The 68,396-nt window shown below is 47.9% G+C and overlaps 1 protein-coding gene and 1 long non-coding RNA gene across 2 annotated transcripts in view; both read left to right on the top strand.

Moving 5' to 3' along the window:
• The window catches only part of PLXNA4 (plexin A4), a 369,863-nt gene extending 369,058 nt beyond the window's left edge, over positions 1 to 805 (top strand). Inside the window, exon 31 of the mRNA XM_025929240.2 lies at positions 1 to 805. This exon is cut by the window's left edge and continues 6,333 nt beyond it. The gene's annotated coding sequence lies outside the window, so the exon portion shown is untranslated.
• A 37,207-nt stretch (positions 806 to 38,012) lies between these two features.
• Positions 38,013 to 49,612, top strand: LOC147583048 (uncharacterized). Its single transcript, XR_015242759.1, has 2 exons — positions 38,013 to 38,556; positions 49,329 to 49,612. It is a non-coding gene; the product is annotated as an uncharacterized LOC147583048 (long non-coding RNA).
• Positions 49,613 to 68,396: the final 18,784 nt, after the last annotated feature.

Below are 68,396 nucleotides of genomic sequence, written 5' to 3' on the forward strand. Positions count from 1 at the left end.
CTTGCTTAGTCGTGTGATGGCCACGTTGACCAAGAACAAGAGCCCCAGGCCCTGAGATAGACAGGAAGGGTTGGGTGCAGCTGGCCTCCTCCCCACCTTAGCTGGTAAGGACCAGCCTATCTCTGCCAGCAGGGTCCTGCCAAGTCACCATTGTAACCAGCAACTCCAGGGTACCACCAACAGAGAACGGCTCCATGAGCCGAGGTGCAGGGGAAGCGGAGTCTGGCCTGGTCACACAACCCAGAGTCAAGTCAAATACTAGAGGGAAGAGGAGAACAGGAAAGAATGAATGGGTGGTTTGAGGAACAGGCAGAGGCCTTTGAGTCTCAGAGAGAGGCTGCTGAAGGAGGTAGGGCGGGTCATTCCTGCTCCAGTCACCCCCTTCCAGCCCCGCCCCACCTCTGTTTCCATAAAGCTCCCACCTTGAACACTGACCCTTTGTTAGAACAAAGCAAAACATATCTCTAGACAACAGTGTTACAATGAGCCTCAAAGATAGGTGGACGAAATCTTTTAGAGGAAGAGGGTCTTCTGGTTTTGATTTAAAAAAAAAAAAAAAGAGTATCCTAGCAAGATTTAAAAAAAAAAAAGATTTAAAAAGTAAAGTTTTTAAAAAGGAAACCTATGCTATTTAAATTGGAGCCCAGTTGTAACTTGGTAAAGGCAAGCTTCTGTACCTTTGTTATAATTAATTGTATACCTGTGTATGTAAATATAAGGCATTCCTATTTTGCAGTTCAGAACAAAAAAAAAAAAACCTATTTGTAATATAGAATAAAGTTTATTAAAAAATAATAAAAATGCAGTTTGGGATTTGGGTCTTTCTTCATGTGTCTGGCTGGAAGGGGGGAGAGGGGAAAGCTGGCCATGAATAGGCCTCCATGGTGCACAGATATGGAAGCGTCCCTCTCCAGCTCCATGATGTCTAAACTCAACCACCAGAGGTCAATTCTTCCACTTAAGCCTCTGGCTTCGGTTACAAAGCAGCTGTCTCTGGAGGTGACAGTCCTCCCAGCAAGGGAGAGCAAGCATACTTCCGGCCAGTGCTGTCCGCACACATCACTTCCACACGAAGCCGGATCGGCCTCTGAATCCTTCCCAACACAGCCCTCCAGGCACGCACGACTGACCCGCTAGATAGAGTTGGCGCCCGAGAGAACACGAGTTGCCATCCCTGCTTTAAGTCTTCTTAAGCCAACTACACGCACAGCGTACGTGATTGTATCAGTCTCTCTGTCCCCGAGCGTTCTGCTAGAGGGTAGAAATCCTGACCCCAGTTGTGCCCCCTAGTGTAGAAGTAGGACAGGGGGAGAAAGAGAATGGGAGGCGTGGCGGCGGGGGCAGGGAGCAGGGAAGAGGCGGCCGTCTGCCCCCCACGCACGTCCCTCTGCGGTCCAGGCTGGCGTCCAGGCGGTGTGGGCCCCAGTCTGGGCCCGGCGACTCTGTGCCCTCTGCTGCGTGTTCAACTGGCCGCCCTCGGGCAGATGCTTTTGCCTCTCTGAGCCTCCCCCAGGTCAGCAGCAGAGAAGGCTGAGCTCCACGTCTCCACCACTGTTACCATTCAAGGTGAAAACCAGAGAAGAGAGCAGGAAGAGGATGAGGAAGGAAAGGAAACGTGCAAGGGGGCAGAGTGAGTGAGGAGGAGAGGTGGGAGAAGCCAGACCCGAAGCACTCAACAGCAAATCCTGCCCTCCCCCGTCTCCCTGCTGCCCCTGCGCCCCCGCCCCCGCAGCCCCTCGGCTCCTCCAGCCTTCCAAGCAGAGCCCCCCGGAGTGTGAGGGCGGGAAGTTCACCAACATGGGACCTCTGACTTGGTGCCAAGTCCGCAAGTCCTGGCTTGCCTCACAGAACTCTCCCACCTTCCAGAAGAGACCCCCTCCTGAGGTAAGAGGGAGCTGCTAAGGGGCCAGCACAGCTCCACAGTGAGACCAAAACACTATCACCTCTGGGAGACACCTCCTGTGGCCGGCGACCAATGACGGGCACCTTCAACCTGGGGGCCATGAGGGAACAGATGACAGCTAGGAGGGAGAGCGGGAGTTAGTGACCCCAAGACCGGCCCAGACTGCACGGATGGAGATCGGAGTGGTGGTTTTTGTCTCTTTCGGTAGTTCCAACTGACGAGGAAAGTGCATTTCTCCCTTTTCCTACATCACGAGGCAGGCTGTGGCAGGGACGATGGTTTAGTGTGAAAGTTCCAATCAGATTCCACACACGATCAAGTTCCTGCCACGTCCGCAGACTCCTTTACCTGTATGACCTCATACTTTATCACAAGCAACCACCACGACCTTGAGCAGACCTTGAGCTTCTCCGTGATTTGGTCTCCTTATCCATGACCTGAAGACACTTCTAGCTGTTCTATGAAACCCAGGAGATGGGGCGGGGGGGAAGGCCGATTTAGATAACAAAAGTGAAAAAAGACCCTGAGCGCCACGAAGGGGTCACACGTGCGTGCATGCGGTATTGTTATTAGTCATAAAAATGATACTGTACAAACAAAAGAGTGGATCCAGCCTGGGGCCTCGATAACAAATTGAGAATAGATGCCGTATTCCTCGGCTCAGGCTGCTGTAACAGAATACCAGACTGGGGGGCTTAAACCACAGGCATTTATTTTCTCACAGTTCCGAAGGCTGGAAGTCCAAGATTAACGTGCCGGGATTGGTTTCTAGTGAGACCTCTCTCTCAGGCTTGCACAGAACTACCCTCTGTGTCCTCACATAGCCTTTCGTCATGTGTGCATGGAGACAGGTCTCGACTGTCTCTTTTCATCAGGTTAGGGCCCCACTCTGTGGTGTCCCTTAACCTTAATTACCTCCCTAGAGGCCCTACCCCAAAATTCAGTCACATTGAGGATTAGGGCTGAATTGGGGGGAGGGGGGGCACAATTCATTCTGTAACAGTGCCTTATTGATTCATTGCCAAAAAGTAAGTATCTAACATCTTATGAAAAAGGACATGTATGTACTTTGATTGTTAGACTGTAAGACTGTTGAAGGCAGAGACCGTATCAGCCGAATGTATGTTACCCAAGCTTAGCAAGCATCCAGCACAGAGCAAGTGTTCAGTAAATCACGAATGGGTGGCGGGAGGAACGCGGGCAGTGGGACTGGCAGAAAGCAGTCGGCCACAAAGCTGGTCACTTGGTCGTCTCCCCACCCAACTACTATGCCGCTATTACTTTCCACATCAGGCCACATCCTCTCCCATGAATATTTTCTCTCTAGGAGACGAATTCCTTGCCTTGCAGCCAGCGGCTTATCTTTTGCAGGTGTAGAGAGCCGGGCGCTGCGGTCAAGCACTCTCCCGGGACTGGTAGGGCTGCTGTTGGCCCGAGCAGAATAAGTGGAGGCAGGGGCAGGTCACTTGCACACCAATCACTTTCTCCAAACCTGTCCTGCTTTCCTTATAACAAAACTCATACCCTGAACACTGCCCCCAAGCCTGCAGGGCTACAGGGAGTATGTGCTAAAGGTGAGGCAGGTGTACGAGGTTGGGCCGTGCATAGGTGATAGGACTGTGTCACTGTTCAGCAATAGCCACCTTCCCTCCCTGAGTGAGCATGACGGCTTCCCACCCCCTTCACGGCAGGCTGGCCAAGTCACTTGCTCTGGGCCATGGCACATGAACACTCGTGATATGCTACCTGCGGTGCTCCATCAGCCTGGACCGTGAGGACGGTGACAACATAGAGCCGAGACACTCGATGACTGTGCTGGCCATGTAGCACGAGTGGAAAATACACCTTTGCTGTTTTAAGTCATTGAGGTGGGAAGGATATTTGTTACCACAGCATGACAGACGATCCTGACTGCCACAGGGTACCAGAAATTTAACCTGACCAGTAGGTAGCCCCTTAGTTAATAGCTGGTATATGAAATCTCACCATCCACCTATAGAGAATTATTCTTTTGACCTAAGTCTGTTTTTTTGTTTTTTTTTTTCAAGACATTGTTAGCTATTTACACTCAATGTGACTTACTGTGTGGAAATTCCTAATTTTCCTGAGCTGGATTTTTGGGCAGGCGGGAGAAGAAGGGGAAGACTCAGAAAATGAAAGAGCAAATCTATAGAGAACAGCAGAAAAGGCAGTGGAGGGGAGGGAGGCTAGCGGGAGAGAGAAATGAGGAGGATTAAGACGATCCGGAAGGACAGCCTTCGGCCAGCTCTGTGCCAGAAACTGCCTGGTGCTCACCCAGCCGCCTGCAGTGGTGAAGGGTTTTCAGCCTCAGGCAGAGGTCACAGCACTCACAGCCCACACTGCCCTACGAAGCTGTATTTGCCATCTAGGGATGAATCCAACCAAGGTCGTTTTAAAGCATAACGTATAGTTTTCTATATACGGTAAAACCTTGCACCGCAAGTAACTTGTTCTGCGAGTGTCCCACAACAGAGCAAGCCTTTCTGATCAATTTTAACTTGATGAACAAGTGAAGTCTTGCCATAGGAGTAATACATGACGTCAAACGCCACATGATCACAACTGAGCCAATGGTTCTGGAAATTCGCTTTGAAATACAAGTGCTTTGGATCACAAGCATGTTTCCGGAATGAATTATGCTCAGAAACCAAGGTTTTACTGTACTTGGATTTTCAACAATGGTCCACTTCCAGGAAAGCAGGGAACTTGTCCTCACTACGAGGCACAGATCATGTTCTCAACACAAGTCCCACTCAAGATGGCAAGCCACCCTTAGGAGGCCACAAAGAACAATGTCTCACGGTGCCTAGAAAGGCCCATCCACACACAGATGCTGGCTTTCCTCAGCAGCACCTACTGCTGCCTGGTACTAAGGCCTGGTGGCCCCTCTAAAATGCAGGCAGGGGAGCAACTCATGCCCCCAACCAAAGAGGGCCATTCTTGCCCTTGCTCCACATTGGAGCACACACCTGGACCACTGCTTCCCCATCTCCCAAGTCCCCAGCCATTTCCTGACTAAACCTGCCTAACTCTAATGGGCAAGGGCAGGACCTGGGGGGACAGGAAGCAGGGGGATCGTGGAGGGGAAGCTGGCCAGTCACCAGGGATGCCTCCACCCCATTCACCTGGAGCACATCCTGTTGCCTGCACTAAAAGGACCAGAAGCCCCCCTACCCCCGGCCCCGACCTTGAGTGCCAGCCTCCATTGCCCCTAACTCTACACTGATTCTCATTCTTTCTTCTTCTGTAGTTTGCCTCTGCGGGTGACACAGGCTAATATGCCACGAACTCAGAACTGGGTGAGCACACCCGTCCACACTGCTGTGACGTCAATCCCCTTCCCAATCCCCCCTTTTGCAGCCTGCACACCATCTCTACCTAGAGTAATGGTGAGACACTGCCCACCCGTGTCCAGCCGTGTTACCCTACGTGAATTCCTAACCAGCTCCACATCCTGGTCTCATCTGTAAGGATGAGAAAAAAATAACACCTTCCTCCCAGAAGATCAAGTGAGGCAAGGATTACAAAGCTCTCAGAGCAAGCCCTGACATCTCGCAAGTTTTTAGCGGATGGTAGTTTTTCTGGTACCGAGCGACAGCCTTCTTGAGGAAAAGCCCACATGTTCTCCCTCTGGCCCCAGCTTGTGGGACAGCATATGGTGGTCACTCTAAAAACGTTTGTGAAATAAATGAACAGAGAGGGTCGAGTCGGCGCCAGGATGTTGCAAATGCCCAAATCCTGAAATGCAAGCCGAGATAAAAGCTTCGCAATAAAGTATAGACATGAATAATTAAAAATGGTAAGTGCCTGTGGTTCCCACAAAAGCAGAGCTTGAGACGAGGGCTTGTGAGCAGGTGGCTTATTTGGGGAAAGTGGTCCTGAGAAACAGAAGTGGAGGTCGGGGGAGGATGACAAGCCAGTGCAACGCTGTGTCACCAAGCCCGTCCCCGCCGTGGGCAGCAAGACTCTGTCTCGCTGGGCGCCCTCAGAACAGAACGTGTCCACTGGCTCCCATTCCCCGCTGCTCAGAGGCCGCCAGAGGGGCCGTTTATCCCCGCGGACTCCTAGGTCTGCATCTGGAAGAATGGCTACGCGGGTCCCCCTGGGTGACCCCAGGGACGGGAGCAGAGGGGTGCTCACGAAGAATGCTGGGTGGATGCAGCGTCCGTCCCTAATGTAGGTGCGGTCTGGCTACCTTGCAAGCCACCTCGTTGCTGTGGCAACAGCTGGGGTTGAAAGGTGGGTCAAGAGCGTACGAGGTGGAGCACGAGGAAGTCTCCAGCACCATACAGTGCCCTTTAAAGCCCTTAATAATTCTATAAAGGCAAGATTAAAGTCATTTCGAAAAGTATTTTCTCCGTAAGGGCCCTCGCTTTTCTTCTACCTCTTCGCTTTTCTATTACTTCCATCACCAGCTACAGGCTTTGCCTTTGTGCCTCCTTTCCATTATTCACCACAAAACCAAGTTTTATTCCACCTCGAAAGTTGTCATATGTGTGAGACAGGGAAAGAGCCTCCAAGCAACAGGAGACCCGATGGGATGTCGGATGTGAGGGTTGGACTCGCCCGCTGGCTCTGTGACTCATCAAACTCGCAGGTGACTTTTCAGAGGGACTTGTTGCTAATTTAACCTTCCCGGCACCTTCCGCCTTGCTCCTGTGTGTTACACAATTAGCACCTTATCCCCGATGGCTGCAGCTCTAATTGCCTGTAATGTGACACTCAGCACCTTATTTTCACAGATCAATGCTGATACGTACCTGATAATTTTATTCCCTAAAAATTTTACCTTCTTTTCTACTTCCTCATCTCAATGCATAGACCAGGTGTTACATTTCTTTTATTCTGAGTTGAAGACTGGATACATAGTAATAAGATAAGTGCCCACTGTTTTCTCTAAAATAAAAAAATAAAAAAAAGCCACAAGATTGAGTACCTCAAGAAGCACATGTAATGAAACCAAACTGATCCTGAAGATGAGGGTTCAAAATGACCAAAGTCTTCTGTATTCTATAAAAAAAAATTGACTTGGGGTGCCTGTGTGGCTCAGTTGGTTAAGCGTCCAACTTGGGCTCAGGTCATGATCTCATGGTTCGTGAGTTCGAGCCCCGTGTTGGGCTCTGTGCTGACAGCTCAGAGCCTGTAACCTGCTTCCAATTCTGTGTCTTCCTCTCTCTCTGCCCCTCCCTCCCTCCCTCCCTCATGCTCTGTCTCTCGCTCTCAAAAATAAATAAACATTAAAAATAATAAAATAAAATAAAATAAAATATAACGACTTTAAGAAAGGTAGTGCTAAGGGGTGCCTGGGTGGCTCAGTTGGATGACAACTTTGGCTCAGGTCATGGTCTCGTAGTTCGTGGGTTCAAGCCCCACCTCAGGCTCTCTGCTGTCAGCACTGAGCCTACCTCAGATCCTCTCTCCCCTCTTTCCGTCCCTCCCCCACTTGTGCGCACATGCTCTCTCTCTCTCAAAAATAAAATATTTTATGGGAATGCAAGCTGGTGCAGCCACTCTGGAAAACAGTATGGAGGTTCCTCAAAAAGCTAAAAATAGAACTACCCTATGACCCAGCAATTGCACTACTAGGTATTTATCCAAGAGATACAGGTATGCTGTTTTGAAAGGGCACATGCACCCCTATGTTTATAGCAGCACTATCAACAATAGCCAAAGTATTGAAAGAGCCCAAATGTCCATCGATTGATGAATGGATAAAGAAGATATGGTATACACACACACACACACACACACACACACACACACAATGGAGTATTACTCAGCAATCAAAAAGAATGAAATCTTGCCATTTGCAACTACGTGGATGGAACTGGAGGGTGTTAGGCTAAGTGAAATCAGTCAGAGAAAGACAAAAATCATATGACTTCCCTCATACGAGGACTTTGAGAGACAAAACAGATGAACATAAGGGAAGGGAAACAAAAATAATATAAAACCAAGGAGGCGGACAAAACACAAGAGACTCTTAAATATGGAGAACAAACTGGGGGTTATTGGAGGGGTTGGGGGAGGGGGGATGGGCTAAATGGGTAAGGGGCACTAAGGAATCTACTCCTGAAATCATTGTTCCACTATATGCTAACTAATTTGGATGTAAATTGAAAAAAAATAAAAAATAAAACAAGTTAGAAAAATAAAATATTTTAAAAACAGAAAGAAAGGTACTACTGATAAGATGCTTGGAGTAGAGAAGAGAATACAAGAGTTGGTTGGGGCTGTAACCCTGATTCAATGCCCGATGACAAAGGGTCACCCCTTTCCAGGCCACAAAGACCTACTCAGAGAGATGATTTCATAAAATGAAATGATTTTTTAAAAAGTGAAATTATTCACTCAAATCTCAGGATCCAGCCATATGTAGTAGCTGCCATTACTATGCCCATTTTATAGATGAGTACACTGAGGCTCACAGCAGTAGCCACTTCAGTCCCTAAAACAGTGAGTAACAGAGCTGACATGTGAGCCTAGGTTTCTCTGCCTCTAAAGCTTACGCTTTTAGCTATTGTGCTGTGTTATAGCAAACATTAAAGTCTCTCTCCCATCAATGGGTTGACTGATTTTCACCACAGCTCCGGAAATACAGAGGACGTTGTGAGAAAATGAGCAAAGATGGGTATTGGATTGCAATTGTGAAATAAAGCAGGGCGGGAAGAATAGAACTTGAATGGGAATTTAACTGACAGATTTAGGGACTGCCATTCACAGGGATGAGACACCGGCAGGCCTCCTGGCAGGATGCACAATAATTACAGAGGAATCGGGCCTAACTCTCCAACACCATACTCAACCGTGTGTGTGTGTGTGTGTGTGTGTGTGTGTGTGTGACTTTCGACAAGTTGATTTACATCTGTCCCTATGCCTTACTCCCTTCATCAGTGAAATGGAAGTCATATGTGAGAAAGTTGTGAGAATTAAGAGTGATTATGTGCACAATGTCTGACGCGTAGTAACCCCACCTCAGGAAAAGTAGCTGTTGTTTAACATGCATCACTGACTTGCCATCGAAGCCTGCTTCCGGAACTCTCTCAACCTTTTTGTTTTACCCTGATTGTGACAGAGGCTGCAGCTAAAGCCAGGGCAGGGTAGGCATATTGACAGCCACCCCCTCCTCCTCCCGCGGCACATCTTCTCAGCTGGAGGAGGGTCACTGCCGCCTCCCTCAGCAAATGATCTGCTCTCGTCTGTGAGCTCTTCAGCAGCCCTGCTGTGTGTTTGCTCCCTGACGAGAGGCTGGTGGTCGCCATCTTGTAAAAGGGCCAACTGCAGACGTAGCCCAGACAAAGGGAGAAGCGGGGCACCCTCATGCCGCTCCACCTCATCCAGTGAGAGATCCAGAGTCCTTGCTCTGTGGTCCCAAAGCCCCTTGCGGAATGTCACTGCCCACCCCCCAGAACCCCTTCCATCTGGTGTTGGGCCTTGTAGTGCTGCAGCTGGCCTCTTTGGTCTCTGTTCCTTGGAACTCACTTTGACAGCATCTCGAACACTGAGGCCCAGCTGCCAGCACCCAGTGCAGCCAGCCCCTCATATTCCTCAGGGGGCCTAAGGGGCCTGCGTGAGGCCTCCGCCAAGGGAATCTCCCATCGCTGACACCCTGATTGGGGCCCGGAGTAAGAGCTCGGGCCGGGCTGGACGAAAGCACAGGCCCCAGTGAGTTATGAGGCTGTAATTCCACCAAGGGCTTCTGGAGAAATCGTAAACTCACGTCCTACGTCTCCCGTCCCCCTGGCCCCTTTTTATCCCCCAGAGTGATTTATGACCCTATAATTATGAGGCAGGACTGCTTCTTATTTCATATAATCCAAATATTGTCCTAAGGCAATACAGGTCCTTCCTTTCTTGGCTTTGAACTTCCTACCTCAGTGCTCAAGAGTGGCAACAGCGCCGTCTAGTGGCCGGAGACCTTGCGGGGGGGGGGGGGGGGGGCTCCTGGGTGGAATTCCAAGCCGCACCCTTTCTGCCACTTTGTGTAAGTGCTGCTTTGAGCTGGCATGCTCTGAGATGGCATGTGGAAACCCGCATGACACCTGAAACCCCGAATGGGTGTGAAGGGCCTCACCAGGGGGTTCAGAGACGTGCAGATGTGGCCCGGAGGGACTTACCAAGCGTTAATTTCCATGGTTCCACAGACTCAGTTGACAAGCATCTAGTGAGCCCTAGTTTATGTGGCGCTTGCTAGCGATCCAGTGAGTCGCATCGCCAAGCCCAGCCTTCTCTCTGTGGCTGGGTCCTGGCCCTTCAGATGCCTTCAAGTACTAAAGACTGTGTGTCAATTTTCTACCCTGGCCCCAGGCCTTCCTGGCCCTGTGCACACGCTCGGGCCAATGGAAGGTACCATTACCTGACGTCATAGTTTATGCTTGTGCCTTTATCGTCTGCCTCTCCCATTAGAATACAAGCTTCATGAAGGCAAGCACTTTCTCGGATTGGCTTCTGCTCTATCTTCAGCATCTGGAACAGTGCCTGGCCCTGAGCAAGCACTCGAAACATGTTTGTCGAGTGAATGAATGAAGGCATGAGCAAGTGAACGAATCCGCGAGGTGGCTGTCTGGTCGGCAGCACTGACCCCGATCAGCGATGGTGAAACTGAGGCTTGCCTCAAGTCTTAACCCCAAGCCTGAGCAGTAGCTGGTACAGGAACCTTCCTGCCGTCTTTCCCTTATTGCCAGTTCTGCTTGGGGTGTGGAGCCCCACAGTGGGTGGCATCGTAGAGGGCAGAGGGTGACTCTCCTGGAGCTGGCACAGGTTCAGGGCCAGAGTGGGACACCTGAAGGGTAGCAATCCATCCTGCCAGCTGTGCTGAACGCCTCTTAGCTGCCTCAGTGTCCTTCACAGAAAGCTACAGTGGGTGATGTGCTGTCACCGGATCCCCAGGCATCTGCCCCTGGGATGGAGACAAGAGCTAACAGCTGCAGCTGTGCCGAACGGTGGCCACGCTCTCCGGCCCAGACCCCTCTCCCCACCTTCTGACTTCCTTCTGCCTGTGCCTGCTTTTCCCCTTTAAGATCTGCTCGTGTTCTCCACGGTGGTGGCTGGTAACTATGGAAACTTCAATTAGGCTGTTTTGCTCAGTGTCTCTAAAAATTGCCAAGCGCAGGCAGCAGCAGCCCCTGACTTACCAGGGACCCAACCTGAGCTCTTCCATATGTTTTGTTAGGACACGCCCTCTGAGCATTTAAGAAAATACTCCTCAAGCCACCTGTGATGAAAGGCCAGTTTCTCTTTGTAAACATTTCCAATTCATCACCGTCCTATGCTTCTCTAAAATACGACGAGAACAAATCAGAAAAATGAAATTTAAACCAAAAAAAGACATACAACAAACAAGCCCCAATAATATAACATAAATTCAATAGGCCCGAGAGTACTAGAATAGCTATAGAAGCTTCTCAGTGCCTGCTCTCAATTTCCATGCTATATTACCACGGGTGAGTATCAGTTTGTGGCGAGACTCAGTAACGGACCACAGTTCGAATAGCCCTGGCCTGGAACCCCAGGGAGACGCAGGATGCCACCCAGGGTCCCCCCTAATCCAAGGGCATCTCTGACCGAGCCTGCTGACCCAGTCCTGCTTTGGCCTGCCCTCAGGCATGCCTCAGGCTGGACGGTGGAGGGTGGGGCTTCGCAGGGGAACACCATGGAAACCTCTGCACCTGAACTTGAGCAAATGCAAGACGGAAGCAGCTGCCGTGCCAGGAAGTGCCCAGAATCCTGGGCTTGATCATCTAGTCACCCTGAATCCCTGGATTCCAGCAGGGGATCTGATGGCACCAGCCAGGGGTCACTCAGAGGGGCTCTGACCGAGTTTGCACCACCCTGGGATACACCAGATACCCCACCACTTTCCCCACGCCTTCTACAGGTACAGTGATTGCTGTTTGCATGACCTGGGTGAGCATCCAACATTTTTCTGCCTGGCCCCTGAGCCCCTTTCCTCTTTTAAAAAATTAAGGCACACTCTTTGTAAGTAATCACACAAATATTGAGTATAGCTCTATGAATTTTTGCACATGTATACCAACCAGATGAAGATATAGAACACATCCAGAACGTGCCCTCATGCTTGTTCCTAGTAGATACTAACTTTCTCCATCCCCTAATTAATTACTATTCTGATCTTTATCATCATAAACTAGTTTTACATTAACTTCATATAAACGAGGTCAAACAGTGTAAACTCTTTTTTTTTTTTTAACTTCTTTCACTCAGTATAACGTCTGTGAATTCATCCATGCTGTGGCCTGGTATCTGGTTCTTTCTTATTGCAGTATTGTATTCCATCGCTGCTGTGAATGTTCTTGTATGACTTTTGGGGGGCACACATATTTCATTGCTTTCAGATGAATATCGACATCGCTGGACCACAGAACAGGCCATGTTTAGGTTTTAAGCAGATACCGCCAAATTGTTTTCCAAAGTAATTGAGGAAATTCATACTTCCGTCAGAAGTGTCTGAGAATTCAGGTCCCTCTACCCATTCACAAGACTTGATTCTGCTGTTCTCTTCATGTTTGCCATCCTGGTGGGTAATAATGGTGTCTCATTGTGGTTCTAACTGCACTCTCCGGACGAATAATAATGTTGATGACCTTTTCATATGATCATTGGCCATCAGGATATCCTCTTTTGTAAAGTAGTTTGCCCTTAAAAAAAAATCAGATTCTTGGGGCACCTGGGTGGTTCAGTCGGTTGAGTGTCTGACTTTGGCTCAGGTCATAATCTCAGGGTTCGTGAGTTCAAACCCCACATCCAGCTCGCCGTTATCAGCACAGAGCCTGCTTTGGATCCTTTCCCCCCCTCTCTCTCTGCTGTTCCCCTGCTTCTGCTCTCTTTCAAAAATAAATCAACATTAAAAAAAAATCAGATTCATTTTTTGTAACGTTTATTTATTTTTGAAAGAGAGTGTTAGCAGAGGAGGGGCAGAGAGAGAGAGAGAGAGAGAGAGAGAACCCCAAGCAGGCTCCTCACTGTCAGCAAAAACCCCAACTCAGGGCTCAGTCCCATGAACCATGAGATCATGACCTGAGCCGAAACCAAGAATCGGATGCTTAACCAACTGAGCCACCCAGACCCCAAAACCAGCTTCTTTATTGGAGGTACTCTGAGTATCTTCTTTTAGTCCATGGCTTCATGGCTTACCTATTCACTTTCTAAGAGATTTTTTTTGATGGCAAAAAACAAGGTCTTATTTTAATGTAGTCCACTGTATCACTCTGCTCTTTTATGGTTAGTATTCCCGTGTGCTGTTTGAGAAAGTTTTGCACATCCCCCAAGGTCATGAACAGTTGTTTGTTGCCCTTTGTTTTCTCCTAGAAACTTTGCTGTTTTATTTTTCACATTTCGATCTATGATCTACCAACTATTAATTTTTGTGTATGGTGCTAAGGCAGAGGACAAAGCTCATTTTTTCTCTACAGATATCTAATTGTTCCAGTACCACTTATTGAGAAAAGGCGTCTTTTCCCCACTGATTTTCAGTGGAGCCTTTGTTGTAAATCTTGTGACTGAATATGTGTGGGTCTATTTCTGGATTCTCTATTCTGTCCCATTGATCTATTTGTCTCTCCTGCACCAAGAGCACACTGTCTTAATTGTTACAGCACTATGGTAACTCTCAAAAGCTCTTCTTCCACCTCTCCATCAGGGTTTTACAATCTCTAGTGTAGCAGTCTCACACGTCTTTTGTTGAGTTTATTACTTGCTATTTGATATTTTTGATGCTACTGTAAATAGCTTTTTTTGTGTGTGTGGTAAGAAACACGTAACAAAATCTACTACCTTAAACATTTTCAAGGGTACAGGACATACCCTTGTATGTTAACTCCGTGCAGGTCGTGCAACAGATCTCTAGGACTTTTTCATCTCACACAACTGAACCTGTAAACTCATTGAACAGCACCCCGTTTCCCCCTCTCCCCAGCGCCCCCCACTTTCTACTTTCTGTTTCTATATATTTGACTACCCTGGGTTCCTCACCAGTGGAATCATACAGTATTTGTCCTTTTGTGACTGGCTTATTTTGCTTAGTATAATGCCCCCAAGTTCATCCATACTGTGGTGTATAACATTACAGTAATATTAACAATATATATAATTGTATAACAATACAATAACATTCAAATGCATGTATATACCTCATTTTCTCTACCCATTCATCCATCAATAAACATTTAGGTACTTCCACATCTTGCCTATTGTGAACACTGCCGCAATGAACTTGGGTGTGAAAATATCTCTGATATCCTGTTTCCAGTTCTTTTGGATATATATACCAAGAAGTGGGATTGCTGGATCACATGGCAATTCTATTTTTAATTTTTTGAGGAACCTCCATACTGACTTCCATAACAGCTGTACCGTTTTACATTCCTTGTAAGTAGCATTGAAAAAATCTTATTGTCCAATTGTCTGTTGCTATAGCATCAAGAAATGCAACTGATATTTTTGTATACTGACCTTGTATACACTGATCCTTGCTAAATCCAGTTGCTAATTTCAAGAGTTTGTAGGTTCTTTCGGATTGTTTATGCATACAATTATTACATCTGTGAATGAAGAGTTTTGCTTGCTCATTTTCAACATTTACGTCTTTTGTTTCTTTGCCTTGCCTTATGGAGCTAATGAAAACCTCCTGCACAGTACTGAGCAGGTGATAGTGTACATCATTATCCCTCCCTAAGTTTAAGGAGTCTCCCACCTCATGAGCCTTGCTGGGAAGCAGAGTCCACCTCCCCTCTAGAAGCCACAATGCCAGATGCTTCCTCTCTCAGCTTCTTTTGCAACCAGGGCATAAGGAACAGAAGGCGCACTCAGATAGGGTTCAGGAGAGAGGCTACCAAAGGGACAGCCTGTAGTAATGTGGGCGGAGCTAAGGAGCCCATAAAGGGTCCAGGCAATCAGAGACCCACAACAGTAGGAAACTGGCCTGGAAGGGGCAAGGTGAGGAGGTGGTGGAATGCTGCCTGAGGCTGCCACACGGGCAGAGCTAAATCCAAGAGAGATGCGCCTACAGCCACAACTGCTGTGCTCAAGTCAGAGGGAGTAACTAGGGGTAGAAATGCCCAGACTTCTCTTTCTGCTCGTCCTTCAGTCTCCTACTGGCGGCTGCCACTGGTCTAACCAAATGGAAACCTGATAGCAAGGGAGTCTATCAGGAGCAGTGGAGCAGTCCCTGGATATTCAACCCTGGGACAAGAAACTGCCAGAAAAGAGTGGAGCATAAATGGGATGGGAAGAAGGGTGATGACAAGAGCTGACACAGGCAGGAACGCATGGCCTAAGCTGACCCAATCAGATGCATCCTTCCCAGGCCATGAATCAGAAGCTGGTGATGCTAAGAAACACAGGGTAGCAAGAGGGATAGCAGCAGAGTCCAGAAGCAGGGATGCAGTGTCACTGGGGCAAGCTGAGACATCTGCCGCGACAATTCTGTGAGCTGCCTAATATCTGTTCAACAACTTCCTCTTCTGTCTAAGCTAGCCAGAATTAACTTAGTGGCAGCTAAGAACCTCGCTGAAGCACGTCCCAGTGATGGCAACTTATCTCCACGCCTAAAAGATCTTAAAAGCGTCACATTCTAGCACCTGATTCAGTCAGCAAATATTTCCTGAGTACTCCTCATGATCCCAGCCTAGGCTGGACATGCGCTGAGATACCTCCAGTAGAACTCAGTGCAGTAAGCACACATGGGGTGAGAAGCAGAAGCTGCATTTTAGGGACAGGGAAGGCCACAGGCTAAAAATGGAAATCTCGAACAGAAATTTCACTTAACATTTTTTTTGAGATAGATTACATAATTTTACTAACGAATACATAAAATGTTTTTATATTGAAACAATCATGCATCTTACGGAGTTGAACACAAAATTCACTGGGTCTCTCAAAACAAAGCATATGCCTTCAAAGAAATTCCAAGCATACAGTGGTCTGCTCTTTGATATAAAATGTCAGGAAAACCCATACTGGGGTCTCTGATTCCCGTGCCCATGATGTGGAACATCAGATTGCTTTGGGGGCCTGGGGTCACTTTCAAAGTACTCTTGATATAAAGAAAAGTTGATTATAATCTAGGCATTAGGATTTAGATATGAGTGCTATGTCTGAAATGGAAGAGCATGACTGACTTTTATTAATATATTTTTTAATGTTTGTTTATTTTTGAGAGAGAGAGAGAGAGAGAGAGCGAGCGCGCTAGTGGGGGAGGGGCAGAGAGAGGGAGACAGAGGACTAGAGCGGGATCTGTGCTGACAGCAGAGAGCCTGACGCAGGGCTCAAACCCATGAGCTGTGAGATCATGACCTGAGCCAAAGTTGGACGTTTAACCAACTGAGCCTCCAAGGGGCCCCTATTAATGTATTTTAAAAGGTTTGGTGAGTGTCTCATGCCCTTAAATGCTGGGCATCTACCAGTTTGACAGTCCCCTTTGGTTGTTGCCTATGAGACAACCCTCACTTGGCCCCTGTATTAGTCGGGGTTCTCCAAACAGAATAGGATATATAAAGACTGATTACAAGGAATTGACTCACATGAGTATAGAGGCTAAGAAGTTCCAAGAACATAGTGGTCAAGCTGGAGACCCAGGAGAACTGATGGTGTAAGTTCAAGTCCAAAAGCCAGCAGGCTTGAGACCCAAGAAAGACAGTGTTCCGTGTAATTCTGAAGGCAGGAAAAGACCAGTGTCTTAGCTCAATCAGTCAGACAAGCAAGAGTTCCTTCTTACTCAGCCTTTATGTTCTATTCAGGTCTTCAGGTGATTGGATGGGGCCCCCTACAGGAGGGAGGGCAGTCTGCTTGACTCAGCCAATGGATTCCAAAGTCAGTCTCACTCAGAAATACCCTCATCCTCACAAACACTCCTGGCATAAGGCTTGACCAAATATCTGGGCACCCTGTGGCCCAGTCAAGGTGACACATAAACTTAGCCAAGACAGCACCATCCAGAAGTCCCAGTGGTCCCCTGGAGAGGCAGCAGGACCCACAGCTAGTGTAGGTTCCCTTCGATGCACTCACCAAGACCCCTCATGGGAGTGCTGTTTCTCCCCTGGTCGCATGAGGCCAAAGCTTCCATGAGGACTGTGGACTTCTATGACGGACTACCTTTCCACCATCAAGGTGCAGCCTAGGGGACCAACCTGTCCTGGTCTGCCTGTGGCTTTCCGGGTGATAGCACTGAAAGTCTCATGTCCTGGATTTCTTAGGGGACCAGGAGGCCTGGCCACACTAATCCAGCCTCCCCTTGGAGTGGTGAGAAGCTTCAAACCTTCACACCCCATCTGGGCTAGGAATCTTCATTGTCTTCCTCCTTGGTCTAGGGAGGATGGGTGGGAACATTAAAGCTTGCTTTCATTTGACTCGCACCAGGTTAATCACATGGTCTAAAGCCCAGCCATATAGAGAACAGAGAAGATGCTTTTAGTCCCATGTTTAGATCTAAGAAATTAGTTCTTAATCAAATGAGCACTATCAATGAGGCAATGTGCTCCCCAGCCCCTGCCTGTCCTCCCCAAGGACAGAGCTGGTTCAGGGCTTGCTGGGCTGGAAGTCACCTGGTCACTGTTCCCCAGGATCCTCTTGAGGGCTACTGATTCTTGGGATCTCTTTTGTGCTTCTGAAAACACTCTCACACTGGCATCTGCTTTATGGATTCTTTCCAACCAAATGGAGCCCTGAACAGGAGTTGAGTTTTGATATCCTCATCAAAGAGTACTTAGTCTGTGCAAAGGAGCTTCAGGGCCATGCAGTGCGAATCAGAAAAAAACTTGCCCCCTGACCTCCCTGGGAGTTCCCCCAACCCCCAAGCCAATAATACTACCAGAAACACACAGACGGGGCTCTGAACAAAGAAGGGAAACGGGAGTGAGAGAGAGTGAGAGACAGAGCAAGGTGATGGGGTTTTGTTTCCCTTTCTCTCCTTGGACAATTCGGGGCCATTATGTTATTGCTGTTGGTTTTCATGTTTTCACAAATGGGACATTGCCTGCTTGCATTCAGAGGCTCTGTCAGCAATGGGAAAACAGAACCTCTGTTTCTGGCAGAAATGACCCAGCCTCACATAGGTCTGGTAAGCCCACAGGGATGAGCTTAGGGGAGCTGGGGGTATGACCTGAGAGGAGATCCCCATGTTCTGCTGAGATAGGACAGCACCTCCCTCCTGCCCCTGACCTTTGCCACACTTCGGGGGTGATATAACTGATTATTAATTATTGTTATTGCTGTCACAGGGAAGACATGTACATGACACTCAAGTCAAGAAGCACAAAAGGGCGTCCACCCTATTCACGTTCCCCGGCCATCAGCTCCCTTCCCCGGAGGCAGACACTGCCCCTGTCTATCTCATCCTTGTCCAGAAACAGCCCACACGTACTTTGTGCTGCACTTATGCAGTTTGATGTTTGCAGGAGACACTGGCTCGAACTCAGGAAACAGGGCTGTAAGGATCCAAAGCTGGCTTGGGTACGTGTCAGAGCTCCAGAAGCAGGGGTTTTGAGGGCAATGGGGGGTATTTTCTCAAAGGAAAGACAGTGCCACGTGAGAAGAGAGATGAGCAAGAGCAGGAAGGAAAGGAAGAGAGGCTGTCCTGTATCAGAGTGCACATCTCCCCACTCTTCCAAGTCCGAGGTCCAAGTTATAAGCACTCTGCTGCTCCTCGGGGCTCTGCCTCAACTTGGCTAGTGGTTCCTGGAAGCCATCCTTCCATGGGCTCAGACTGGGACCTCCTCTCCCGCATCCAGGGCTCTCCCACCATGGGGCCGGAGCGCTCACTAGTTTCCACCACGCTCCTGGAAACCTTGGGATTGCCTGCAAGTTACTTCTTTTTCTTTAAAAAAAAAAAAATTATTGTATAGACTAGACTCTCTTCCCACACAATTACATTGAAAGGCTCACTCTGCCTTCTGGAACCAAGAGGACAGCGTGCATGGGCGGGCTGGAGGTGGAAGGAAGATACAAAATGAAGCCAACTTTCCAATCATGGATTTGTGAGAGCAAGGGGACATTTGGGGGACAAGGTCAGTGGGAGCAGCAGCTGCCTGGCCCTTGTCACGGGAAGGATGGGCTTGCAAGACGGGGCATGAGAGGCGCACGTGGTGGGTGGGTTGCTTCAGACCAGCCCTGCCCTGCTGTCAGCCCCGGGTAGCCTCCTAGCAAACACCTAGAGGCAGCCACAAAAGGCAGTCTTGCTCCCAACTCTACTTCCCAAGGGCTCCCCAGGGAGGAACGAGAGTTTTAGGAGGAGGCCATGCCACAGAGTCCGGGTCTCCTGGGCCTTCACACTAAATGCAAGAGCTTCACCGTTCTGGGCACAGAGCAGGAGTCCAGACCATAGGAGGCTGGTCCCTGCCCTTCAGAGGTCCCAGTATAACTTGACCAGACCACAAACGGGGTGAGAGTCAAACAGATGACTTACCCACACTTTGATGGCAGCAGAAAGAAATGCTACAAGACAGTCCATGATTCATTGCTAAATGGGGCAGTAAAAGTGTAATTGCCACAGGGGCTCCATGGACGGAGCAAAGAGCAAAGGGTTTCCAGAGGAGTTGGGACTTGAGCTGCGCCTCGGAGGGTGGTAAGTTGCAAACAGGAGAGGGAAAGTGATTCAGCCCCGTCAGAGAGAGTCAGAAGTCACCCCTGAGCTCAGGGGACCTGTTCCCTGTCCACCCACAGACACTCAGGCCCTGATACCTGGGAGAAGTCAAGACCCTGCCCAAGGTCAACAGCCGAGGCAAGTCAGGTTGTACGACTTCCAGTTCTTGTGCTGGCCCCAATTACGCCTCCCAGAGCCTTTCTCCCTTTCACACGTTACGCCCCGTCACGTCCGCTCTGCAGGAGCCCGAGAAACAGTGGCAGGCAGGCCGCCATCCTGGAGGCGGTGGCGGGAGAGAGTGTCAGCAAAGCCCTACTATGAGTGTCTACTCCTCTCTGCCTTCTGCTGGCACCTCAGCCCCGCATCTTCTCACTTGCCTGCAGCTAAGTGGCATAAACTGCTTTTGCTGCTCCTTTTCTCCCCCTTCTTGTGTCCCCTCACTTTCAGGGAGAAAGAAAGAGCTAAAGACACAGAAGAAAATTGCCACTAATGTTCCCTCCTCTCCCTCCATTAGAGTTAGCGCTTATAAATATTGAAGAGCTAAGCTCCGCCAACCCCTGTGAGTACCATTGTCTGGTGGCTGTTCCCTCCCCCTCCTCGTCTCCCAGGGCAACCCTCCTGGGAGGTGGAGGAGGGACCGGAGGGACCCACTCTGGGAAAGCCAGGGAGGCCTGCTGGAGCTGCCCTGCCCCGTGAGCTGGGCCACACATGGGGGCCCGCAGGTCTCCTCCTATTGGGGCAGCTGCGAGCCTGGAGGAGGAGTGGTGGAGAAAGGCTGCAGAGAAGACGAGGACAGGGTCAGGGAGCTGGGGTTCTCCAGAGGACACTGGGAAACAGGTTACTAAAATCAAACGGCCCCGGTAGAAAGAAAAAAAACAAAACTCACACAAAGGCACCCACTCCTCCAATGGGCTCCTGGGCGAGATCCTGAGCTGAGAGGCAGGACTCAGGAGGTTCTGGTGAGCTCTGGAACACCCAGTAATGGGGGCTCCCACCTGCCTTACTCATAGACCCCAACAGGGAGGCCAGAGAAGGAGGGACCCTGCTAGTAGAGAAGGGATGGGGGTGAGCAGGCTCCTGGAAGCGAGACCCAGGCAGCCCCCACATGCCTGTCTCCAGTTGACAGAACTTCCCAGTCCTTCATTCTTGCAGTCAGGATTTCCTGCTCCAAACACACAATACCCTTCCCAGGCCCTCTCCTGGGGTGCTCCCAAGCCTGGCTGTGGGCCCTCCGGACGGTAGCACATCCTTTGAGGGCAGGTGTGGGGCTGTCAGGAGATGTTCCGTACACTAATAAATCAGGGGGCCCGGCCAAGGCTTGTGCCCACATTAGCTTAGCATGGATTACCATATAAATTGGATTTTACTGCCATTTCCAGTTTCCCCTTCCTAATTTACCTTTTCTACTTCCTTCTGCCCTAGTGAACCTCTCTCTGGAAAGTCTTCTGTTTCCACGGGGAGAGAAACCCTTTCTGTCTGGACTCCAGGCCCTCTGGGTCTGCCCCAGCCAGCCAGAAATCTTCTTTTCCCATCCGTCTGATCCAATACGGTGCCGTCTCTGGATTGTGCCTACAGACTGGCTCTGAGTTAGCCTGATCTGTCATTCTCGAGGCCTTTGTATTTTCTAAAGTACACCTGCAGCCTGTATTGGCATTGCCCAGCTTTCCAGCTCGGATAGTGTTCTGGAAGCAAACCACAGGGGTTCGGGTGCTCTGCCCTACACAGACTCAGGTTTCCTTGACTTAGGAATGATCAGTGGGCAGAAGGATTTTTGCCACCCTTATCACCTCAGCCTCTCCAGCACCAAGCTGTCTCACTGCAGCAACTAGCTACAGACCATCTCTGCTCCGAGTGGCAAATCGCGAGTGGAGACTGGCCCCAAAAGAAAAATGAACAAGAAATGCAATATAATGAACGCAGGGCTCTGATGATTCCCGTTCAATGCCTTGTCTTTTCCAGGCTGCCAGGGACTTTTGTCTTCTCACCAAAAGATTGAAAACTGTCACTCCGACTAAGGCCCACAGTTCGACTCATAGAACAAGCAAGGAGAGGCCTGGCCCATCGCCCACCATCTATCTACCCCTTTCCGATTCCATCAGCTATAAGATGCTGAACGGGAGTCGGGGGAATTCCCACGGAGGGAACGTCAGCCCCGATCAAAAGAACATTGGGCTCCCAAACCAGTAGCTTTTTATCTTGCTCACTATTTGACAGCCAAATCAATCCTCTTTTTTTTTTTTTTTTTTTTTTTTTTGCAACAGTTTTTGTTCTCACTCTGATCAGCTCACAGCTGGTGGAGAGAGATGCTTTTCTCCTAAGGCCACTTCCACACTCTTAATTTGTGTTTCTTAGGAAAAGGAGGAGAGGACCCTAACTGCTTGTGGTCATTCTGTCTTGGCTTCAGGATTTCTGCTGGTCTGATCTCAGGGAAGCCACTGACAAAAAGATCTCTAGAAACTGAACAGTTAATATGCTCCGTGAGAGATTCACCTTAAAACAATGCAGGCAAAGAAAGGAACTGGAGAGAAGAAACGTTAACTAAGTGTGTAGCGCGTGCAAAGTATTGGGGGAGGCAATTAACATATAATAGGAATATCATTTATTAACATGTCAGTTTACCACCTCTTGCCCCACCGCCCCCGGCCATCCAGACTTGCTTCTGCTTATGCCCCCAGCCCTAGCCCTCTGCATACTCATAAGCGGAGACATTTCCAGCAAGATTCGGGGGTCTTCTGATGTAACTGGGAGAGTGGGTAAGTAGAAAAAAAAGAGGCTAGAGGCAGGGAGTAACAACAACAACAACAACAACTAAAACAGACTAAGAAAGCCAGAGCGAAAAAAGTCAAAAGGTACATGGCTCAAGAGAAGGTTTGGCGGGGGTGCCTGGGCGGCTCAGCCAGTTAAGTGTCTGATGTCAGCTCGGGTCATGATCTTGTGGTTCACGAGTTCAAGCCCCGCATCAGGCTTCGGATTCTGTGTCTCCCTCTCTCTCTCCCCCTCCTCTGGCTCCCACTCTGTCTTTCTCTCACTCTCAAAAATAAATAAACACTAAAACAAATTTTAAAGAAAAGAAGATTTGGGAGATTAGCATGTAGCCTCTGGAGAAGTACAGATAGAAGAGAAGAGGCAAATGAGGAAGAGCTCTCAAGAGTTACTATGGGCTTGGGCTTGTATTCTCTTTAACGTTCCTCAAGGGGTGCCTGTGAAGTTTGGAATTCCTTTTAAACTGCCCTTTGGCTAACGTTTGTCTATACTTCTTTAAATGCAATTCTATACCAAGACTGGGCTCTGAGTGTTCACACGATTTATTCAGGTTACATATCAAGACCCCTTTTGAACCTATGGCACAAAATTTCACTGCACCTCAAATTACAAACTGTATCTTAGACTCAAAACAAGAGCAGCGAGGACAACTTCTCCCAGGCTACTCAGTTACTGGAGTCACCCTGAAAAGGGAGGGAGCGGGTCGAGTATTAGAGCGGCAGAGTATTGCCTTGAACGGGTCTAGACTGATCGGGCATTGACATTCTCTCACTGCTCAAAAATGATTTGAGTATCTTAGGAAAGTCGGTTTATTAGGGTTGGGATAAAGAGGAATGTCTCAGCTTTGTAAGACTTTTTTTCCTCTCTCTCTTTTTTCTTTCTTCCCCCCACTTTTTTTTTTCTTTTTGGCATTTTGATTCAGTGATCTCACATAATGCCACATGAAACATCCTTTTCCAAATCCTCCATTCTCCTGCAAATTGCAATGCTGGCTTGCTCATCACCTCCCTGATTTCTCTGACTTTGAGGTTGCAGTGAATGAGCCATATGGGGCCTTAGGATTTATTTTGGGTGCGGATACCGTTATCCCTTAAGGAGATGAAGACGCAGTATGTCTTTCGAGTCTACTCTTGGTACCTAATTCTTTAAAATAAAATTGTAGCATCTGACTCTTTTCAATCCAGGAAAGCCAAGATAATTGTGAATTTAAAACAATTCTAGCTATTTTATACAAAATGAAAGAAAAGAACTTCTCTTTTACCTCAGGTTGCCCCATCTTATTTTGTCCCACCATTTTTTTATGGAAAATAGTCACCCATAATGCAAAGATGATACATTTTTACAGTGAACACAATATACCCACTAACTAAATTCGTCCATTAACGTTTTACTAGACTTGCACTGTCGTGTTTCTGTCCATCTATCCATCCATCAACCCATCTTATTTTTTTATTTTACCATTTATCTTTATTTTTTATTGACGTGTAATTGACATATAAGAATGTGTAAGTTTAAGGTGTAGAACATATTGATGCATCTATATATTACAACCTGATTACCCCACTGGCATTAGCTAGCCACTGCTATCACTTCACATAATTATCATTTCTTTTTTGTGGTGAGAACAGTTAAGACCTATCTCTTAGCAACTTTGAAGTTTATAACACAGTATCGTTGACGGTCATCACATTAAATCTCCAGGACTGGTTTATCTACTGGTTCCCAGTGTACCCCTTCGAACAACAGATGCCCAACTCCTCCGTGCCCAGCCTCTGGTAGCCATCATTCTACTTGCTGTTTCTATGACTTCAGCTTTTTCATATTCCACGTATAAGTGACATCCTATAGTATTGGTCTTTGACTTATCTCAACATAATGTCCTCAAGAATTTCCTTCCTTCCCATGGTTGAATAATATTCTGTTGCATGTACACATCACATCCTCTTTATCCATCCAGTGATAGGCAGTTGGCTTGTTTCCATATCTTGACTGTTGTGAATAATGTTACATTGAACATGGGAATACAGATATCGGTTTGATATCCCGGTTTCATTTCCTTTGGATAAATACTCACTGGTAGAATTGTTGGATCGTATACTAATTCCGTTTTTTAATTTTTTGAGGAAATTCCATACTGTTTTCCATAGTGGCTAAACTAACGTACCTTCCCACCAATGGAGATCCAAGGAGCCAAGAATGCCCAAGGGAGAAAGGAGGGTCTGACGGGAAAACTGGAGAGCCACATGCAGAAAGATGAAGTTTGGACCCCTAGCTCAGACCACTCCCAAAAATTAACTTGAAATCGATTAAAAACTTAAACATAAGACCTGATGCTATAAACCTTATTTTGCACAAGGAACCATAGAATAAATTCTCTAAGTTACCTTATTTGTGGTGCATTGCACATGTCAGTACAATTCTCCCTAAATACTTCAACATGGGTGTCATTAACTAGATGTAAGGATTTGTTACAGATTTCTTTTATTTTTAGATAAAATTTATACACAATGAAATGCACAAATCTTAGGTGTACTTCTGCTAAGCTGGGATAAGTGAGTGCATTATTTGTTGTAACTTAAATCCTAATCAATACATAGTAGAATTTTGCCATCACCCCAGAAAATTTTCCAATGCCCTTGCTCATCAATTCCATCACTCCTGCTCTCCAGAGCAACAGCCATTATGAATTTTTGCTGCCATAGATCAACTTAGTTAGTCTATTCTAGAACTTCATAGAAATGGAACCATACAGTATACTCCATCCCATTTTACTTGCAAAATAAAGTAACCTCTAGCCCCCTGCAGTAGAGCAAATACTGGGGCATTTTCTCCTCGCATGGTTTTAGAAAACAGGGAGTCTGCTTGTTCCCCATAAAGACCAGAGTTCTGTGGGTCATCAGTCCTCATGTTGGATGCATGCTACCCATAGGCTCGAGTGGGTTAGCTGAACCATCCAGAACAGGCAAAGCCAGTGAAAACATAGGATATCTGTGGTTTTAATGGGCTCTGTGATGGGTTCCTGTAGCCTTCCACTCATTTGCAGGAAATATTTCAGGAAGCTTCATTAGCATCGAGATCTTCCTGAGCTTCAAGGGTCTACGTGGTCTTGCTCAAGGTTGGAAGTCAGGGTGCACAAAACACTTGGCATCATATAAACCCAGCCTGGGTCCTCATTTGCTTCATCCCTTTGACCCAGAGGGTTGCAGGCATCACATCTTGGGTTCTCGGTCCTGGAATCAGCACTGCGAGGGCCCTGCGGACCTTGCCATAGGGGAGAAACGTCTTGTTTTCCTCGTGCTCTCTACAGGAGGGAGCAGCCAAAGGAAGGAGCTGTCTGCATTGCCTGTGGTGTAAGACCACCCGCCAGCACAGAATAGGAAGCCGAGGGAAGTAAACAAACCAAATTCTGAAATGCGTTCATCAGTGCAATCTGTCCTCTGAACGCTTTTGCATCGAGGGATGGTTGAGACGCAACCAAGCGGAAGGACCTAATCAGCTGGCCTCAATGACAGCATTAAGGAGGGGAGGAGAAGCATCCAGACAGCAGTATCACCCCCTCCCCCAGACTCAGCAGGGCAGGATGCTGTGCCTCCAGTGCAGTGGGCTATCTGCTTTAGACAGTCAAATTGCTTCCCTGCACATGGGAGGTTTTCCCTCATCACTACTGCCCTGAGTGTAGGCACTGTGCTCCTATGTGCCTAGTGCTGAACCCAGGGGTGGCACAAATGGGAATCACGGTGGTGGTGGTGGTGGTGATGTAAAGGGAGGATTCTTTGGAAGCTCCTATGCCCATATCTCAGGGGTGGGTGAGACTGGGCACTAACAGAATTCTGCAGAGCCGACCGAGAACAGTCAATGTTAGTCCACATGGTCAATGGAATGGGGGGAGGAAGAGGGGTTGCCTCTCCTTCACAAGGCTAATTGAAACTAGCCTGATGTTCATAAACGTTAAGACCCAGATCCTGCCTTGATAGGGCCGCAGCTGCAGAGACTGCTAAAGACAGGAGTCCACAGGTTCAGAGTTTCTGGTTTGGACCTAATAAGAATGATAATGGTGGTAATTAGAGACCAATCTATTATCAAGGATGAATTGAGAAGTGTCATAGGTTCGTACGCATTAAAGCTTGAGGACCATGTGTTCTGGAAGCATGAGCCAGATTGTGCAATCCCCAGCTTCTCAGGATGGGGTGGTGAGGCTCGGAGTTCTGCACACCCAGCCAGCAAGGGAAACCAATCTGCAGCAGGTGGCCATTGAGGAAGGACCAACAACTTCACCGGGGAGCCGAGGGCCAGCCAGTGGGAAAGCATGAAAGAGTTTTTTCCTATGTCCTCCTGACTATAAATTCCCAATGTTGAGCCTTAGTTCTCCTTGGATGCTTCATTCAAAAACTATGTAATGACCCTGTACCTTGTACCAGAAAGGACCCTGTCCTTGGAGCTCATAATCTAACTCAGGGACAATTCTTTACCCCCTTTCTGCTTCCCTGTCAGCTTTACTTCTCCTCCCTTTTTTGACACCAGTGCAGGAAAGAGAAGGGGCCTGAGTACTTAAAAACCGAAGCAAAGGCGGGGCCCCCGGGTGGCTCAGTCGGGTGAGTGCCCGACTCTTGGTTTTGGCTCAGGTCATGATCTCACAGTTCGTGAGTTCAAGCCCTGCATCGGGCTCTGCACTGATGGCCCAAAGCCTGCTTGAGATTTCTCTCTCCCTCTCTCTGCCCTCTCCGGCTTGCTCTCTCTCTCTCTCTCTCTCTAAAACAATAAATAAATAAACATAAAAACTAAGGCAAAGGAAGGAGAGAAGTGAGTGAGCATTACCCTGCCTCCTACTGCCTAGATGTATAATAAAAGCACACACATGGTTACTATCCTCAGGACCTTCTTATCAAGTGGCAGGCTAAGAGACAAACTGGATGACTCAAAAGTTGCAGATGAGGCATCTGACGCGGGGACTAAGGGACAGTTCCAAGTTCCAGTGCCAAATACCACAGCCAAGACCTGATTCCAGCATTCCACAGTCTACACTGAAATTAAAAACCCTCTAGAAGAAACCGCCTTGAGGACTGCCCACTATTACCCCACCTGTTTACCTACACCTTTGTTCTCCTGAGACCCAGTCTGGGTCCACCTGCCCCTATCGCACACTCTTTCCCTTCCCCAGGTTTGGCCAGGCTCTCCTCCCTCCCAGGCGACCTCTTCACCAGGACCGGGGAGAGCGTGGAGAACTCCCCACACTTGTGCTTCCAGATGGTTCTATTTATATAGCTCCTGACTTCTGGCCTTCCCAGCCCTGGGCCAGCTGTCTGATTATCCTGGTGGCATCCTGACCATCCATGCTTGGGTCACCAGGGGGCACAGCCACACGACTCAAGGGCAGAGTCATGGGCCAGGGGCCAAGGCAGGGCTCGGCCCCACTGTGCCCACAGAGGGTCTGTTGCATCAGCTCGCGAGTGCCGGTCCCAGATGGCGCAGCCAGGCCTGCCTTCTCGGCAGCCTCACGGCCTGACCATTAAATGGCCTGTTGTGCTTATATTGTCACCCACCCCGTCTACCTGTTTGTCTCCCTGTCGCTATTTCATGCTCCCTGAGCATTCACAGAGGCAGGGGCGACTCTAAGCAAGGTCCCCCTGCCCTCCCGGCAGCTGCAGTTCAAAGCACCTTTTCTTCTTTGACAATTTAAAGAGCAAGAACTGTCATATCCCAAGTTTCTGTGCTCAGTGAAGCATTGCCAATTAAGTCTCCAGGGAGACTGCATCTTTGGGGAGCCACTCACGAGAGGGCTGAGTCTCCAGGGCTGGAAACAAGGGGCCCCCACGGGGGGTGCTGAGGGGCCAGCTCCAAAGAAGGGGTGCCGAAGAAGCTGTTGCTTCCTCTTGGAAGCCTGGGCTTCCTTTCTAGAAGCCTGGGCTAATGGAAAACTTCCCCTTCTTCCAGACATTTGAACGCCTAACCAACCACCTCCTTCCTAACCATACACACGTACACACACCCAAGCACATATGTGCACACACATGTGCACCACAGGGATGCACACAAATGCAAGGTGGCTTACACCTACACACACACACACACACACACACACACGAGTCTCCACTATCCATGCAGGCGCAATTACCCTCAGTCATGCTTTCCTACCTGAGACAGTTCAAAATGAAACAATTGCCTGATTAAAAAAAAAAAAAAAAACTACAAAAATAACAATTTTGCAGCGTGTGACCATGTCTGAGTTATACGGACTATGTCTATTAGCTCATGCACGTCACTGTCATCGGTCTGACAGAGGGTGCACCTGAAGGGCCCTGACAGTGCTTGTCTCTGGGGAGCTCAGTGCCTGTGCAAGCCACCTCGCAATTATTCTAATAAAACAAACATGAATCCAATTCTAAAAAGAGTATCCCCTAAATCACGCTAATTGGAGTTTAAGGGAGCGACTGGATTTTGTGGAGAGTGCTTTACTTCATATAAGAGCGGGTTTCAAACCCCTGAGTACACATTGGCTCTGGGATATGGTGGGAGGGAGCGAGTGTGCTGGGAGGTGTGGGGGGAAGCCGTCCTGGGACAGGAAGATGCTCTAGGAGGTCGCTAAGGGCTTTTCTTCCTGCAGGTGAAGACAGGATTTCCGCGGGGCCACAGTTTGGGGAACCACAGCAGCAGACCCAGAGGGACCCTCAGAAATAAGTTCTTCCAACCAACCCACATACAGAGGAGGACGCCCAAGCCTGAGAGGCGAGAATCTGAGGAAGGATATGAGTCACCTAGTATAAGGGATGGGACCAGGACCGGCCTCAGACTCCCTACTGGTCCTGCGTCCCCCGAAGCACACAGGTACGGCATGGTACAGCTCTGCCCCAGCGAAACACATGTGACAGAAGCCTCCCTCAGCTTGACAAGTGGAAAAGGCAGATTAGTTGTATCTCCAACCCCAGGACAACGGACAGGCTCCTCTGCTCCCCTCTGGACACAGGGTCCTGGCGGTCTCTTCTGCGCATCCTGTGGGTCGCCGGGAAATCTATCTCCATAGCCAGGACAGCCAGTGGGAGTGACCCATAAGAAAGCAGGGAGACAGTCCCTGACTACCCGGAACCCAGTCCTCTGCACACGGGCCTCCCCCGCCCCCACACACCGCTGCTGCCACTATCCACTCCCTGCCCGACCGTGTGCTCCTCAAGGGCAGGGACCGTGCAAACTCAGTGCTAACTCCAGCGCCCAACTGGAGAATTCTACGCGCAGGTGTGGGGCATAAATTAAATCAAACTGGATTGGATTAGCCGGTCAACGGTAGCTGGCTTTGCGGTGACTTGGACACATCAAGGACAGCAGCGGGACCTGGAAGAGGAGGGGCAGGCCCCTCGCCAGGCTGCAAGGACCGAGAAACAGGTCAGAGAGCTGACTTAACGGTGGGGCCGTGGCCTCACTTGAGGAACAGTGTCAGTTCAGGGGAAATGCCCTTTAAATTGCGCACAGGAATTTACAGGACGCCTCTTTGCCCACATGTAGTTTAGAAGCGGGATTTCCAAAACGAGACGAAAGCCTTGGTGGGAGAGTGACGTGGCCTAAACCAACTAAATGCAAGGCCAACAATGCAGGTCTTGAGGAAGCACAAAAACTGAGAAATACTGGGGTCACAGGGACCCGGGGAGTCATGCGGTCGGGCCGGGCCCCTTCAGATGAGGAGGCCGTTGGCTGGAGACAGGAGGCAGGCATGAAGTGAGTCACCCATGGGCGGGAGCCCCGTCTCTTGCCTCCGGCCTCCGCGGCTGCTTCCCCACTCTGCTGCAGCGGGAGGACACCACTGACCTCCAGAACCCAGGGCTCGGGGACAGAGCTGCAGAGACTCCCCGGGGTCAGAGCCGAATGGCCCTTCACAACCCCACAGAACTTGAGTAGTTAAACAACAGAATCCAAGCCAGACCTCAGAAGACACCAGAGGGCACACGAAAGGCCCAGATGCTTCTTTTCTCCCCACTGCCTCCTCCTGGATTCCTCCAACTCATGGCCATGCTCCCCACTCATCGGGCCAGAGGAAGAGCAGAGAGGAAAACACACAAGCACAGGGACAGACTGAGCAAGCAGGTGGCACGGGACAAAGCAAGAGCTCCTTCCAAAGAGGCTATTCCAGCAGCAAGGGTTGCCAGCGCTGTGCCAAGGACTGAGGGTACAGTGGGAAGAACAAGACAGAGGCCTTACACTGGAAACTTGGCCATCAGGGCACCTCACTCCTGCTCCCTCCTCCCGTCCCACCTCAAGAGGGGGACAGGTGTTCTTCCACAGGGTATGGCCCCCAGGGGCAGGGTGGCGGGTCAGGGGACATGCAGCACCACCTTCCTTCAGATACGGCCACCGACCCCCACTCTGGTCCATGTGGCTCTGTCCACACCCGCTGGACTCCGGGATCACAGTGGGCAACAAAAGCCTCCACCGAGGGCCGAAGGGCCCGACCAACTACACATTCCCCAGAGTTTCCCAGACAAGGGAACAGATGGCACTCCATGTGAAGGGACCCGTGAGGCGGGTTAGACATTGTCAGGACACCTCACCTGTCCATGATCACAGGATCAGCAGGGGCCAGGTGTGGCGGCGGCTTTCTCGCCCTTCCACCTCCCCTCCTGCTCTCATGGGATGCAGCTAAGTGTGGTAGACACATCGCAGAACTTGAAAGTCTGTGGACGCGACTTCCAATTCCAGCTCTACCCCCTACCAGCTGGGTGGCCTTGGGCAAGGACCCTAAACTCCTTACACCTCCTGGTATCTATCTCTATCTGTACAAGGAAGATAACACCTCGTCTCTCGGGCTCCTTGTGGGGATGAAGGGAACCAGCAGAACACATGTGCAGGTGAGCTCTGGCCCCTGAAAAGTGCTCAGTGAGGGCTTCCTTGCCTTTCTGCTTCCTTCCATGACCCCTGGAGGGCTTGGTACTCCTCTCAGGAGCCCCTTTCCCAGCCTCAGATGTAGTGAGGAAGGGGGGAGGCAGCCAATAATAACATTTATGTAAAGTTTACAACAAGCGAGACACCATGCTCAGTGGTTTGTAAGGATCTCCCACAACTCTGTGGACACAGCTTGTAAATGGCGGAGCTGTCTCTGTGGTCAACCATTAGTAAGAGGAGGACCGTGGTGAAGAAACCATGCACAAGGAGAGAGCGGAGCATTTGGAAGAGGATTCGGGCTGCTTGGTGCATCTAGTCCTGCGTGTGAGGTGGGGGACAGTGAGGCTTGCTCTGGTCACCTCTGTCCCTCCAGGAGCCGGGCTGTGATTAAGCATGTTTGATGAGGGCTGTTTGTTCTGGAAATCACCTAATGAGCTACAAGACCGTTATCTAGCACCAAAACAGTATTATCATAAATATTACAAATTAGATTAGGTCACCTTTGCGAAATCAAACAAATAATAAGAGTAACTGAAAAAATGAGAATAAATCAGCCCACTCGGTTCCTCAAGATGCTCTTGTTGATTTGTGTATCCGCTTTGGACCATGTGGGCTGAAGACAAAAATTGATCCAGTCATCTGTCAGGGCTGTTGTCTGAATGAAATTCTCCCAGGAACGAAGTGAATCTACATGTATAATGTGCACAAGCATGCACACAGGAGAAGCTGTCCCACCGTGCCACACTGCCAAGTGACTTCAGGCCTTCGTTCTCTGGCAAGATTACACCATTCTCTACTTTCAATTTGCAGACGGAAACGGATTTCATTTTTGACATTTTTATCCATAGTTTGAGAGAACAACGTTTTCTGTTGGGATTGGCTGGAGTGAACAAGACGATTTTATTTATCCTCATGAAAATGTTGAAGCCCTACTTCAAGTAGTTTCTTACAGAAGAAATCGGTCTCTCTTTCCACTACTGGGAGATCACCCTCTCTCTCCTTAGTCTTTTCAATTCAACCACTACTTGAAATAATCGATATTTGATTTTTACACAAAAAAACGTGGACAGTTCCACTTTCACCAGCGCAGAATTGGATGGCATTGGAAAAATTATTTCTGAACCCACAAACTTTTGTTAAGATGACTGTTCAGAGACTATGCTCTGCGCTCACCTCTCTGCTTCCTCTTTGTAAACAGCAGGAAGGCTGTCTCTCCCAGGCTCCCCTGCAATCAGGCAGCGGCTACGTGAATGAGTCCCGGCCAAGTGGATGTGAATGGAGATGATGTAAGCCACTTCTAGGTCTGATCCTCTACTACGGCGACCTTGGAGGTCATGTGTCCTGGGTGTTGTATCTGCAAGATGAAGACCTAAGTGAAAATCTTTGCTGCAGTAAATGCTCATGACTGACTAACACAACGAGGATGCAGTATTTCAGTTCCAGCTCACACGTACAGACAGCTTCCTCCATGGTGTGGGTGATAACGTATCTGAGTATGAGAAGTCCTTTGTGTCTATCCTCATCACCAAATAATCTGATCTAATTCTGGTCACTTTTTGATCAAGAAAGCAAGAAGGTTTTTGTTTTTATAAAGAACGTATGCCTCTGGCAGATTACTTGGCAATAAAGAAAGCTCTTACCTCATATAGTAATGAGATAGCAACTGCTGGTTTATTCTAATACAACAACCTGGCAGATAAATATCATTATCCCCATTCTACAGATAAGGACATTGAGGCTCAAAAACCTAAACAACTTGTCCAAGTGACATCACCACGTCAAAAGAGGAGCGAAGGGGCACCCAGGTGGCTCAGTTAGTTGGTTAAGCGTCCAACTCTTGATCTCAGCTCAGGTCATGATCTCAGGGTCATGAGTTCAAGCCCTGAGGTGGGTTCCATACTGGGCATGAAGCCCACTTAAAAGAGAGAGAGAGAAAGAGAGAGACAGAGAGAGAGAGACAGAGAGAGAGAGAGGATCCAGGATATAAACTTAGATCTTCCTTGTTTCATGAACTTGTTTTTCTTAAGCCACATTGTCTCTTGACTCTATTATATTCAAATAAGGTAGAATTGCCAACATGGTATGATGAAGGGTCCGCTTTGTATATCTTTAAGCCAGAGAAACCTGAGGCTGAAGATAAAGGAATGAGCCTTGAAGGAATTCACACACTTGCAGATAGGTCAGATTTTTTTTTAATTAATAGGCTTTATTTTTTAGCAGGGAAAGTCAATGGAAAGCACACAAAGTTTCCATATACCCCCTCTTTCCCACCCTATTATTGCTATCTTCTATAATTGTGGTATATTTGTTACAATTGATGAGCCAATATTGATATATTATTATTATCTGAAGTCCATAGTTCACATCAGGGCTCACACTTTGTGTTGTACAGTCTATGGGTTTTGACAAATGTATAATGATTTGTACCCACCATAACAGTCTCACACAGAAGAGTTTTACTGGAGCGAAAATCAGGGAAGGATTTCATGGAAAATGTGAATACAGGTTGGACTTTCAAAAATGGATAAGGGCACCTGGGTGGCTCAGTCGGTTAAGCATCTGACTTTAGCTTAGGTCATGATCTCACAGTTCATGAGTTTGAGCCCCATGTTGGGCTCTGTGCTGACAGCTCACAGCCTGGAGCCTCTTTAGATTCTGTGTCTCCCTCACTCTCTGCCCCTCCCTAGCTCTCTCTCTCTCTCTCCCTCTCTCTCAAAAACAAATAAACATTAAAAAAATTTTTTAAATAAAAAATAAAAGAATGGATAGGATTTGGGGCACCCGGGTGGCTCAGCTGGTTAAGTGTCCAACTTCGGCTCGGGTCATGATCTCATGGTTCATGGGTCTGAGCCCCACATCGGACTCTGCTGACAGCTCAGAGCCTGGAGCCTGGCTCGGATTCTGTATCTCCCTCGCTCTCTGCCCCTTCCCCTCTCACCCTCTGTCTCTCAAAAAATGAATAAATGTTAAATAAATAAATAAATAAATAAATAAAGGATAGGTTTTTTAGATGGATCAAGAACCATGAACAAAGCCAAAGAGAAGGAAATGCACAAGGCGTTATTCAAGAGGTAGTGGGTTTCAGTTTGTCTTAAGCACGGGGCTCACACTTGGGAGATAAGAATGAATGCTTATTTGGCACAATTATTTGACACCAGGCAATTGCTAAACATTTTACATGGATTAAGTGATCCACAAAACGATTTATAATAGAGATGCACTGTTACCATATTTAATGAAAGGTGTGCAAATTAAAGCTTAGAAGCATTTTTTTTTTAACATTTATTCATTTTTGAGAGTGAGAGAGGCAGAATGTGAGCAGGGGAGGGGCAGAGAGAGAGGAAGGCACAGAATCCGAAGCAGGCTCCAGGCTCTGAGCTGTCAGCACAGAGTCCAATGCGGGGCTCAAACCCACGTGCCATGAGATCGTGACCTGAGCTGAAGTTGGACACTTAACCAACTGAGTCACCCGGGTGCCCCAAAGCTTAGAAGCATTTTTAAAAACTTCTCTGAAGTGACACAGTCAATATCTGGAGCATCTGAAGTACAAACTTAGGCTGAATGAGTCCAGAGCCCTTTGACTCAGTCACTGCACCATAATGCCTCCTGAACAAAACAGAACAGAGCAGATAAAATGGTAAAATTGGGGACCATTTGAGATGGACTTGGAAGTCAGGCTGAAAAGTTGTTTTCTTTCAGCAATATAATTTTCAAGAAAAGTATATACTAGTATTTCCTTTTGGTAGTTGAAACCATGGGGGAAAAGGATAAGTATGAATCTACAGAATCTTGTCTGCTTTACAACAGCTTATATAGGCTTAAAAAAAAACCTCTATTTAGGAGAATGACATGATAAAGTCACATTTGGGGATGTTATTTATCCTGAAGATGGTATGTCAAGTAGATTGGGGAGAAAGAAAGCTGAAGGAGAATCAGTTAAAAGTTTACTGAACATCATTCAGGTGGTGAGCCAGAAAGGTTTGGACATGAAACGGTGGTCGTATGAATCAAAATAAAAGGATGGTTATGGCAAAAAAGAATGTCACGAGACTTGACCAGTCTGGGGGGTGAGGGAAATGTCCGAAAGAGTTAATGCTGGAACTATTTTCAAAAACACTAAAGGTTAGAGAAGGGGACCTTGGATCACAGCCATGGTTATGATTCCATCATGATGGAACTGTCCAGCAGAGACCTGGAAATCAAGTCTGGAGTTGAGTGAAAGGGTCAGGTGCAGAGTCACAGATTTGAAAGTCGCCTTTGTAACAGTGAGTAGAGTGAAGGGTGGAGAGAGGGAGGGAAGAGGAAATGACTGGACCATGCACGGAGGAAGGAGGACAATTCAGCAGACGCAGGAGAGTGAGAAGATCATCGCTATGGCAGGGAAGCTGGAGTCCAGGACTCGGTGGGCTTCGACAAGAAGATCGAGACAAGACTGTCAGATGCTACCCCACCGAGAGACCAGAGGCAACACGACCAGGAAAGGGCCTCTGGAGTCCTTTAGTATGACCTGGAAAACATCCAGAAGGGAGAGAACGGAGATGTGGATGGCTTGGGAGCGGTGAGTGGTGTCTGGGGATGCTCGAAGCACAGGAAGAACATGACTTTTCTCCGGCATCGAAGACCCAGGAGGATAGATTTCCTCAAAGCTGTTGTTGAGATGCCAAGGGAATAAGCAGCAGCACCAAAGCTCAAGTGACTTCGAGGAGAGCCGTTTCTGAGCAGGTGAGTCAAGAAGAGACACCTGAGGCACGTTAGGCGGTAAGCACTGCAGGGGAGACAGGCCACCTCTGGAGAGAAGGGGTGGGAACGTAGTGGGAGGGAGACTCAGCTGCCACCGTACCGCATATGTTGAGTTTCATACCATGTACAATTATTGCTCATCTGAACTGGGCAAACAGGTGAGACCATCACCCTTCCCCGCGATGCTGCATCCAGCTGGAATCAGGGGCTCTGAAGTTATATATGGGAAAGCAGATCTTTCCCCTGAGCAGAAAATGTGCAGTGGGCTTAGGTTCTGAGAACTGACTCCACTTTGCATTCCCTCACTAGTTGTGGCAAGAAAAATCAATCAGAGGCAAAGACGAGGCTCCTCCTCCACCACCTTCTTCTTTTGTCTTTTAGCCCTTTTTCTCTCCTGTGCGTTTTCTCCCCAGGTATTTGCATCACACGCAGTGGATTCAGTGCTGTATTGAGAACTGGTTTTATTTTTCATTGGAAAGAAATGTTGGTTGTAACATTAGTCCAAGAAGAGCATGATTAGGAAGGCAAATCAGCTCCGACGAATGATCAAATGGTACATTTCAAAACCAGATGGTAATGATTTAAAGATTATCCACTGGCTTTGGATTACCCGTGCTATTGCTCACCTCCATCAGCACTGCTAACCATGAGGTGACTGGGATCCATAAAAGCCTTTAAAGCAAATGCAAAACTCCCATCTATTGCCTAGTTTCGCTTTTCCCCCACAGCACTGATTTAGACTGCAATCAATTGTATATGAACTCAAAGCAGAGAATGTTCAAATTAGCACTTGCCAACAAGTAATCAGAATCCCAGAATATTCTGTTTTGAAACTCATTTTCTTCCCTCTACACACACACACACACACACACGCACACGCACACGCACACACACATATACATACACGCACTACAAGTGTGGAGAAACCCACATTAATCTGCTTGCTGGGTACTGATGTTAATGATGGAATTACTCTCTCGAAATCCAAATCTATGTGTTAGAGCATCATGAAAGGGAAGCCACTTTGCTTGGTAATGATTGAATGCTGCTCTTTGCTCCTTTAGACATTTCTATTTTGGGTGTCCAGACCCATTTGAGCTCTAGACGCAAGTCCTTAAAACAGGAGAAAAGGTCAGTGACACAGAAGGCAATCTATGCATCGGTTCTGCCAGGAGCTCAGAGCTGGGAACCAAGAGCTAAACTGGAGCCAGCATGTAAGTCATCGGCTCCATTTTCTAATCCCATCATGGCGGCCTCACAAGGCAAGTGAGCTGGCCCTGGTCCTGGGCCAGCTGGGGCCAGAGAAGGAGAAGGCAGAAAGCTGATGCCCAGCTGCCCTTTGCTGTCTTTCCAGGCACCAGGACCAGACTCCAACAAGTCAAGTACATAGCTTGTGGTCAGGCAAAATTTCATGCATTCTGAGTGTGAAAGACAGCCTTTGAGATACAGTTTGTAAGCCAGAAATTCCAGCACTTGAGGGACATTCTGAAGTTTGTGGAAACAAGCAGCCCGTGTGACACAGCCAGCATGCCTGGACACTTCAGAATGTTTATTCATCCTATACACCAAATTCACTTCTCACTCACCAGATTTGTCTTTTACCTCATGGTTCCCAGAGGAGTTCCTGGTAGCAGGGACCAGCATCTGCCAATTACCTTCAGAAGTGAGCTCAGAAGCCCAGAAGGAGCCTTCCTCTTGCGAATTATGCCTTCTTTGGGCATAATTGGGTTCCTGTGTTTGGACTTGCAGGGCTGGATGTGGGACAATCTGCTTCTTTGGATGACTACACCAACTGGAGAGAAACCAAGTACCCTTCCTGACCCCAGGCAGCAGGGTTGGGATATAGGATGTTTTGCACATCCCCGGAGCCCTTTTGGCATAAGAACACTAGAGAGGGAGAATTACTAGAATTAAAGTTTAAGATTCTGACATCCAGACAGGATCTTGCACTCAGAAAGTTCTGGCCCACCATGAAAGTGGCCCACCATGAAAGACAGCAAGGAAGAAGTATGTCAGAGAGTGCTTTATCTCCCTCCCCAAGAAGCCTGCAAAGCATCACAATGCTTATCTCTTCTAGGTGGACCTGGGACACTAAGAGTTCCAGATTCCAAGATGGTCCCATGCCTCTGGCCCAGGAGAAAGGAGCTGTGCCAGAAGCCTGGGGTTTGAACATTAACTGTCCTGCTAAAGCCTGCCAGCCATGTGCTCTCCATGCTCCCCAAGGACTATTTTACTCTTTGCAAGGGGAAAGAATTAAAGACTCCCTTTTCCGCAAAAATACCATGGAGGTGTTTAGCACATACTCTTCCCCGGCTATCCGTGCCACTGAGGCAGTCCCACCCCCCTCTCAGAGGGTGCCTGGCAAGAGGTCAGCAACAAATGAGCCAGACCAGGATTATCAGGATCCAGATGTAGGTGTGAAGGCCAGGAAAGGCAATCCAGCAGGGCGGGAAGCATCTGGAAGATCCATGCCTCCCTCAAAGCTTCAGGGGATGGAGGTCATCCTGTCTGGTCTCAGACAACAAAGCTCCAGCCATGAGCTCCGAGGACCTGATGCAGAACTGTCAACCACAGCAGCACAAAGAAGAGCAAGACAGGACTTCAGCCGACTGAGAGCAGAGAAATACACCGGGGGTGGAGAAACGGGAAGGTCCATCCCAGGAGTAAGGTACAGGTTCAGGGCTTGAATGGATCAGTACTAGGAGGCCAGTAATGGGACCAGGGAATAAAGTCAGCGTGAGAGCAGAAAGAGCTACTTGGTGCTGAGTTGGGTTGGGGAACTCTCGGCATAAGATCAACATTATAACTTAATAGCCAAATACAGCACCAATGGTGAAAATAGGGGTTCATTCTTCTAACATCCAATAATCTGGTTATGCTTGTGGGGAGACAGATAAATGAGACCATTCTCTGCCCACCAAGGAGCTCACAGCAGGGTGGAGAAAGACACCTCTGTGAACTGGTAATCATAACAGAGTAGCTGGAGTGTGGGGCACATCCACAGAGTATGAACATCGGAACTTAAGAGGGAAGTGGAGGGTGGGTAGGCTCTCAAGGTGAGCCAGGACCAGGTTGGGGGGGGGTCCCTATAGTCCATCTCACCCTAGACCTGACCTACAGATGGCAAGGGGCCATTGGGTGGCCGTTGGCATCCATTCAGGTCATATGTAACAGAAACCAGCTCTCACTTAAGAAAACCCACGTTGGGGGTACCTGGGGGGGCTCAGTCGGTTAAGCATCCGACTTCGGCTCAGGTCACGATCTCACAGTTCATTAGTTCGAGCCCTGCGTTGGGCTCTATGCTGACAGCTCGGAGCCTGGAGCCTGCTTCAGATTACGAGTCTCCCTCTCTCTCTGCCCCACTTGAGCTCTGTCTCTCTATCTCTCTCTTTCTCTCTCTCTTTCTCTCATTCTCAAAGATATATAAACATTAAAAAAATTTTTTTTTCAAAGAAAGAAAACCCATGTGGAAGGATAAAGGTGGCTCACTTACCTGAAGCCCAACCAGGAGTCTAGGAGACAGATTCAATCCAGGGCATCTCTGGGACTCCAGAGATTTAGGGAGCTACCAACAGGACAAATCAGCCACACCCCCACTCCACTGGCAAGTCACAGTCCCAGGGAGAAAGTCCACTGCCAACCTGTGGCCACATGCCCGCCCCTTGGTTGGCGGTCCCACTAAACACCAGGTGCTGTGAGTGGTACTTTCCCCCAAAGACGATCAGGGTTCTAGAGTCAAAAGGAGGGGATTGACTCTTGGGTGGCCAAAAATTAATTGAGAGCATGCCTTAAGTGTTTAGGCTGCAGAGTGACATAAACACTTGTACGGTTTAGAGCAGAGGGTCAGCAAACATTCTCTGGAGAGGGCCAGAGAGTAAATATTTTCCGCCTTGTGGGCCATATGGTCTCTGTTGCATCTACTCAATGCTGCTGCTATAGCACAAGAGACGGACAGTATATATACGAATGGGCGTGGCTGGGTTCCAGTAAAGCTGTATTTATAAAAAGAAGCAGTGGGCCAGACTGGGTGCTCTCTGTGTATGATTCATGCCACACTGGGGTAGAAGCGAGGTACAGGAGGGGAGAGAAAGGAAGCAAAGAGAACAAATACAAAACCATTCTCTCCATGAAAATATGCCCTGTGGGTTTTCTAGCAGAGTGCAGCCTCTTGGGGAAAATTCCCTGTTTCTCTCTCTTTGGGATAAAACTACCCCTCGGTAAAGAGTCCCTTTATACATTTTATTTTCATGAACATTAAGTTCGGTTTCCTCTTGCATGTAACTTGTTTCTTAATTGTTTGTTCCTGTAGGGGGTTCTATTTGTTTGCTATCTTTCGTAGGCTTTTCAATTCCCGCAAAGGCAGCAGCAGCCCTTCCTCAGCAGGATGCCAGCAGCGTATTGACTGCCTCCCCCCCCCCACCCTTCTTATTGTACGGAACTGTGGGTTTCCCAGTGTGGGACACCTGTATTTATTTGAGGCCAATCTCAAAAACACAACACAACCACATCCACACTTTCCGGGTTGCCATCTTGCTCACGGCTGGCAAGCCCGAGAATCTTCCTCCGAATCGCATCTCAGCCATTCCGGCTCAGCCAAAGAGAAGGCACTGGGGACTTGGAGACAGCGTGCAGAGTCACGGCAAGGCAAAAACCTAGCCCCTCTTTTGTAATCACCTCTTCGGTATGAGGCAATATGCTGTGAATTAGTGTGTTCCAGGCCTGGAGTGGTAACATATGGTGTATCTCTGCTCATTCTACATTAAATCCTGACATTTTGCAGCTGTCAAGATAAAGCTGTTTATACGAGTAACATTGTAGTTTGTTTATAGGGAAATAATGTGTAGCAAGTTATGATTAATCAAGGTGTCTAAAATCTGCTGGAGGCTTCTAAATAGATTTGTTTTCACTGCCGTGCTTTCTGTCTCCTAAATCAGGGGGTTAGTGGCCCTCCGCCCCCTTGGTACCCCATGGACATTTTGGCCCTGTCCCCTGTGGGGCAGGTGGAGAGGGAGGCCGGGCCTTCCTGTAGAGGCAGGAAGAGCGGGGGTGTTGCATGGAGTGAGGAGGCGGGGGGTACTCACCTTAACTTCCAAACTTCAGGAAGCCCCTCAAAGAGACTCTGTATCTTCATTCTTGTGTTTAGACTCCACGTCTCCAATTGGATTGTCCCCTGAAGAGCAGCCAGTAGGTGACTGAGTCTCGAAGGAAATAGTGCACCTAGCTTTGGTTTTCTGGGGTCCCAGAGGTCATGGGCCTGGAGGCAGTGCAGATTTGAGGAGTCTCACCTTCTAGAGGTTATTTCAACTCCTCGTGTCTGTGGTTGGGGGTTCCAATTTCCCTTTGGAGGATAATTGGTTAGAACCCAAAGCTCCTGAAAGAATCTAATGTGTCGCCTTGCTGAGCTACTGTCCCAAGGCAAGAATCTTTCAACCTCGCTGACAGCCGGTGTCCGGCCACCAAGTGATCTGTCTCAGCAGAAGGAATGAAGCCACCTGTACCACCGTGGGGAGGGTCAAACGCTGGGAGGAAACTGCCTTCGGACCCTGAGCTGTATCTGCCCTGTCTTGCCCTGGGGAACAACTTGGGGCTGGCTAGCCACTTTTCCAAATGAAAAACTTTCTGATCTTGTCAACAGCCACCATCTCGTCCACAGGCCAAACTTCACGGTCCCCGAGCACTTCTTGTAGTGCCTAGCCCCCCTCCATCCTGGCCACGCTCCCCCAGCGCTTGACGGCTGGTCGTGATGCACCTGGGAATGTCTGCTCCAGGATGGACCCATCTCAGTGTCCAAGGTGGCTGGAAGCCTCAAGTGAGCTCTCTTGCCCTTTGTCCTCCTTTCCGAGGCCATGCAGTAGTCCCTGCCCCACTGCTGGCCAGGTGGAGAGGTGGGCAGTGAGCCCCCACCAAAAGGGCACAAAGAAATCCAGGACCCTGTGGAGGTGGCTTCATCCACGGATTGGAAGATGCACAAGCAGAGACGCGTTCCCCCAGCAACGCCTGTAGTGCAGCGGCAGGGACCAGCTGCCTTTTGGCCACAGAGACAGAGCCAGCAGTAGTGGCAAGAAGAGAAAGCAAGTTGCCGTAGCATCATGGGCCTGCACCCCATGCCTTCCTGGGCACGCGGAAGGCAGCTGGCAGGAAGGCAGGCAGGAGGAGAGGCAAAGGATTTGCTGCCTGAGAGAGCAGGGCGATTCCACAGCTGTGGATGGGACTTTGAGTCATCACCCAACCCGTTTTCAGCAGACAGCCTGCCCTCCCCCAAACCACTTGTACCTTGGATGTGCTTCTAGAAGTGTCCACGGTGAAGGCTCACAGAAAACAGCAGATGGCTCAAGCTGGAGTCTTAGAAGATGCCCCGGTTCAGGATGGAGGGGAGGAAATGAAGCCATTGGTGGAGCCTGGGCAGGACCGGGCCCAGGGGCAGAAGGAGAACTGTTTTGAGGTGTTGAGGAGTAGTCAGCCCAGAGATGTAAGTTAACTGACCTGGCCAGGGTGGAGCGGTTGAACTCGCCTTGGGAGATACTGAGTTTAGCATCACGGAACCCTCCCTCCTGGGGTTAGGAGAGTCCCCTCAACAGTTCAGAGGTTATTTCTTCTCCTTAACTGGACATCTCAGAGACCCTCTTCAGTGTCGCCATGCGGCAGAGAGAGAGAGTCACTGAGGACCCCATTTGATGGGTGAGAGAACACAGGGAAGACCAAGGAAAGGGCAGAGGGCACGGAGACAGGGACGAATGGTGCAGGAAGAAAGGATTACAGCAGAAGGTGGTGCCTTCTGAACACGACCAGAACAGACAAAGAACTGAATCCAACCAGGAACCTTGGACCCTCGGTCCACCCCCGCCACCCCCCACGCCCCCTTTTCCTGTAGGGACAGCAGAGTGAGTGAGCCTCTTGTCAGAAATGAATATCGCACGGGACAGTTAATCAAAGCTGAACTGCCCCCTGCCCCTGTGAGTGAGCAGTGCTCGGAGGGGAGTGGGCAGCCCGGCAGATGGAGGGGAGGAAGTGCCACATCCACCTGCAAGGGGGGGGGGGGTGGCACTGTAGGGGAAGCACAAAGCCTATTTCTTCCCATAAAAAATGATATGAGGTGAAAAACCGTTTACTGCACATTAGGATCCACGGTTGGGCCATTTGTATGTTTTACTGGGATGGTTATGTCACTAAACGAAGCCTGAAAAATCCATCATGGGCAGGGAGCCTGACAGTGGCCTGGTCATGGGAGGGGAGTTGGAGGATGGGGGGGGGCTGGGCAGAAGAGGAGAAATGGGAAGGGATAGATACTGGTGTCTGGGGGGACTCGGGTCCATGCACTGTCCCAAATCACTGGGGTTCACGTCGGAGGGCCCGGTGAAGCCCCCACCAACTCTGTAGTTACTATTCTTCCTAAACAGGAAGCCCAGAGGTTCCCTCTACCCCAGTCCCTCTTGGCTGTTTCTGGGGATGCACTCATGTGCCACTTCCAATTCAATGAGTGACTTTTAATTAAATTCCTATGTGCTAGGCGGGGGACCCTGTCACCCGCGTCACCCATCAGGACCCTTCCCTTCCATCCTTTGAGCCATGACCAAATCACCACACTTGTGGTTAGAGAAAGAAGTGACTGAGAAGGCCCTCGCAAGTTGGGGAGCAGATATCCCGGGAGCGGAACTCGGCAGGAGGGGAGTGCAGAAATGTCATTCGCGTGGCTGCATTTAATCAGGAGCTCTGTTAATGAATGCCAAGGCCGGCCGCCTGAAACGTCAATTCTGACTTTAATCATCCACCTGTACCTCTCTCCCCTTGCCTCTGAGCAGTGTCTAGCTTTAGCAAAAGGGTCAGGAATTGGGGGCCTTCCTGGCCTCCCCAGCATACCACTGACCCTCCGTTATGTGTGACCCTCGGATCCCAGAGCTAGACAGGCCAAGAGAATGTCTGAGTGGAGCCTCTTGTTATCCAGGTAAGAAACCCAGGCTAGTACTAGAACTCTGTTCTCCTAATTCCCAGCACCTCCCCACCCCCCATTCCCACACCCTGCTGTGGCCCCCCGGGCCAAGCTTGCAAACGCAAGGGAGCCCCAAATCACTAATAGCCATCTTCCCTGACCGCCCAAGGTACAACCCACGACACAAGCAGCCAGGGCATTTGCCACAATGCAAGACGTTCTCATCCCAGCCTCCTGATCTACCATTTCACTTTCCCTTGTCATAATACATCGTCCCCGGGCACCACCACACTGAGAAATAAGGACACAAGCTGTAGGCAATGGACAAGCAGTTCCCGGTGCCTGAAGGAGAAGGGCAGGAGTTCACTAGATGCCAGGTGAGGAGATACGCTGTTGGGACGGCTGCCCGGACCCAGAACCTCCAACAGCCACGAGGCAGACCGAGCACAAGATGGAGAAAACAGCCACCGATGGTCCTTGACCACACCTGGAAACAGCGTGCGGCCGCCAAGTGGACTGGCGGGATGCTGGTTTTCGCTACCAGTTCATCTGAGGACAAATCAGATGCCGCATTTTCACAGAATCGACTCGGCTGTTCAATTCATCCTTCCAGGTGAAGGAAATGGATGCCAGAAGAAAAAACAATCCCACGTGGCAGGTGGGTAGCAAAGAAGTTGTGTGTCCAGTCCTGACACATGCGATTTCCTGCAGCGCGAGAGTGAGCCAGGACTCTCCCAAGGCCCTGAGACCAAGAGTGGATGGTTCACAGAAGGGGTACGGGATCCCAGTGTCTGGGAGGCAACCCAGGCTAGCGGCAGGCACGCAAAGTCTGGCACCAGGAGGCCTGGGTTCTAATCCCAATTCTGCCACTTACCGGATGTGTGGCCTGGTGCAATTTCATTAACCTCTCTCTGCCTCAATTCTCCCATCTGTAAAATGGGCAGAATAATAGCACTTGCCTTTTAAGGCCATCTAAGGATTTAACAGATTCCTACTTGCAAGTGGCTGGCATGTGATCAGTGCTAGAGAAGTCTTAGGTGATATAAATGAGTCTGCTGTGAACCAAGAACACCGAGCCCTGAAACAAAAGGCAGAGATGGTTCTCAGTCAAGAACTTCTCTGCAGTTAAAGCTGGGAGTGACTGAAGGGGACACTGCAGCCACACACACAATGACTGACATGATGTCCTCATTTGCCTTGCTTCCTGTCATGTGTGGCCTGTGAAATGAGCTCCTAAGACATGCATCTTATTTTCTTATTCAACTTCAAGATAAAATTAGGGTTGTGTCCCTTAGGGAGAAGGTGTGCCCCCCCCCCCAAAACAAGAGGCTCCCTAGAGAAAGCCTGTTTAAATCACATATTTAAAGAGACATCAATATTTTTCTGACAGAGTATTAGTAACAATAAATAAATTGCCAAACAGGGCTGCAAACTAGCAGGACTGCTCAATATTTGAGTGACAGTTAACATCTCATGGGAAATAGCAGTGACAGCTGAACATGTCACCAATGGCACGGCCTCAATTGCACAGTATATGAGGGACTCCTTCCGGGAGACAGGGGAAAGCCAGGGCCAATGACAGCCAAGGTGAGGGAAAGCCAGGAGGTAAAGGAGGGCTGTCCACTGTGGGACAGCCTCTAGTCCAGAGCTCTGTGGCCAGGAGGGGACAGAGGGCAAGGTCCAGGGCCGAGAGTCATGGGGACAGATCTAGGCCTTCCTAGCCTTGTGTCAATGTGCTAGAAGCTGATCTGAGTGGGGAGGCAGGCAGGGCACAATTTAACACTCGTAGGGTTGACGTTGTTTGCATCAGGGAGACATTAAGGCCACTTGGTGGGGCTGATGTGGGAAAGACCCAGAAACTAGGGCTGGGCCCTGGGAAAACAACTAGCCAAGGTCAGGAGGCTGGGGCATGGGGGTAGAGCCCAATCTCTGCCATGGAGACAGGGAAGGGAGAAAAAGGAATAGAGGGGGAGGCTGGGCACAAGAGACCCAAATGGGAGACCAATGGGGCTTGGGTAAGGAGGCTGCCATTTTCAAGGGTCTACATCCAGCCCGAGGGACATGGTGGAGGTGGGAGGGGAGGGAAAGGCAGGGGCAGGGAAAAGCAGGAGGATTCCAAACCCCTTCAGGCAGTGGAGCAGGGGCAGAATGAACAGGGCTGGGGTGGTTGGGGACAGAGAAAGACTGTCCACTACAGTGATGGAACCCTTGACTCTTGGAGCTTCTACCAAATTTTCATAGTAAGCTGATATACAGTCATGGTCATAGCTTAAAGCCCATCTTCAGCTGTGAAAAAGGATGCCCCAGAAGCATCTGTGTGTTAGAAATGAGTCGGTAACCCGGAGATGCAGAAAGCCAGCCTAAGGCAAACATTCCTGACATGACAGGAAGGAAGCGGGTAGAGGTGCACAGATACTGGGACTTGCTGGGAGAACAAAACTAAGCAGGTATGCAGTGCCCAACCCGGACGGATGGCCCAGAGCACCTGGAAACGGCTTGTCTGTATCTCACTGACTTAGCAAGAGGGCACGACTAATCAGCAGAACCCTTGGTCAGTAAATCTTGTTTATACAAACTGTTTAAAAATGTTCTGTGGACACAAAACTTGTTAATGGACTTTTGGCTGGAGGAGAGACAAGGGACATTGATTACAGACTGCAGGGGACCATCACCTGGTATATATTTCTTTCATGTTCTAATTTTTCACAATAACCATGTTTCTTTCATAATAAAAGGCAATAAAATAAAAAAACAATGTGTTATGGGAAGACATATAGGACTTTTTGGAATAACTTCTGGAAAGCTTGTGTAAGAGTCCGTTCATAAGGGTTTCTGGTGGCTTCACATCAATGCAGTACCCGTGGGGTGCAGAAACAAGGGAATTTTTTTTAAGTTCTTTATTTTTGAGAGAGAGAGAGAGAGAGAGTGCACACAAGAGTTGGGGAGGGGCAGAGAGAAGGGGACAAAGGGTCCGAAGCAGGCTCTGTGCTGACAGCAGAGAGCCTGATGCAGAGCTCGGACTCACAAACCATGAAATCATGACCCGAGCCAAAGTCAGCTGCTCAACCGAGTAAGCCACACAGGCACCCCATTATTTTTATTTTTATTTTTTTAGAGAAAGAAAGAGAAAGAGAGAGGGAGAGCATGAGCTGGGGAGAGGAGCAGAGAGAAAGAGAGAGAGAATCTTAAGAAGGTTCCATGCTCAGCGCAGAGCTCGATGTAGGACTCAATCCCACCACCCTGGGATCATGACCTGAGTTGAAATTAAGAGTGGAATGTTCAACCGACTGAACCACCCAGCCACCCCCAGAAACGAGGAAATTCTTACTAGGAGGTCAGAGTGGGGACCACACTCTCCCTGTCCCTGGCTTCTCAACTTACCTCAGGAATTAGGAATTTGCACCCTTGCTGCGGAAAGGAAGGAAGGAACCTTTTGCCCATTCCATTCTGCCCCTAGAGTCAGCCTCTCCCACTCTGAAAGAAGAATCTATGATCAGATTAGCCGGCTTCAAACCCCAGGGAGCTGCTTTTCTGCACCCAGCAGAGCTCATGTGTCAAAAATGGCATGCACCTCGACCTTGACCTCTCTAACTCGTGCAGTATCTTTGCAGTATCTTTGCCCTTGCCTACTGGACTCCCCCCAGAGCAACTCCTGGCCCAGAGTTGGGGGAAATATTTGAAGATGGGTTTTTTGAGGTCCCTTTGTCTTTCCTTAACTCAGCTTTACCAGCGATGAGGCTGAAGTTTCTAAAATTTTTATCTGACCTCTGGTCTATTTCTGAAAGGATTCAGAACTCATGGAGGGATGTGATTAAACGTCATATTTCTAGTCCCTCAAAAACAAAAACAAAAAACCCACAATTATCATTAAAGCAGATTGGCAGAGAAAGCTTCTGATTGGAGGAAAAGTGTCAGAAGGATTTACCACAAATAACATCAATGTAACAACTAACTGTGATATTGTGATAAGTAATATATATTTTGGTCTTCATACACTGTCTTTGGCACAGAGCTCCTAAAACCCTTGGAATTTCCTAAGTGATGAGAGAGAGCATGATATCTTTTGTTATGTTAATGAGGTGACTTTTGGAAAGCCTCTAGATAACCAAAGGATGGGAGCTGGTTGCCAGGGGAACCAACCATGTGATGAGAGCCCTGGAACTTTCAGTCCTACCCACCCTCCAGGGAGGGCTGAGGGGCTGAAGATTGAGTTCAAGGATTTAATCGATCATGCCTAAGTAATTAAGTCTCCATAAAAAGCCAAAAGGAGGGGTCTGGAGAGCTTCTGGGCTGGTGACCACGTGGAGACCTGGGGAAAGGGGTGTGTCTGGGGAGGGCATGGAAGCCCTGAGCCCCTCCCCACACCCTACCCTATGTATCTCTTCCGCCTGGCTGTCCTTGAATTATATCCTTTCATAATAAACCAGTAATCTCGTAAATAAAATGTTATGAGTTCTGTGAGCTATTCTAGCAAATTAATCAAAGCCAAGGAAGGACTCTTGGGAACCTCTGATTTATAGCCAGGGGGTAAGAAGCACAGGTGACAACCTGGACCTTCAACGGACATCTCAGTCTTGGGGGATTGAGACCTTTCCCTGTGGGATCTGATGCTGTCTCCAGGTAGTATCAGAATTGAGTCGAACTGTCGGACGCTCAACTGGTGTCAGAGAATTGTTTGGTATGAGCAAAAACCCACACACATCAGAATCGGTGATCAGAACATTTGTTTATTGAGTGTTTACCAGAAGCCAGACACTGTGCTAAGTACTTTACACGGTGTGTGTGTGTGTGTGTGTGTGTGTGTGTGTGTTTTAAACTGTTATCACAACTTTCCAAAAGAGGAAACGGAGACTGATAGATACCAGGGTGGGGATTTTTATGGCAGAGCAGATATTCACACCTAAGCTGACTTCTCAGGCCACCTTCTTCTTCTTTTTAATTTTAGAGAGTGCACACATGCATGCACGAGCATGGGGGAGGGGCAGAGGGAGAGGGAAAGAGAATCTCATGCAGCCTCTACACGCAGCACAGAGTGCGACTTGGGGCTGGATCCTGAGACCCTGGGATCATGACCTGAGCCAAAATCAAGAGTCAGATGCTCAACCAACTGAGCCACCCAGATGCCCTACAGGCCACCTTCTTAAGCATCACCCATGATAGTGGGTGGTTTCACCTTTTCTTTATGAGAGGGAAGTCAGTCTGCTTCCCAGGCTGGTGGGACAGACAGCTAGTACAGGTGGAGATTTGCTGCTCAAATAAGCAGTAAAAGGTGCAAAGGGTCAAGGGCAGGATAAATAAGGGCCAGGACACGTGTGCACCAGCCAAATGACTGGGGGTGACGACTGAGGCAGTCTGGGGAGCAAGACAGGCCTGGGCCATGATCCCCGAGAGAGCTACACAGAAGCAGCCCCTGGAGAGGAAGGTCTGCAGAAATCCCTCAGGCTTGAAGTTTAGGCTCACCTGTTGGCCCAACACCACAGTTGTTAAAATACCCTCGTTCCTTTTTTTTGCAGGCTTGGCCACAAGATCATGGACACTGGAACTTCAGGGAACCTTAGAGAGTCCTTCAGCTCTCTGGTTCTAGGGATCAGTAAATGGGCCTAGGAAGGCTGAATGAATTGCCAGAGGTCACAACACGAACTAGGGAGGGAAACCCAGGAGTTCTGACTCCCCTTCCAGTGCTCTTTCCATGGTACCACCTCAAGGCTTGGGATTCTGCCACATGCCTGGTCCTACTATTATGAAACATCTACTTTAGGTGGGGCACTGTGATAAACCTGAACTTGGGAAAAGCCCAGCTCTAGACTTCCAGTGTGATTCATGAGATTGTAGCCATGTTGTGGGATACCCCAAGCGTACGTTCAGCTCTTTGGACTGGCTCTTAAACCTTTTCAGTTGTAAAGATGACAACAAATGTGACAGAGAAACACAAGATTGATTTTCTATGTTGAGAGCTACTCCTAATTTATCCACTCTATAACTGCCAATATCCCATACCTTGAGAGACATCTATTCTAGCAGCTCAAGGTACGATCTTAACTCCCTCTTCCCCCCACTCACCTCTCCCTAACACACAGCCCTTGGACTGCAAGAGTTCAATAGTCTTCCCAAGGTCACAGAGCGAGCCAAGGGCAGGACAGATAGAGAACATCACGTCTTGACTTTCCAGGTCTCCAGTGCTAAACCTCCTCTCAACACTACCTCACCTTGCACAGATGTCTGTCAGCAGAGGAGAAAAGGTCATGCAAGCAGAAACTTCATAAGCCACCGGAATAAAGCACACACGTGGGTCTCGTCCTTGGGGAGGCCCACTGCAGGCAGATGGAGGTGCAAGAAGAGAGGTTCACGAAGCTAAGAGTGTCTCCAGGCCAGATGGTACTGATTTAACAAAGGGTCTGTTTGCAGTGACAGAGGAAGACCCCAAACTCTGCCCCTCCCATCATGCAAGCCTCCCTGCTCTTCTTTTAATAGAAGCATTTTCCCTGCCTTTCTCCCTTCCCTCCAAAAAACCTCACAAATATGTTGTGTGAAATATCAGAACTAATTAGACCAAATGGTGTTCGTATCTGTCACTGGTTTTTCTGGGGGAGAGCAGGCTGTGTCGTGGAGGGAAATTTTGTTAACTAATTAAGGACAGTTTTTAGGGGAGAGTGTCATGTCCCTGTGGGAAAGAGGGATGAGACGACTGGAGAGGGTTCTTGGATGGGCCAAGAATGGAGATAAAGGGCACAGTGACAGCTGGGTGACCGGGAAGGTGGTGTGGGAGAGACAAACAGGACTGAGTTAGCCTTGGGGGCGGCCCGTTTCATAGTTCTTTGTACAGTCAAAAGAGGACACCGCTTGCACACAAGTGTAAGCACACTCACCGCACCAATGAAAAATATCCATAGGAAGGAGGAGGTAGTTTATCCGGGTTAGTACTTAGCAGTCGTCACTGCTGCTCTGACACAACCAAGACAAGGAAACTGATCTTAGTTTCTTTATATCATACAACTCTCAACACAATATATGACATCCGTAGTTACCCCAAATTTTTGACTGGAATACAATAGAGGAAGAAGAGGAAATGTTTGTATGGGCCTAGTTTGTGCTGGAGACAAACTAAGATCCTTTGATATCTTTTCTCATAGAGGAATATCTAAATAGAAGTAACAGAAAAGAGAACGTGAGGCTGTCGAGTCAGAAGAAGACAGGAGGAACTTCTAGCTGCCCTCATAAATTCAAAATAGTATCATGTGATAAAGGGAATGGATTAATTCCAGGAGATCAAACTAGGACTCACTGGTAGAAGATATCAGGAGGAAGACTTTGATCCTAAGTAATGATTAGGACTGTTCCAGAAATGGAGCAGTTCGCTGTGGGCCGGAGGCAGCTCCCGAGCTCCTCAGCATTTGAGCCGAGCTGCCCAGCATTGATCAGAGCTGTTCAGGGGGGGCGCCTGGGTGGCTCAGTCGGTTAAGCATCTGACTCCAGCTCAGGCCATGATCTCACGGTTCATGGGTTCAAGCTCCGCGTCAGGCTTTGCTGACAGCTCAGAGCCTGGAGTCTGCTCTGGATTCTGTGTCTCCCTCTCTTTCTCTGCCCCTCCCGTGCTCACACTCTGTCTGTGTCAAAAGTAAGTAAACATTAAAAAAAAAAAAAAAAAAGAGCCGTTCGCAAGAGATTCCTGCAGGCGGGCTTTGACGCTAAAGTTCCCTAAATGTGAGCTTCCATGAGTCTGTTGTGCGTCCACAACAGGCTGGGTGTCAGCTCCATGCCACCAAGATGATTTTCCCTGAGAAAGTCTTTGAAACCCTCTTCGCTGGGTTTAACAATTTGAGCCTTTAACAATTTGAGGGGGATAAACAGGAATCCTTCTGGAAATGTCAGGGTGTGGCCGTGGTCCAGGCAGAAGGTGGGGGAACAGGTGCGTAGGGACACGGCTAGAAGAAGCACCCCGCAGCACCCAGACTTACAAGGCCAGGCCAGGAGGAGGAGGGGGGAGCCGAGGACCAGGAAGACACATTTCGTTCAGCAGGTGTTCAGCCCCCCAGTCGTGCCAACAGTGTCCTTTCCACACTTCTGCCACACGGCCGCCTCGCCTAGCCTGCAGCCTCAGCCCCACAGTGACTTCCAATGAGGTCCGCACTGAGCGGCACAGAGAACTGACCTTGCTTCAGGGGGAAGCACCAGACAAAAGGTGGGCCCCACCCTAAACTGCCTTCAAATTCTGCCTCTGCCACTCATCAGTTACATGGGCAAGTTTCTTGACCTTTCTGGCCCCTTCTTGCTCTTAAAAAGGGGTGATCGCATTACTTAGTTCATGGGATCGTTGTGGGGATTGTGAATCTGCGTGGCGGATGAATGCCAAAAACGCACGTGACACCCAGGAAGCGCTACGTGAGCGGCCGGGTTTGCAGGGGCACTTGGCACTCTGCCCTCCAAACTGTCACCACTGTCCTTTGAGGGATCAAAGAGAGAGGCCACAGTGGTCTTGGGTTACAGGAAGGCCTCCCTCAAGCGGCCAAGAGGGCGTGTGTAAAGAGCTGTGCCAAGAGTGGAGATGGTTCCAACAGCAAATTTCAAAGGAAAACAAAACAAACCAGGGAATGATAGAAGAAAGCCCAGAGCGGAATGTTCCCCGGGGACTGGGGGACTGTCTGCATACCATATCTTTGACTGCTGTCCTTGCTCTGGAGGCCGCGTGGCCATTCTGCCAGGGGCTACCCGGGAGGCCTCCTCCAGCAGCCAGACTCCTCCCGGCCCCCCGTGCAGTCATCCCCGGGGCTTCTCGCCAGCAGTGGTTTTTCCCCTAAGAACTTTTAAGCGCCTCCACGATAGACTTTGGGGGAACTGAGACGGGTGGCTTCGGCTTGCCTGGAGTCACAGCATGAGCGTGTGTCGGGCCCGGGGCCAGCATCCCCGGCTCCCCCTCTGCCGTCGCCAGGTCTCGCGGCCATGGCTCCTCTCTCTGCCTGCCTGTCTGCTCTATATCCTTCACAAACGTTCCTTTTGCTGGACTAATACCGCTGCCCCTGCTCTTTGGCTCTGCTTACTTTAATACACACATAGATTACAGCTACATTAAAGAAGCCTGAAAATACCAAAGCAGAACTAAAGCAATTATTATAATGCAGCCCTAACAGCAGCCGTAATGAGACAGAATTAAAAATGTGCCAGTATAATCACAATTCACTGTTCCCAACGACCTTCCAGAACTGCTTTCATTTGGAAAGTAACATCCAGTCCTGAACTGTCAGATGGAAAGGAAAAATTCAATTGTGCCTCCCAGCGTGGCCTGGTCCCTGGCCACCAGGAGATCTGGCTCTTCCACATGAAGACATCTGTCCCCTGGCTAATGCTACACGCTATTATCCATTTGCTTAGTAGGGGGCAAGGGGAAGGGACGCAGGGGCTGGGTGTTCCTTCAATGGCACGCAGGCTGGCTTATGCCGCTCCCCTGCGTGTGTCACCAGGCCTGCCCATTCCACAATGGAGCAAATTCAAGTCTGAGCAGCACCGTGCCCTGCACATTGCGGGCACCACTGTTACAATGACAACTCACATTATTTCAGTTGATTCCCACAGTCACCCTGCGAGGCAGATTCTATCATTCCCCCATTTGATGACCAAGGAAGCAGAGGCTTGGAAAAGTTAAGTGATGGCTCAAAACCACGCCCAGGGGGTGCCAGAGCCATGACTCAAATCCTTGTCTTCGGACCCCAGAGCACAAAATCTCACCCTGACTTTATGAAGCTGGTATCCTAACAGAAGCAAAGGAGAAGTCTGTTTAGACGGCCTTACGTTCCTTTATTCCGATGGTGGGGGATGGTTGGGGTGAACCAAGGGGAAGAGGCAGAAGCCACACCCAGCAGGAAAGGCTTCCTCAAGGAGTCAGTTCTGACGGAAGTGTCGCAGGGCGTCCGTGGAACAGAACCATTTATTCATCCCTCCTCCCCAGGTTCTGCGCGGGAGGACAGAAATAAGAAGGCAGAACGCCAGGAGATAGAGCGGCCGGTGGGGGCGGATGCAGAGAAGGTATGGGCTCCTCTCCTCTAGGACGCCCAGGAGAAAACACTAAAGCTCCATGACTTTGCCGAGCTGGTCTCTGCAGCTGAACTGAGCTTTCTGGAGCCTCACGCAAAGGCAAACCTGACCACGTCCTGCAGGGCATGCTCAGTTTACTCAGGAGTCCCAGATGGGGATATTAAGACAGAAATGGGGAAGTTCCCTGGCTCTTCGTTTGTGTTTGGTTTTCACAGACCTGCCTTCCCATCTACGAGTGGGAGACGGCTTGCCTCATGTCACAGTGGACAGGAGCAGGCACAGCGGGCGGAAGGAGGGTCAGGAGCCAGCCCCTTATCTTCCTTCCTTCAGGGGGCAGTCAGCCTTTCCCCCAGTTCCGGGCAGTGGGAGCCCTGCCTGATGCTGGGGAAGATGGCCTGAGCACTCTGGGTCTGGAAACTCTACAGCCTGGAATGCCTTCTGACGCGCCTCGAAGGCGTTGAGAGTTCAGAATGACTCTGTCCAGCCTGCCAGGGCCTCTGGAGAGGGTCTGGAGCCCCAAGCTGCAAGCTCTCCATGGGCCCCCTCACCACTCCACTTGAATTGGCTTTGGGAACTGTGATCCCCCACCTTGGGTTAGCAACGGTAACAAAGCCCCTTACAGTTTGACAACAGTTGCATGTGGGTTCACAGTCACCTCCAGGAACCTAGGTCTAAAAGGTCATTATAAAAGTGAACTATTTGCCGTACGGAGGTTGCTGATCGGCTCACCCTGCATCCCAGGTGAAGAGGCCAAAGAATCCAGGCCCAAAATGCTGGCCTCTCCACTTGTCTCTCTGCTGGGAAAAAGAGCCATTGAGAGAAGCCACCCCCAGCTCTTTCCGGTGCGCTGGCAGTCCCTCTCTGTGAAAGTCCTCCTTCCCCATCCCTATTTTATAGAGAGAGCACTGCTTGAGAGTAATCTGACTCAAACTGAGTAGAACCATGTGCCTCTCACTGCTAGCCTAGAACAACCTGGGCGGGAGAATCTGGGGAATGTGAGAAGGTAGTAACCCCCAGTACTGGGGGCTAGAGGGGCTACCTCGTCACCGGCCCCTGCTCCTCCTGAGTGACAGATCCCCTCCCAACTGCCAGGCCCAGCTGCGCTTTCTCAGAAGCTGGGAACTTGGGAAGACAAGCACGAAGGAATGAGGAATAAGAGCTGGGGAGAAATGGGGAAACTGCTGAGGAGTTGGGCTAGTTTCCAGCATGGAAAACGGGGCGCCTTCTAGGGGTGAGAGGCTCCTGACTTCGGTGCTGCGTGGAGGTGACTGTGGAGAGCGCCCTGACTTCCAGCCGGCAGTGAGGTCAACTGAAGATACACCATGACTCTGTGGCGGCCCACCTTTCTTCATGGAAATCGTATTAGAACCTCCAAGGTCGGTACATGTGAAAGAGATTTTCAAGCACTGGCTGCTTTGGGGAACGTGAGACCAAAATGTGTCCGACACAATAGGATTTAGGTACCCGATACGTTCCGTGAAGATGCACAAGGGAACAGATGAACAAGCACAGCATCTGAAAGGCCTTTCGTAAGCAGGGAGGGAGGTGCCTCCCGTCCCACGTCCCACCCACCTCTGCTGGCCTGCACTGGCTTAGGGGAGTAGGTGGAAGCCGCCAGCCCCCCTCCCCCAACCCCTCCGGGGCGCTAATGAGATGCACGGAGGGGTCTGCAGGCCTGGTGGAGTGGCTCGCAATTTTTGTTGCCGTTGTTTTGAATATGTCTTTCCCTAGCGATCTGCCAACAGCTTGTTAGCACATGGCTCTGGTGAGTGAGAAGGCTTTAGATGATGTGACGCCCTGCCCCAGCCCGTGCGGGGGTATTCAGGACATTTGTCTGCACTGTCCCCAGACAGATGCTCCAAAGCCTCCCCAGCAGCCACGGCCACATGGACACCAGGAAACCCCAGGCTTCACGTCCAGGAGCCACATCTTAAAGCCCATCCCCCACCAAAGTTTCTTTTCCCATCTGTCTTGCAAAGGTGTGAGTGGATTTGACAAAGGATGAGGAAGGAGAGGAAAAAGGGAGAAATTAACTGTACCCCCCTATTAGCACATCACCATCACCACACATGTGGGTGCATGTGCGCACGTGTGCGCACACACACACACACACACTCATACAAAGGCAGCCAGACATCTGCGAGAGTAGGCGCTGGCCAAAGCACTAAGTCCCAAAGGGCAAGTGGACAAAGCTTTCCCACCATGCGGTGTAGTGTCCACAGAGGGTAAGGAGATTTGGATTCACGTCCCAGCTCTGTCGTGAGCTAGCTGACCTTAGGCCAGTCACTTCTTCTCTCTGGACCTCAGTGTCCTTCTCCCCAGTGTTAGTCATCTCTACTCTTCTAGAAAGCACCAGGATCGTACCATGCCACCTGTAAGTTAACAGCCAGGCACACCCAGAACCACCTCTATCCACAGAAGGCACAACAGCATCAGAATCTGTCACAGATCTGAGGAGCAGAGGAAAACACACAGGCCTTTATAGCGATAGGACGGCTGACCTTAGCCCACCAGCACCAAGACCTCCAGCTGCCCAAACCCTGGGGTCCATGCTGTGTGTATTTCCTCCCTTTGTGTATAAAGTCCCTAAATATGTATTTCTGTGTCTCAAACAAGCTGCGCTTCACTTTTTACATGCTTCATCAGCCACCCTCAGGTGGGACCGATCTAAAGCCATATGTTCCTTATCCAGAACCCATTTCTGGATCAGTTCACCCAGATCCATCTCTCCTTCGTCTGGATTCCAAATGTTTGCTGTTTGGACTTCTCACCCATCTTACTCTGCCTTATACGGGATTTGACTTCGAATGTTTCCTCTCAGCTAGATCGCTCTGTCTGTCGCAAGGTAATGATGTGTGTGGTTCTGAATTGGTTTGAAGGCGTTTTTTCCCCCTTAAATATAGTTTATCCGCTATTTATTTTAATGCTGTTAATTTTGTTTTGGTTAGTATTTTCGCAGTATGCCCTTCTTCGTTCCTGCTACTTTCAAACTTTCTGTATCTGTGTTGCAGAGGTGTGAGTGGATTTGACAAAGGATGAGGAAGGAGCGGAAAAGGAGGGAAATTACCTGCACTCCTCCCACTAACACATCACCGTCACCACCAACACACACGTGCATGCACAGGCACACACACAAATACTTGTATTACACAGGCAGCCAGATATCTGCCAAAATAGAATATGGCCAAACCACCAAGGCAAAAAAGAGCAAATTGCGTTTTAGGTGTTTCTTATAAATTGTATAGTTTTAGACCCAAAGGTAGAAATTCTGTCTTTAAAAAGGCAAAGTTCGGGGCGCCTGGGTGGCGCAGTCGGTTGAGCGTCCGACTTCAGCCAGGTCACGATCTCGCGGTCCGGGAGTTCAAGCCCCGCATCGGGCTCTGGGCTGATGGCTCAGAGCCTGGAGCCTGTTTCCGATTCTGTGTCTCCCTCTCTCTCTGCCCCTCCCCCGTTCATGCTCTGTCTCTCTCTGTCCCAAAAATAAATAAACGTTGAAAAAAAAAAATTAAAAAGGCAAAGTTAATTGATTTCTATTTATTGTAATTGCTAATGTGTTTTAATTCATTTCTATCACCTTGTTTTGGGTTTGATCATCGTTTGAAGAGAAGCTCAATGAGTCACTCATGCTTCTCCACGTCTACTGCGTATGCCACGAATGTAAGGCTCTGAGCTCGTTACCTGGTTCACTTCTCACAGTTGTGTTCACATAAAGAAATCTTACAGATAATGTCTCCCTTTTGAACATAGCACATGCTCACTGCCTGCTCAGAGATGGATTCTCCAAGCACAGTGCTCTTCAGCTGCACACACACTCACTGCACATGCAATGGTCCCTCTGCTTCATCTTCCAGGGGACGTGGGGACAGAGATGAGATGAAGCCCACAGGATACTCATGGTGGTTGCTGCGTGGGAGTCTTAAAGTCCTTTGTCTCTGACCCAGGAGCCTCATGTCTTCCAAGAGCATCCATAAAACAGTAACAGGCTAGCTTAGTTGCTTGAAGTTGAATAAATCAAATCCCAGACTCTTCACAGACCTGGTAATAATTAGCACAGTTATTTTCTCCTTACTTCCTCATATCATGCCTCCTATGGGAGTGATTCTTCTTTCTTTCTTTTTTAGCTTCTATTGCTTTGAAAGTTGTGCATTGTATTTGTCTTCTTTTAGTGGCTAATCCTAAGTAACTCCTTTTTTTAAAAAATTATGTGTAACAATGTTTAAAGTCAATCACTGTCTCCATCTCCCTTCAGGACAATAAGACGCTTTCCCACCATGCTGCCACTCCTGTCTTCCATGCTCTTTATTGTTATCCAAGATTTCTCTGTCACCTTGTTTATAACCACTTTTTCTTATTGTTGCTCTTGTAGTCAGCACTTACTTACATTTACCAAAAAGTTTATTTTTTCGTTGTTGTTGTTGTTGTTGTTTTTCTCACCTTTGCTTCTGCCTTCCTACTTCTCCCACCTGGTTTGGTTTCCATTTCACTGAGTTACATTCTTCAGTTGTTCTTTCCACTGAAATCTGTGAGTAAAAAATTCTCTTGGGCTTTGTTTGTGTTAAAAACTCCTTTTCTTCATCTTTAAATGATGGTTTGGTTAGGACCCGAATTTTAGGGTGCTAGTTGCTGTCCAACAGCAGTGCAAAGGTCCTTCTCCTATTTTTACCTATTTTTGCTGGTGGTAAGTCTACTTTTACTTAAATTGTCATTCTTTTGTGTTGTCTGACTTTTGGCTGGAAGTTTTTTTTTTAATTTTTCTATTTCTTATTTCTGTAGCATATCTACAATGTGTCTAGATATGCATTTGTTTTTACTTATTATTCATGGGACCTAATATTCTTCCATTTTAAAATTTAAATGTTTCTTTCATTCTGGAAAATTCTCTTATGATACCTTTTCAAATATTACCTCCCTCAAATATTCTCTGTTTTCTCCTTCTGGCACTTGACTAGATGCATTTCGACTACGTATCTATTAACTCCCTTTCATATTTTCCATTTCAAATTCTAGGTGATAGTCTCAATGTATCTTCCAGATCACTAATTCTCTCTTTGGCCAAATATATACTACTATACCCACCCCCCCCCCACACACACACACACACTACTAATGTCTAATACACTAATTTACACATCTAATGATTTTTTATTGTAATGTTATAGTTTTTATTGCTAGAAACCATCTGTCTCCTTTTTAAAACTGTTTCTGTATTGCTCTGTCCTGTTCTTATAATTTTTATTCCTCCTTTTTGAATAATTTAAATATATTCAAGTCACAGTCTATTTAAGATTATTTCCCCCTAGATCTTGGAATGCTAATTATTCAGGCTGCTGCTGCTCCTAAGTGTCCCTCTTCATAGCTTGTAGCTTTTCACAGATCCTACTTTTTATTGTGAGTTCTTCACAAATGGCATTTGCTTACTTAGGTAATCTCATGTCCGTGGTACATAAATGGTAGCATCATCTGTCTATATAATACTATATATTTACCTTTGCTAGCACCCCACTGGTTTTAGCAGTTCTGAACCTGAATTTGTGTTAGTTCCTAGGCATTACTTATGTGGCGTAAATTTGTACACATAGTGAAGGCTTAGGTTTCCAACTGACTCTCTTCCACCCAAGACATTGATAGATGACAAACTTTCTTGAAACTTTCCCAAAAAGGTCTGCTTAGTTTTCCAACTACCTTCAGAAGTTCTAAATTTATGCCTGAAGTCCTCCATCACTTTCTCCCAACTCACTGAGATTTGAGACTTTAACTCCTATCCTTGGATGGATATTAAAACCCAATCTGAACCCCTAAGGTTTATGTCCAGGTCTTAAACTCCCTTTGGACTATCATGGTCCCAGCTCACACCCAACACTTGGGCTTTGAGTTCCTGCCTCATAAATGACACCAGGAAGTTCTGTAATTGAATTTATTTTTGTTATATGCAAATTTATATATGGGTGGGTGGATGGAACACCTTTCCATGTCCACTAAGTCTGCCACATTGATTGGAAGGCCTCAGTTAAATTGTAACTAACAGCAGGAACCATGTCTCTTCTTTCTGCGTATGCCTCAACCACAGAGCAGGCCCAGAATCACACACAAAGTCAGAACTCAAAGAAGGTTTGTAACAATCTTGGGGTCCGACCCAGGGGCTTTGTTAACTGGACTATCGTACAACCGTGCGATGGGTGTGGTGCTGCCATTTTAAAAGATAAGAAAAATTTGTAAGTGATATGGGAAAATATTTTCCACATCATTTTTAAGTGTAAAAGGTAGGTTAGATAATAATATGCACTGTTCTATTGTATAAAAAATAGACTGGAAGAAAATACACCAAAATGCTAGCACCAGTTTGGTCCCTAGGCAGTGAGAGTATGGACGATCTGGGTTTTATTCTTTTGATTTATATTTCCCATAGTTAACATTTATTTCTTAAATAATAAGTGCAATGAATATGAATTTAGGGTAAAACCTGGTAAAACCACAAATGCCAAAGAAATAGAAAATAGATGCTCTCTTGGGTTCCTCCCTCTCCAAAACATTTGTGGGCTTACAATGTCTCAAAGGAGTGTCCATTTGACATCCACACCCAGGTGTTGTTTCTTTCTGAGCTGTTCACAACTGCCTTACTTTTCCCTGACTCTGGAGGGTTTTTTTGAGCATTGAGCACTGGGCCTCCCCAGACTGGCAGTTGCCCATTGGTCCTTTTCATGATGCCTCTTTGGCCCATGTTCCCATGGTAGCCCTTAAGGGAGAATGGGCCAAGGACACTCCATGCCCAGCACCCCTCTTCAGTTCCTACTCTTACCCTGATTGTACCCCTGACGAGTGCTGTGCTAGGCTGGTGGGTCTGGTGGGGCTTCTGACAGCGTCCCATGCTGTACACAAACCTGCCCTCCTTCACCACCCTGGGCTCTTCCTCATTAACCCACGTTCTTTCCTTCTTCAAGTTTTGTTCTGGACCTCCCTGCCCTCCCCTTCCACTAGACTTTGATGGGAAGCTCTCTATTCTATTCTTAACAGATCTCCATGGTTTTGAACTGTAGGAAGCAGGGACTGGAGTATCTGTCCTCCTTATCCACAAGGCCCTCTGGGCTCCTTTGGAAAACTAAGTCAACTTCTCCAGTGACTAGCTTTTTCAATTCCAGTAGAGGTATCCTTGCTTGGGTCACAAGAGTGTTTTTATACCGTGACTGCAGAAAGGGGGCTTCCTACCATCCATACAATTGCCCAATTAGAAGGCAACTTGGGTAACCCTAGGCTGGATAAACGCCAGCACTTCTTGTATATATAATGTTAATTAAAACAATAAAGTACTGTAACTTGACTAACCAGCGTAAGGATTTGTACCGTGTCTTGCAGATGAGGGTGGGGTTGCAGAATGTACTACCCATGACCCATGACCCATGACCCAGGAGAGAAGCCAGGTGGTGCTGAGGTTCCACCTTGGGGTCTCAACCCAGCCCAGTCATCGGTATCACCCACCTATTTAGTGGAGGCTAACGAGCTATGTAGATATTAGCGGTTTAGATTCTCCCTGTGGCAAGGTCCTTCTTTTCCTAGCTCCATTTTGGGCTGTTTTTGTTCCCTGAAGCATCCTCCAGGCAGAGATCAATTAAAAGTAGGGGTAAGGACCACAGGAAGGACCGAGAAAAGAGGTCTATGGGAAGCCCTGGAGTTCCTTTGTCTGAGGAATCATTTTTTCCCCCTACCTCTCTCCATTTCACTCTCCCTTCACTCCTCACTCTTGCCTCTGGAAGTCAGGGAGGGGCAGACACTGAGCAGGTGGCCTTGGCTGGTGTCTGAGTCAATGGCAGGTTGGGCAGGAAGATGCTTGTCAGCATACGGGCCAAGGGAACACATGGCCCCGACTTCCTGGGGACAGGAGGGGAACAGGCAGGAGCAGATGAACTGCTAAGCAACAGGGTTGGTAATTTCAGCCAGGGAACTTTCCAGCGATAAGAAATAAGGGAAGGCAGCCAGTGGGGGAGCATGGGAAGGGAGGCTGAGGGACTCGGTAGCCCATCTCTGCACAGTGATATCTCTGTTTATGTTCTTTTAAAAATAAAATGCTATTCTCTGTAGGAAGCTTTTGCTTTTCCCAACTCACAAAGCCGAAGACAATAGAAAACCATCAACACATGTCTTCGCCCTCCGCAGAGGACAAAGTTCCTCACACTCACATTTAAATTATTTCTGAGCTTTAGGTAGGACTATGGCTGAACTTAAACACAGATCAACATACAGGAAATGGAGGTGTTTGGGGGGTTTTAAAAGAAGCTCAGAAGGAAGTATACCAGAGTGTTAATAGCAGTTGCCTCTGGGTAATGGGATTATGGGTGATTTTTCCTCCTTCTTGTTCTCTTCCATAATTTTCATGTTTTTATGATGTGCATGTGTTGTTTTACGACTTTTAAAAAGCTATTTTAAAACATAGACAAAAGCAACACCAATTACTGAAAAGAAGAACACCGATGGACTGCTGTTTCCAGAACCTACCATGTGGCAGAATCTGGGCCTGGTTTTTAAGTCTGTTATTTGATTTGACCATCACAAGCATCCTGTGATACTGACTGTAGCTCTCATACAGATGAGGAAACTGAGACTGGGGACGTTAAGTAGATTGTCCAAAGTGGCATAGTGGCAATTAGCAAAGTGAGATTTCAACCCAGGTCTGTCTGACCACTTGCTGTTTATGGGAGTGGTGGACAGAGTACTGCATGCCTTCCTGCCAAGTGCTTCTTCAGGTACACATATCTTCATGTTAAAAAGGCCAGGGTAAAGAATCAAAGTGCCCAGGCTCTGAGTGGGAATATGCCTGATGTGTTTGAAAAAGAGCCTCAGGCCAGCTGGAACAGAGAGAGCAAAGAGTGAGGTGGGGAGCGTAAACAGAGGTGGGGAGTGGTGGGGCTGGATCCTACAGGGCTGAATGGGCCTCAGAAAGAGTTCTGGAAAAACTCATAGTTTACGCTCCTGCAAATATGCCCATGGCTGAGCATGGTTACCTGAGCCCCTGGGTTTTCATGACCTTTCAACACAAATAGCCAACAACCAGAAATTTCTTCTGCTTCTTTTAGTTCAAATTCCCAAGAGTGGGAATCTAGTTGGCTGAGCCCAGCCTGGGTGGGCTTCATTAGGTGAGGATTTTGTGCCCTTAACCAGGGGGTTGCAGTAGGCCAGCTGCCCTGACCTTGGCCAGGATCTGGGCAGTCAGACAGTGACAGACATCCTATGAAGAGAAACTCTGAATGGGACTTGGGTTGTTAATGGGAGCCAGGCAGTCAATTCAGAGACAGAATCAAGTCAAGGGGAGAAAGCACCTCCTTCGTCCCTCATTCTGCTGTTGTCCCTTGACATTACTCACTTGGTGAGACACGAGAAAAGGGGCAGAAAGTCTTCTGTACACATGGGTAGTTAGATCCTAATGATGGATAGGAATAGGCAAGGAGAAAATATCTGCATTTTTGGATCTACTTAAAATTACAATAAGGAGGAAAACACACCTTTCTGGAAGTGAAAGATTCAGAATCAAGGTTCGCTAAGTCTCTCCAAAAAAGAAATTTTTCTGCTTCTCATCACCTGCTGTCTTGACAACTCTGTGTCTAAGTTTCCTCACGTAGCACACAATGACTTTCTAAGCATCAGGAAAAGCTTTCATGAACTCTGGCACTGAGTTCCCATCTGAATCTTCTCAGCTGGGACATGGCATAGCCACCTGTCTCTCAGGCCAACTGAGCCTCAGAAGCCTCCACAGGCTGAAAACAACACACAGGCTCCAAGCCTAGAGCAAGGGGCCAGTGAAGGTTGTGGCCCAGACTAAGTCGTTTCAGCCATCCCTGGCCCCAGGCCCTGGATAAGGCATCCCTATCCTGAGCCCCACAGAGACCACAGAAAGACAGTAGAGTAGGTCTGCAGCAGGGTAGTTACTCTGTCTGTTTTCTCCCCTCCCTGGAGCCCCCACACTGGGCTGTCCTGGTCCTCCCTCCAGCAGACTGAAAATCTACCACTTGCCACTCTGGGCTTTACCAGATCTTAGTTTCCTAGTATCAGGAAGATCAAGTTCATGTTGCAAATCTCAGAAGCAGTATTCCTCTTTCTTATACAAGAGCCAATGTCTCTGTTGCTGCTTTCTCCCTTTCCCCACTTCCCTACTTTCTCCCTCCCTTAGACCTGAGGCTAATAATCACAGGGATGCGAAGCAATATGAAATGACCCCAGCTCAGTCCCACATCTGTTTGCAAACTACTTGTGGTGCACAGCTCATTCCCCCTTCACCGTGGCCCTATACCTAACCCACTGCACAGCCAACCCACTGTTCTCTCCTCATTGGCCTCTTAGAATCAAGCCCAGAATTCAAATTCCCAGCTGCTGAATGAGGAACAGTTATAGAATAAGGAGAGGGAGGGGGCAGCTTCTCACAAGATAGGACAGACCTTTGAGTGCAGTGCACTGGTGGGATAACATGAAATGATACTGGAATACAGAAACCCTTTCACTGAGGATGGGGAGGGGGGTGCCTAGTTGTTGGGTAGTAGGAGTCTGATTTCTTGTTTTGCCAATCCATTGGGGTTTTGATCATGAGGAGGTGTTGTCAAGAACTGTGGAGGGTGTGAGGCATTACCCCACTCACAGCTAACAAGTCAGCCTGTCAGAGTTTCATGGATTCTGTCAGAAGACAGGAGACTCCTGGGTCAGAGACAAAGGACTGTTCCTCGCAGCAATAACAGTAGCCAGAGAGTTGGCATTTATACCAAGTCCTCAGGCCATAGTTTTCACAGGGCAACCTAAAGAGGACTATGTGATTGATACCTGCAACTCAGTGGCTTGGGTTACAGGAGAAGTTGGAAGCTTAGGGAACTCAAATCTGTTATAACAAGTGGTAAGCCTGCTGGCTCTTCATCCCAGAGAGAGAAGTACTCTTTATTGACTGGAGGATAAACAGAACTGCCTTCTGCCATAGAAGGAAAAATTATCTCTATCTTCCAAAGAAGTTTGCTATACAAATATCATTAAACAGCCCAGAACAAAAGCAGTCAGTGCTTCTACTCACAAGATGTTCAGAAACACAAGAGACCTGTTGAGAACTCTCTCTGAATAATGGTTACACAGTGCCCAGTTTCAGAGAAAATGGTTACCAGTGATGTCAATAAATAATATGGGGGACCTGACAGAACAGATAGAAGCTAAAGTGTAATCCAGGTATGTGAATATAAAACAATAAAACATTGACCTACAGGTGTAGTATTTACCATTTGTGTCTGATAATCAGGCAACACATAACAATTATGAACAACAGTAAGGATGGGTCAGATAAACCTTTCAAGGCTTACATTTGACGAAAAGGTTGAATACCCTAGATCACTTGATGTGGTCCCACAGTGAGGCTTTATTCATTTCTCTCTCTCTATTCTTCAGATTACATTATTTCTGTTGATTTCTCTTCAAGTTCAATAACCCTTTCTTCTCTAACTCCAATCTAAATTACACATTATACTTTGTAGTTCTAATGTTTTTAGTTAGTTTTCTTCTTTTCTTCATTTAGTTAGTTTTCTTCTTTTCTTCATTTCTCTTCTAAGACCCACCCATCTGTTCATTTTAACCATATTTTACTTCAAGTTCTTACATGTATTTGTAATAGCAATGTTAAAAATCTTGTGGCTAATTCCAGTATCTGGGTCATCTTTGGTTATATTTCTTTGGACTGCTTTTTCTCTTGACTGTGGGTCATATTTTCCTGCTTCTTCCACATCTAATAATTTTTTGTTCTACACTGGGCATTGTAAATGATGTGTTGTAGAGACTCTGGATTCTCTTTCTTCCTTGGAGGAGTGCTGATTTTCATTCTAGCAGGCAGTTAAATTTGACTGGACTCAAACTCCAAAGTCTGTCTCTCCTTGTGGCAGGAAGCACCTGAAATCTCTCCTCAGTTCATCAATCTTCCAGCTTTGCTTTCTTTTTGCTGACTCCCTGGAGTCTCCCTACACATGCCTAATTGTCCTCTAAGGCTTTGGTCAAAGCTTACATGTAGACTTGAGACTACTTTCTTGCTGGCCCCTTTCTTTCTGAGATTTCCACCCTCATTCAGTTATTGTGGCTACCCTAAACTTGTCTCCCTACTCTGCCAGCCAGTGGTTCCCCAGCTTTCTGCTGGAGTTCCAGCCATCCCAGGTGGAGTGCTTGGGAGTGCCCCTGAAACAAAAATACAGGAATATGAATCTCTACCAAGTGCAGTTCCCTACTTTCAAGGATCAGCCTCCCTCTAGCTATGTCTGTCTCTTTGGTCACTCTCTAGTGCCTTCAAATTATTGTGTTTTATACTTTGTTCAGAATTTATAATAATAATCTCTGGGAAAGTTGGTCTACTATAAGCTACTTTACCATTAAGGGCAAGTAGAACCACACATAAACTGTTTCAATAACCTGCTTATTCTACACTGTTATTTAAAGTGCTGTACATTATTCCACCTTATTGACCATCGTGTTAAACAAAATTTATGTACACTTAACTACTGGTAGACACTTAGGATATTTCCAACTTTTGATGTAATAAAGTCAGAGGCTCCCGCCGCAGAGCTGCACACGGTCATTAATTTCACAGGGAGAAATATGTCTTAGTACTTCCTTTTGTTTCCATTTACCTAATCTTTTAATATATCTATCTCATATGTTTTATACTATATATAATATATTATTACAGTAGTATAAGAAGGTAATTTATAAAAGATGTATAGATCTTTGGGGTATCTCCTCAATTTTACTTAATTCTGTTTTACAGATGGAGTATATGATTTAAAAGTTTAGAGGGTACAATTATAAATGATGCTTTACTGAATGTATATGTACCTACATTCATAACATATGCATATATCCATATATATGTATATATATGTGTGTATATGTATACATACACAGATACATACATACACTTTGGGCATAATACTTACATAAGACAGTTACCCAGAAGGGGAATTGCTGAGTCAAATGTTGTGCACATACATTTTTTTAAAATTTTTGACTCATTCTGTCAGTATCACCTGGTAGTCCTCTAAAAGGATTGTATCAATTCACCCTGAAGCTGAAAAATATGAAAGTATACTTTCTCCTATAGTCTGCTAACACTGACTACAGTTGGTGGTCTTTTTCCATCTTTAAAAAGGTTTTATTGATGAATAACAATATTTAGGTTTAATGAGCATATCTTCCTTTACTCATAGAGATGAACATTTTTCATACATTTACCATATTAAATGTCTTTTTAAATTGCCTGTTTATTTCCTTTGCTTTTTCTATTAAGATGATTCATCTTTTATTTAAAAATGAATTTTAAGGGACCTTTTTATAGTATCTCCATCCTTTGTTTGATACGAATGTTACAAAAATGTTTTTCAGTTTATCATTTCCCTCGTTATCTGTTGATGACATTTTCACATGCACAATACTTTTATGTCACCAAATTTATTAGTCATTTTCTTCATGGTTTCTGTCTTTAGAATTATACTTACAAAGTCATTCTACACCTTTCGAGTATATAATCATATCAATATTTTCTCTTAGGACATTCAGTTTACACTGAAATCTTTAATCCATCTGGAATTTATTATGAGAAATTATGCAAGGCAAAAATCTTATCATACCCTAAAGTCTTGTACATATATTTGGGGCTGTTTCTGGATTTTTTTGTTGAAATCCAACAATCCATTGAACTACTAATATGTTGGTATTATAATCCTCTAATTTTTTTTTTTTTTTTTTTTTGGCTAAATGATGCATTTTTAACATGGGGCATTACATTCCAAGAATGACATGCAGAGTTCGAAAACTACTTCGTGTAATAAATATTTTAAAAACTAGGAATGTTTTACTTTGAGAAGAGAGGATTCAACACCTGTCAAAAAGTTGGAATTCAGTAAGTAACCTAAGGCGGTTACGGCGTAGTTATTTTTCAGATAGGTAAAGATCTGTTATATGGATTGAAACACATATGGATGACTCTAGCGGAAGGAACCAAGGCAAATGGGTGGACATTAAGAGAGGAAAATTCTGGTTCAACAAGGGCCTTTCCTGACAACTGGGTTGTTCAGCAAGAGAACAGGCTGTCTCGGAGTGGGGTGGGGTCAGAGGTCCCGTTCACAGAAAAAGTTAAAAAACCAGGTAACTAATTTTTCCAGGATGCAATAAAAGCAGCATTTACAACAAATAAGGGTCTGGGTTACTTGAAGGACATTCATACTCTAAAGCCCTGGTGTCTATGATCTTATTTCCTAAAAAGACCAATGTCATAACTTCAACTGACATCAAGCCTCAACAACTGAGAAACCAGCAGCGAGTGATCCCTAAGGCAATAGGGCTGAGCCACTGTTTTCCAAAACTTGAGAAGCTCTGCTTTGTTACTTCTTTGTCTAGGAGGTGGTGGGTACAGGGCTGGGGCTGGGCTGCAGGATATAAAACACATAGAAATTTAATAGGTCCCCATAGAGCCCTCTTTTTTGTTTACAGTTGTAGGCGTGACTCTGGGTGCCCAGGTTACAAAGGGGTAGTTCCCCAAACCAGAAGAAGAAAAGTGGCCC

Source organism: Puma concolor, chromosome A2 (assembly GCF_028749965.1).
Source record: "Puma concolor isolate L17-30 chromosome A2, mPumCon1.1.hap2, whole genome shotgun sequence".
Classification (NCBI taxonomy): domain Eukaryota; kingdom Metazoa; phylum Chordata; class Mammalia; order Carnivora; family Felidae; genus Puma; species Puma concolor.